General features: G+C 43.4%; 1 protein-coding gene across 1 annotated transcript; it reads left to right on the plus strand.

The window, feature by feature from the left end:
- The first annotated feature begins 26,956 nt into the window (after window positions 1-26,956).
- Window positions 26,957-60,231, plus strand: LOC107374328 (mucin-2). Its single transcript, XM_054748563.2, has 13 exons — window positions 26,957-27,057; window positions 28,766-29,192; window positions 31,924-32,054; window positions 32,129-32,310; window positions 32,553-32,690; window positions 33,289-33,427; window positions 33,502-33,679; window positions 42,819-42,960; window positions 43,434-43,571; window positions 48,311-48,360; window positions 48,458-55,081; window positions 55,204-55,280; window positions 59,695-60,231. The coding sequence occupies exons 2-13, from the start codon at window positions 29,183-29,185 to the stop codon at window positions 59,812-59,814; spliced, it is 7,929 nt and encodes a 2,642-aa protein (XP_054604538.2). The 5' UTR covers window positions 26,957-27,057; window positions 28,766-29,182; the 3' UTR covers window positions 59,815-60,231.
- The last annotated feature ends 8,386 nt before the right edge of the window (window positions 60,232-68,617 follow it).

The following is a 68,617-nucleotide window of genomic DNA, read 5'->3' on the forward strand; positions in this document are numbered from 1 at the left end:
TATTAAGTCAAGTAAAGTAATGGCGAAAGGTCAACGTTTGAGGCTTAGCCACGCCCACACCTTTCAACTTTTGAAAAATCCGACGGTTGAATTTTTTCCCCTATGTCTTAAGAGTGTATTGCAGAAGTTTGAAGGTGATTGGTGAAAAGGGCGACGGAGCATCACTCTCCAAACAATGTGTGCGAAAACCACTAAATCACGTACTTGCACCAAAATGGCCGACTTCCTGTGCGACTTTACGCTTGGCTCCAAGAGACTTTTTTGTAGGTCCTGAGACCCCACATTAGTGTACCAAATTTCGTAATCCTCAGTCAAAGCATGGCTTGGGGCTGAAAGTTTTAATGGCTCTAGGGGGCGCTATTTAAGAATATAGGCCACGCCCACAAACTTCAGCTGTCTATTTCTCTTGGAGCTCAGACTAGGATCACTCACCAGAAGTTTCGTAGCAATATCACGATAACTGAAGAAATGAGACAAACGTATTTCCATGGCGTGATGGCGATTTTCGCCATGGTCCCAAAGCCCCGCCTTTTTTCAAAACCTGCCAGTACTGGAGACCAAGTAACCTCAACTTGTCTACTGCTGTTTGCCACAGAATCCTGGTGATTGGGTAAAAGGAGTCCAGTAGGGAGCTGTGAAAAAAAGAGTAGCGTGGCGACAGGTCAAAGTTTGAGGCTTAGCCACGCCCACACCTTTCAACTTTTGAAAAATCCGACGGTCAAATTTTTTCCCCTATGTCTTAAGGGTATATAGCAGAAGTTTGAAGGAGATTGGTGAAAAGGGCGACGGAGCATCACTCTCCAAACAACGTGTGCGAAAACCACTAAATCGCGTACTTGATCCAAAATGGCCGACTTCCTGTGCGACTTTGAACTTGACTCCAAGAGACTTTTTTGTAGGTCCTGAGACACCACATTAGTGTACCAAATTTCGTAATCCTCAGTCAAAGCATGGCTTGGGGCTAATAGTTTAAATGGTCCTAGGGGGCGCTATTTCAAAACATAGGCCACGCCCACAAAATTCAGCTGTCTATTTCTCTTGGAGCTCAGACTAGGATCACTCACCAGAAGTTTCGTAGCAATATCACGATAACTGAAGAAATGAGAGACAAACGTATTTCCATGGCGTGATGGCGATTTTCGCCATGGTCCCAAAGCCCCGCCTTTTTTCAAAACCTGCCAGTACTGGAGACCAAGTAACCTCAACTTGTCTACTGCTGTTTGCCACAGAATCCTGGTGATTGGGTAAAAGGAGTCCAGTAGGGAGCTGTGAAAAAAAGAGTAGCGTGGCGACAGGTCAAAGTTTGAGGCTTAGCCACGCCCACACCTTTCAACTTTTGAAAAATCCGACGGTTGAATTTTTTCCCCTATGTCTTAAGGGTATATAGCAGAAGTTTGAAGGAGATTGGTGAAAAGGGCGACGGAGCATCACTCTCCAAACAACGTGTGCGAAAACCACTAAATCGCGTACTTGATCCAAAATGGCCGACTTCCTGTGCGACTTTGAACTTGACTCCAAGAGACTTTTTTGTAGGTCCTGAGACACCACATTAGTGTACCAAATTTCGTAATCCTCAGTCAAAGCATGGCTTGGGGCTAATAGTTTTAATGGTCCTAGGGGGCGCTATTTCAGAAAATAGGCCACGCCCACCAGATGTTCACATCAGATCTTTTGGGGGGCCGGACTAGGATCACTCACAAGAAGTTTCGTGACGATATCTTTGGAAATGACGAAATGGGAGGCAAACGTAAGGCCAAGGCGGTACGCCTGAATTCGCCGCGCCACCACAGCCCCGCCCTCTGCCGAAAACTCCCATAAAGTGACGCCAAGCAACCCCCACTTGTCTTGAGTTACCAGCTACAAATTTGTGGTGATTAAGTGAAATGGGGCAATTTGGGACCTTTCACAGTAAAACTTGATCTTTTTGGTCCTGAGGGGGCGGGGCTTGTGTGATGTCATCATCCGACCTTTCAATTTACTTTGTGGGTGGATGACGAATGACCACAGAAAGTTTGGTAACTCTATTCCATTCAGTTATGAAGTTATAGCAATTTAAATATTTTTGGCGAGTAGTCAAACTTCGAGGCCTGGCTCCGCCCCTTCAACATATACGAAAACTCAGAATCCTTATCTCATTTTGTTCGCCCATCCCTTCTGAGCAATTTTACACAATTTTTGAGACGATCGTGCGAAAAATGATCGAGCAATCCAATCAGAAACGGACCCTAAAAACGGCAAAAACGGCAAAAAATCGCCATTTCAACCCAAAATGGCCGACTTCCTGTTTGATATTGACCATGGTTGCAAGAGACTTTTCTGTGCGGACTGTTGAGTACTACAAGTGTACCAAATTTCATAACTGTACGATAAACTAAGCTTTATGGAGAGGGGTTTTTTTCACTTTGTAGGGGGCGCTGTTCAGCCATTTTCTTTGCGATTTTTTTGGGACCTTTAAAATATCAAATTTTTCACCAGGCCTGACAAGTGTGCAAAATATTGTGAGTTTTGGGGTATGTTAAGGTCCCCAAAAAGCTGTTCAAAGGGGGCACGGAATAACAAAAAATAATTAAAGCTGCAAGCAGCGTCGTTCGGCCCTCGCAGCTCCGCGCCGCTCCGGCCTGGCCGGCAGCCCGGGGCACCAGGGCATGTCTGGCAGAACAGAAACGTCAATCATCCCGTCACCGGAAACAGCAAATGGCCTCCTAGTCCGCACCTCACCCTGACTAAGCATCCCCTCTGAGCTCACCATTAAATTGAATTGTAAGGTTACGGCGTTACGCCAGAATTCGCCATGGCATCAAAGCCCCTCCCTTTCTCGAAAGCTATCAGATTTGAATGGCCATTACAGCATCATGAAGACAGTGCATGACCTAGGTGTCATGTTGACTAAATTAGAGGGGACAAATATGGGCATTTCAGCATAAAATAATAACTTCCTTTAGTCAGGGGGCGGGGCTTAGATGATGTCAGCTGTCCACATTGTCATTGTTTACAGATATGGTCAATGATCACACAGACAAAGTTCGAAAAAGATCTGATCATGCACATGGGAGTTATTAAGTCAAGTAATGGCGAAAGGTCAAAGTTTGAGGCTTAGCCACGCCTACACCTTTCAACTTTTGAAAAATCAGACGGTTGACTTTTTTCCCCTATGCCTTAAGAGTATATAGCAGAAGTTTGAAGGCGATTGGTGAAAAGGGCGAAGGAGCATCACTCTCCAAACAACGTGTGCGAAAACCACTAAATCGCGTACTTGGACCAAAATGGCCGACTTCCTGTGCAATTTTGTGCTTGGCTCCAAGAGACTTTTTTGTAGGTCCTGGGACACCACATTAGTGTACCAAATTTCGTAATCCTCAGTGAAAGCATGGCTTGGGGCTAATAGTTTAAATGGTCCTAGGGGGCGCTATTTCAGAAATTAGGCCACGCCCACATATTTCAGGTGTCTATGTCTCTTTGGGGTCAGACTAGGATCACTCACCAGAAGTTTCGTAACAATATCACGATAAATGAAGAAATGAGAGGCAAACGTATTTCCATGGCGTGATGGCGATTTTCGACATGCTCCCAAAGCCCCGCCTTTTTTTGAAACCTTCCAGTACTGGATACCAAGTGACCTCAAGTTGTCTACTGCTATTTGCCAGAGACTCCTGCCGATTGGGTAAAAGGAGTCCAGTAGGGAGCTGTGAAAAAAAGAGTGGCGCGGCGACAGGTCAAAGTTTGAGGCTTAGCCACGCCCACACCTTTCAACTTTTGAAAAATCCGACGGTTGAATTTTTTCCCCTATGCCTTAAGAATATATAGCAGAAGTTTGAAGGCGATTGGTGAAAAGGGCGACGGAGCATCACTCTCCAAACAACGTGTGCGAAAACCACTAAATCGCGTACTTGGACCAAAATGGCCGACTTCCTGTGCAATTTTGTGATTGGCTCCAAGAGACTTTTTTGTAGGTCCTGGGACACCACATTAGTGTACCAAATTTCGTAATCCTCAGTCAAAGCATGGCTTGGGGCTATTAGTTTAAATGGTCCTAGGGGGCGCTATTTCAGAAAATAGGCCACGCCCACCGGATGTTCACATCAGATCTTTTGAGGGGCCGGACTAGGATCACTCACAACAAGTTTCGTGACGATATCTTTAGAAATGACGAAATGGAAGGCAAACGTAAGGCCATGGCGGTACGCCTGACTTCGCCGCGCCGCCACAGCCCCGCCTTCTGCCGAAAACTCCCATAAAGTGACGCCAAGCAACCTCCACTTGTCTTGAGTTACCAGCTACAAGTTTGTGGTGATTAAGTGAAATGGGGCAATTTGGGACCTTTCACAGTAAAACTTGACCTTTTTGGTCCTGAGGGGGCGGGGCTTGTGTGATGTCATCATCCGACCATTCAATTTACTTTGTGGCTGGATGACGAATGACCACAGAAAGTTTGGTAATTCTATTCCTTTCAGTTATTAAGTTATAGCAATTTTAAATTTTTTGGCGAGTAGTCAAACTTCGAGGCCTGGCCCCGCCCCTTCAACATATACGAAAACTCAGAATCCTTGTCTCATTTTGTTCGCCCATTCCTTCTGAGCAATTTTACACAAGTTTTGAGACGATCGTGCGAAAAATGATCGAGCAATCCAATCAGAAACGGACCCTAAAAACGGCAAAAACGGCTAAAAATCGCCATTTCAACCCAAAATGGCCGACTTCCTGTTTGATATTGACCATGCTTGCAAGAGACTTTTCTGTGCGGACTGTTGAGTTCTACAAGTGTACCAAATTTCATAACTGTACGATAAACTAAGCTTTATGGAGAGGGTTTTTTTTCACTTTGTAGGGGGCGCTGTTCAGCCATTTTCTTTGCGATTTTTTTGGGACCTTTAAAATATCAAATTTTTCACCAGGCCTGAGAAGTTTGCAAAATATTGTGAGTTTTGGGGTATGTTAAGGTCCCCAAAAAGCCGTTCAAAGGGGGCACGGAATAACAAAAAATAATAATAATCAGAGCAAAAACAAGAGGCCTTCGCAGCGCTTTCGCTGCTCGGGCCTAATTAAAGCTGCAAGCAGCGTCGTTCGGCCCTCGCAGCTCCGCGCCGCTCCGGTCTGGACGGCAGCCCGGGGCACCAGTGCACGTCTGACAGAACAGAAACGTCAACCACCCCGACACCAGAAACCGCGAATGGCCTCCTAGTCTGCACCTCACCCTGACTCAGCATCCCCTCTGAGCTCACCATTAAATTGAATATTAAGATTACGGCGTTACGCCAGAATTCGCCATGGCATCAAAGCCCCTCCCTTTCTGGAAAGCTATCAGATCTGAATGGTCATTACAGCATCATGAAGACAGTGCATGACCTTAGGGTCATGTTGACTAAATTAGAGGGGACAAATATGGGCATTTCAGCATAAAAAATAAATTCCTGTAGTCAGGGGGCGGGGCTTAGGTGATGTCAGCTGTCCACATTGTCATTGTTTACAGATATGGTCAATGATCACACAGACAAAGTTCGAAAAAGATCTGATCATGCACATGGGAGTTATTAAGTCAAGTAAAGTAATGGCGAAAGGTCAACGTTTGAGGCTTAGCCACGCCCACACCTTTCAACTTTTGAAAAATCCGACGGTTGAATTTTTTCCCCTATGTCTTAAGAGTGTATTGCAGAAGTTTGAAGGTGATTGGTGAAAAGGGCGACGGAGCATCACTCTCCAAACAATGTGTGCGAAAACCACTAAATCACGTACTTGCACCAAAATGGCCGACTTCCTGTGCGACTTTACGCTTGGCTCCAAGAGACTTTTTTGTAGGTCCTGAGACCCCACATTAGTGTACCAAATTTCGTAATCCTCAGTCAAAGCATGGCTTGGGGCTGAAAGTTTTAATGGCTCTAGGGGGCGCTATTTAAGAATATAGGCCACGCCCACAAACTTCAGCTGTCTATTTCTCTTGGAGCTCAGACTAGGATCACTCACCAGAAGTTTCGTAGCAATATCACGATAACTGAAGAAATGAGACAAACGTATTTCCATGGCGTGATGGCGATTTTCGCCATGGTCCCAAAGCCCCGCCTTTTTTCAAAACCTGCCAGTACTGGAGACCAAGTAACCTCAACTTGTCTACTGCTGTTTGCCACAGAATCCTGGTGATTGGGTAAAAGGAGTCCAGTAGGGAGCTGTGAAAAAAAGAGTAGCGTGGCGACAGGTCAAAGTTTGAGGCTTAGCCACGCCCACACCTTTCAACTTTTGAAAAATCCGACGGTTAAATTTTTTCCCCTATGTCTTAAGGGTATATAGCAGAAGTTTGAAGGAGATTGGTGAAAAGGGCGACGGAGCATCACTCTCCAAACAACGTGTGCGAAAACCACTAAATCGCGTACTTGATCCAAAATGGCCGACTTCCTGTGCGACTTTGAACTTGACTCCAAGAGACTTTTTTGTAGGTCCTGAGACACCACATTAGTGTACCAAATTTCGTAATCCTCAGTCAAAGCATGGCTTGGGGCTAATAGTTTAAATGGTCCTAGGGGGCGCTATTTCAAAACATAGGCCACGCCCACAAAATTCAGCTGTCTATTTCTCTTGGAGCTCAGACTAGGATCACTCACCAGAAGTTTCGTAGCAATATCACGATAACTGAAGAAATGAGAGACAAACGTATTTCCATGGCGTGATGGCGATTTTCGCCATGGTCCCAAAGCCCCGCCTTTTTTCAAAACCTGCCAGTACTGGAGACCAAGTAACCTCAACTTGTCTACTGCTGTTTGCCACAGAATCCTGGTGATTGGGTAAAAGGAGTCCAGTAGGGAGCTGTGAAAAAAAGAGTAGCGTGGCGACAGGTCAAAGTTTGAGGCTTAGCCACGCCCACACCTTTCAACTTTTGAAAAATCCGACGGTTGAATTTTTTCCCCTATGTCTTAAGGGTATATAGCAGAAGTTTGAAGGAGATTGGTGAAAAGGGCGACGGAGCATCACTCTCCAAACAACGTGTGCGAAAACCACTAAATCGCGTACTTGATCCAAAATGGCCGACTTCCTGTGCGACTTTGAACTTGACTCCAAGAGACTTTTTTGTAGGTCCTGAGACACCACATTAGTGTACCAAATTTCGTAATCCTCAGTCAAAGCATGGCTTGGGGCTAATAGTTTTAATGGTCCTAGGGGGCGCTATTTCAGAAAATAGGCCACGCCCACCAGATGTTCACATCAGATCTTTTGGGGGGCCGGACTAGGATCACTCACAAGAAGTTTCGTGACGATATCTTTGGAAATGACGAAATGGGAGGCAAACGTAAGGCCAAGGCGGTACGCCTGAATTCGCCGCGCCACCACAGCCCCGCCCTCTGCCGAAAACTCCCATAAAGTGACGCCAAGCAACCCCCACTTGTCTTGAGTTACCAGCTACAAATTTGTGGTGATTAAGTGAAATGGGGCAATTTGGGACCTTTCACAGTAAAACTTGATCTTTTTGGTCCTGAGGGGGCGGGGCTTGTGTGATGTCATCATCCGACCTTTCAATTTACTTTGTGGGTGGATGACGAATGACCACAGAAAGTTTGGTAACTCTATTCCATTCAGTTATGAAGTTATAGCAATTTAAATATTTTTGGCGAGTAGTCAAACTTCGAGGCCTGGCTCCGCCCCTTCAACATATACGAAAACTCAGAATCCTTATCTCATTTTGTTCGCCCATCCCTTCTGAGCAATTTTACACAATTTTTGAGACGATCGTGCGAAAAATGATCGAGCAATCCAATCAGAAACAGACCCTAAAAACGGCAAAAACGGCAAAAAATCGCCATTTCAACCCAAAATGGCCGACTTCCTGTTTGATATTGACCATGGTTGCAAGAGACTTTTCTGTGCGGACTGTTGAGTACTACAAGTGTACCAAATTTCATAACTGTACGATAAACTAAGCTTTATGGAGAGGGGTTTTTTTCACTTTGTAGGGGGCGCTGTTCAGCCATTTTCTTTGCGATTTTTTTGGGACCTTTAAAATATCAAATTTTTCACCAGGCCTGACAAGTGTGCAAAATATTGTGAGTTTTGGGGTATGTTAAGGTCCCCAAAAAGCTGTTCAAAGGGGGCACGGAATAACAAAAAATAATAATAATCAGAGCAAAAACAAGAGGCCTTCGCAGCGCTTTCGCTGCTCGGGCCTAATAATAATCAGAGCAAAAACAAGAGGCCTTCGCAGCGCTTTCGCTGCTCGGGCCTAATCAGAGCAAAAACAAGAGGCCTTCGCAGCGCTTTCGCTGCTCGGGCCTAATTAAAGCTGCAAGCAGCGTCGTTCGGCCCTCGCAGCTCCGCGCCGCTCCGGCCTGGCCGGCAGCCCGGGGCACCAGGGCACGTCCGCAGAACACAAACGTCGACCACCCCAACACCAGAAACTGCTAACGGCCACCTTGTCCGCAACTCACCCTGACTCAGCATCCCCTTTGAGCCCACCATTATATTTTATGTCTCACCACTAGGGAATCCTCTATCTTTACCACACTGGTGGTGTGATGACAGTGACCAACTTTAATGCTATTCTGACCATGTTTTTTAAAGTTATCGAAGGATAACGTGATCTAGGTGGCGCTGTGACCAACTACAGAAAAGTCCCATTGAGGTCAGCTTTGGTGACATTATATAACATTCACCAACCGTTTGTGCCTCATTGGCTAAAGGGCATGATTGTTCATTGCCATATTCAGTTTCGGGCAAATCGGAGGCCGTTTGTGGAAGTTACAGTCAAATGTAAGGTCATGGCGTCACGCCAGCATTCACCATGGCATCAAAGCCCCTCCCTTTCTGGAAAGCTATCAGATCTGAATGGTCTTTAAAACATCATGAAGACACTGTATGACCTGAGTGTCTCTCGTCTCGTCTCGTCTTCCTCCGCTTATCCGGGTCCGGGTCGCGGGGGCAGCATCCCAACTAGGGAGCTCCAGGCCGTCCTCTCCCCGGCCTTGTCCACCAGCTCCTCCGGCAGGACCCCAAGGCGTTCCCGGACCAGATTGGAGATGTAACTTCTCCAACGTGTCCTGGGTCGACCCGGGGGCCTTCTGCCGGCAGGACATGCCCGAAACACCTCCCCAGGGAGGCGTCCAGGAGGCATCCTGACCAGATGCCCAAACCACCTCAACTGGCTCCTTTCGATCCGGAGGAGCAGCGGTTCTACTCCGAGTCCCTCCCGAATGTCCGAGCTCCTCACCCTATCTCTAAGGCTGAGCCCGGCCACCCTACGGAGGAAACTCATTTCGGCCGCTTGTATCCGCGATCTCGTTCTTTCGGTCATTACCCAAAGTTCATGACCATAGGTGAGGATTGGGACGTAGATCGACCGGTAAATCGAGAGCCTGGCTTTCTGGCTCAGCTCCTTCTTCCCCACGACAGATCGGCTCAGCGTCCGCATCACTGCAGACGCCGAACCAATCCGCCTGTCGATCTCCCGATCCCTCCTACCCTCACTCGTGAACAAGACCCCGAGATACTTAAACTCCTCCACTTGAGGTAGGACCTCTCCCCCGACCCGGAGGTGGCAAGCCACCCTTTTCCGGTCGAGAACCATGGTCTCAGATTTGGAGGTGCTGATCCTCATCCCAGCCGCTTCACATTCGGCCGCGAACCTACCCAGCAAGAGCTGAAGGTCAGAGCTGGATGAAGCTAGGAGGACCACATCATCCGCAAAAAGCAGAGACGAGATTCTCCTGCCACCGAACTCGACACACTCCACACCACGGCTGCGTCTAGAAATTCTGTCCATAAATGTGATGAACAGAACCGGTGACAAAGGGCAGCCCTGGCGGAGTCCAACCCTCACTGGGAACAGGTCCGACTTACTACCGGCTATGCGGACCAAACTCACGCTCCTCTGGTAAAGGGACTGAATGGCCCTTAACAGAAAGCCACCCACCCCATACTCCTGGAGCGTCCCCCACAGGGTGCCCCTGGGGACACGGTCATAAGCCTTCTCCAAATCCACAAAGCACATGTGGATTGGTTGGGCAAACTCCCATGCCCCCTCCATCACCCTTGCAAGGGTATAGAGCTGGTCCACAGTTCCACGGCCAGGACGAAAACCACATTGCTCCTCCTCTATCTGAGATTCAACTATCGATCGGACCCTCCTCTCCAGTACCTTGGAGTAGACCTGAGTGTCATTTTCATTAAATTAGAGGGGACAAATATGGGCATTTCACCATAAAACAATAGACTTCCTGTTGTCAGGGGGCGGGGCTTAGGTGATGTCAGCTGTCCACATTGTCGTTGTCTTGAGATGTGGTCAGTGATCACACAGACAAAGTTTGAATTAGATCTGATCATGCACATGGGAGTTATTAAGTCAAGTAATGTCATGGCGAAAGGTCAAAGTTTGAGGCTTAGCCACGCCCACACCTTTATACTTATTTAAAATCCGACGGTTTAATTTTTTCCCCTTTGACTTAAAAGTACATAGCATAAGTTTGAAGGTGATCGGTGTAAAGGGCAACAGTCCATCAATGTCCAAACAACGTGTGCGAAAACCACTAAATCGAGTACTTGGACCAAAATGGCCGACCTCCTGTGCGAAATTGCGCTTGGCTCCAAGAGACTTTTTTGTAGGGCCAGAGACCCTACATGAGTGTACCAATTTTCGTAATCCTCAGTCAAACCTTGTCTTGGGGCTGACAGTTTTAATGGTCCTAGGGGGCGCTATTTCAGAATATAGGCCACGCCCACAAATCTCAGATGCCCATTTCTATTGGGGGTCAGACTAGGATCACTCACCAGACATTTTGTGGCGATGTCACGATAATTGAAGAAATGAGAGGCAAACGTATTGCCATGGCGTGATGGCGAATTTCGCCATGCTCCCAAAGCCCCGCCTTTTTTCAAAACCTGCCAATACTGTAGACCAAGTGACCTCAACTTGTCAGCTGCTATTTACCAGAGATTCCAGGTGATTGGGTAAAAGGAGTCCAATAGGGAGCTGTGAAAAAAAGAGTGGCGTGGCGAAAGGTCAAAGTTTGAGGCTTAGCCACGCCCACACCTTTATACTTATTTAAAATCCGACGGTTGAATTTTTTCCTCTATGTCTTAAGAGTATATAGCAGAAGCTCGAAGGCGATTGGTGAAAAGGGCGACGGAGCATCACTCTCCAAACAACGTGTGTGAAAACCACTAAATCGCGCACTTGGACCAAAATGGCCGACTTCCTGTGCGACTTTGCACTTGGCTCCAAGAGACTTTTTTGTAGGTCCTGAGACACCACATTAGTGTACCAAATTTCGTAATCCTCAGTCAAAGCATGGCTTGGGGCTGACAGTTTTAATGGTCCTAGGGGGCGCTAATACAGAAAATAGGCCACGCCCACAAACTTAAGCTGACCTTTTCTATTGGGGGTCAGACTAGGATCACTCACAACAATGGTCGAGGTGATATCACGATAAATGAAGAAATGAGAGGCAAACGTATTTCCATGGCGTGATGGCGAATTTCGCCATGCTCCCAAAGCCCCACCTTTTTTCAAAACCTTCCAGTACTGGAGACCAAGTGACCTCAACTTGCCTGCTGCTATTTACCAGAGATTCCTGGTGATTGGGTAAAAGGAGTCCAATAAGGAGCTGTGAAAAAAAGAGTGGCGTGGCGAAAGGTCAAAGTTTGAGGCTTAGCCACGCCCACACCTTTTTACTTATTTAAAATCCGACGGTTGAATTTTTTCCTCTATGTCTTAAGACTATATAGCAGAAGTTTGAAAGTGATTGGTGAAAAGGGCGACGGAGTATCACTCTCCAAACAACGTGTGTGAAAACCACTAAATCGCGCACTTGGACCAAAATGGCCGACTTCCTGTGCGACTTTGCACTTGGCTCCAAGAGACTTTTTTGTAGGTCCTGAGACACCACATTAGTGTACCAAATTTCGTAATCCTCAGTCAAAGCATGGCTTGGGGCTGACAGTTTTAATGGTCCTAGGGGGCGCTATTTCAGAAAATAGGCCACGCCCACCAGATGTTCACATTAGATCTTTTGGGGGGCCGGACTAGGATCACTCACAAGAAGTTTCGTGACGATATCTTTGGAAATGACGAAATGGGAGGCAAACGTAAGGCCACGGCGGTACGCCTGAATTCGCCGCGCCGCCACAGCCCCGCCCTCTGCCGAAAACTCCCATAAAGTGACGCCAAGCAACCCCCACTTGTCTTGAGTTACCAGCTACAAATTTGTGGTGATTAAGTGAAATGGGGCAATTTGGGACCTTTCACAGTAAAACTTGATCTTTTTGGTCCTGAGGGGGCGGGGCTTGTGTGATGTCATCATCCGACCATTCAATTAACTTTGTGGGTGGATGACGAATGACCACAGAAAGTTTGGTAACTCTATTCTATTCAGTTATGAAGTTATAGCAATTTAAATATTTTTGGCGAGTAGTCAAACTTCGAGGCCTGGCCCCGCCCCTTCAACATATACGAAAACTCAGAATTCTCATCTCATTTTGTTCGCCCATCCCTTCTTAGCAATTTTACACAATTTTTGAGACGATCGTGCGAAAAATGATCGAGCAATCCAATCAGAAACGGACCCTAAAAACGGCAAAAACGGCAAAAAATCGCCATTTCAACCCAAAATGGCCGACTTCCTGTTTGATATTGACCATGCTTGCAAGAGACTTTTCTGTGCGGACTATTGAGTACTACAAGTGTACCAAATTTCATAACTGTACGATAAACTAAGCTTTATGGAGAGGGTTTTTTTTCACTTTCTAGGGGGCGCTGTTCAGTCATTTTCTGTGCGATTTTTTGGGACCTTTAAAATATCAAATTTTTCACCAGGCCTGACAAGTTTGCAAAATATTGTGAGTTTTGGGGTATGCTAAGGTCCCCAAAAAGCCGTTCAAAGGGGCACGAGAATAACAAAAAATAATAATAAAGAAAAATAATAAACAGAGCAAAAACAAGAGGCCTTCGCAGCGCTTTCGCTGCTCGGGCCTAATAAACAGAGCAAAAACAAGAGGCCTTCGCAGCGCTTTCGCTGCTCGGGCCTAATAATAAACAGAGCAAAAACAAGAGGCCTTCGCAGCGCTTTCGCTGCTCGGGCCTAATTAAGCAGCGAGAAGTGAACTAAGGCAGTGAACCATCCATCCAGGAATTACTAATTACACGGAACAAAAATATAAACGCACTTTTGTTTTTGCTCCTAATTTTCATGAGCTGAACTCAAACATCTGGAATTATCTCAACATACACAAAACACCCACGACTCTCAAATATTGAAATCTGTCTGCGTGCGTGTTAGTGAGCACTTTTCCTTTACCAAGACAATCCATCCCACCTCACAGGTGTGGCATATCAAGGGGCTGATTATACAGCATGTTTAATGTACAGGTGTGCTTCAGACTGCCCACAATAAAAGCTTTTAAATGTATTCAAAGACAGCTCAGTTCATTTCCAGTTTCATGCAGAAGGAGCGGAGTGAACGAAAGCCCCTTTGCCCACTTCGATGTGAGCAAACGGAGCACAAAGTGATCATTTTCACACAGGCCGTGAGAAGTTACACCTCTCTGTGAGATTCAAGCATGGCCTTGTACCGATGTCCCATCCTCCAAAGAAGGCCATCCCACTTGAGAATCAGAACAAAAGATTTTCTACTGCAATCAAATTCAATCAGCGTGAGTGATTTAGTTTATCTGGATAGGTTTTTCTGTGTTTTAACAGTGAAAAGGGAAAAAGAAATCAGAGGAACAAGGCTGTTTTTAAACTAAGGCCACACTTACTCCACTTTGGTGCTTCACTCCAAGCTTTATCGTGTTATAATGGCAGCTGAGAAATGTGAGTGGATTTATTTTCTTTATTTCCTGCATTCTTACTTTTTGGTTATTCTATCTGACAACGACTATATGAACCAGGAAGTATAAGATCACCTTCAACCACAACCATACTTAACCCAACAATACAAAAGGAAATGAGATAAGAATTACACTACTTGTTCCTGTAGCATCCATAATTTCTTTGAAAACTTGAGCAGCCATGATGGCACCAAATCCTTGGCTACAGACAAAACTTTTACTACATAGAATCTGCACTAAAATCAGGCGGTAACAAAAACACTTTAGACTGAATCTTGTCATTTAAACGTGTCTGACCTGCATCATAATGTTGGTTTTCTGTGTCTTTGTATTAGAGCCCTGCACGGGCCTAAACTCTGAGCCCGTGCCCGGCCCGGCCCGAGGGGGTGGAGCCCCAGACCGACCCGGTCCAAAAAGGTTTTCAGGATTCTCTGGCCCGGCCCGAGCCCGAATTTTTTTTGTAACCAACTAAATGAAAACAAAGTGCGTCAATCCTGACCAATGTGTTAAAAGACGCGCAGGATCCGATCAATTTGTCTTTCCCTCGTTTACCGTCACGGAGCTGACGGCGCTCTGGCTCTGGTGTTAATCAAGTTAAATTTTATCTCTTTCCAACAATTTTCACAAGAAAACAAAACAGTCAAAAGCAGGGCTTGTGTTGACCGGATAGTTCGCGTATTTGACAGTTTATTTTGACGGAGAAAGAATAGAAATAATTACTCCGACGCACATTGCAGATGTAGCTAAGAAAGATTCCCATCTGAACATCTGAGCTGCTCAGCGCAGCTGGCTGTCAGCGCGTACATAAGGTGCACAGCGAGCTGAAGATGTGGAGAGGGGCTTGGAGCGCATCGCAGAACCAGAGCGCATGCGGGAAGATTCCTCCCACTGAAGCGAGTGTTTTGCAAACCCTGTCTCTCAGAGAGACTTGTCACTTAGAAAATGTTCCCTGATTATGAAACTTTGGCTGAATAGTGCTTGTTCCTGTCTCCAATGTGGCGACACATCCAGGAGCCGTCTGAGGAGAAGCCCAGAATCTCACATCCTCTTCAGCTCAGAAAGCGCCTATATGATTACGCACAAGCGTGACCCGTCAACCCGGTCTCACAGTAAGACCGGGTTGGAACTGTTCAGGTTTACGCAGACAATCTTTACATAGAATTGACTTACAGATATAAAATTAATTCAGTAAAATATAAAGCATTTTATTTAAATATCCATTCATTATTTTACAAGCACAGAGAGCCGCATCAGATGGATGGAAGAGCCGCGGTTGTGACATGTTTTCTCCAGGACCAGAGAGGACGCAAACTCAATACATCTCTTTTATTGTGAGGTAATAATTTCTCCGAGTTTTGTGGTTGCGGGCGGGAGTAGACATGCACGCTGCGGGTGCGAGCAGGAGTGTAACACACACGTTGCAGTTGCAGGCGGTAATGGTCAGAAATTCAGCGGAGCGGGCAGGAGCGGGATGAAGAAAACAGTCCCACGCAGGGCTCTACTGCTGCGTTTGTGTTTCAATTTTTTTAAATGAATTTGATTAAAAATAAAAACGCCTGGCCCGGCCCGTGTCCAAGGTAATTACACAGTCGTTGGCCCGAAGCCCGGCCCGAGGGCCTAGGGCTTCAGTGCAGGGCTCTTCTTTGTATTGTGTAATTTTTCTGAGTACAATGTTCTCTGCTACACTGCCTCTGCAACATGTTTACAATACCAACATCAGAAACCTTCTTCTCACTCACTTTAACTATGCAGTTGGTTCAACCATTTCAGCTGATTTTCCAGTAAAGGACTCAGAGGCAGATGTTCCAGAAATGCACAAAACCAGTTTCAGTGACATTTAAATTGCTTTTGCTATCTGTACCTGCATCAGCATTAGAACACAAAGGAACTATATTCATTTACTACATCATTAGCATATAGATAAAGGTTTGAGCGATTACAACTTCTATTTGTTCTTGATCCACTGAAGGACAATCAAATGATAGAAGGAGCAGACACAAGTGGCACCAAAAAGAAAAAAATCTGAGTGAAATGCACCTGAAGTGGGATGTAAACCTTCCCTCTCAGACAAGACTTACATTTAAGATTATATTTTTAAACCAGGAGCATTTCATTCTTAAGGAAGAGGATTAGGGCCACTGAAAAGGGGGGAAAAAGTATCGAAAGAGAATTTTGATTTTAATCTCAGAATTCTGCCTTTTTATTCAGAATTCTTGTGATCCTGAGAAAAAAAGTCTGAATTTTGAGATTAAAGTCAGAATTCCCTGTCTTTTTTTTTCTTTTTTTTTCCTTTTCTGTGGCCCTAATCTGCTTCCAGCACCTGCATGTTATTTTCTCTAATAAAAAATAAATTAATTTATTTATTCATATATATATATATATATATATATATATATATATATATATATATATATATATATATATATATAAGTGGAATTCATTTGATTTTTTTGTCATCTTGACTTTTGTTAATAGTATTGTTTGGTTTTAGGGTCAAGAAGATTTGAGGAAGGTTCTCCGCCTATCGGCTGTAGAGCATGTTGATGGTGGTTAGGGTCATCGGGGTGCCAGGGTTTACTTCGTTGACCATGCATTCCAAAATAAAGAGTAAGATGTGGATCACTGACACCCCACCTAATGTCATTTGTTTATCCCCCACTTTTGAAACAAAAATTATTTCCCTGAATGAAGCAGCAGCTTCATGTTATGTGAACGTGACAGGATGAGTGTCATTGTATCCCAATTGATCATGCGCCCTGGCTACTTGTCCCTTTGGCTGACTGGTTAGCACGCGTGACTCTCACCCGGGAGTCTGGGGCCCTCGCTTCTCCACCTTGTCACATGAACATACGCATAAACCACAATACAGGCTTGACATGACGTTGATTATGATGCTTAACTGTCATGTTTCAACTCTACCAGCAGATGTTGCTACATGGCTTAATAAATGAAGCACTAAAGGAAGCTTAACAGCAAATCTTCTGGTGAAGAAATTGGCTGGAACGCTTCATTGCTTCAAGAGGGTTCTTTTGTCCATCATGAAGACTGGCAGGTGGCAGGTAGAGTGTCACAACAGGTAGACAAGACACAGATTTGACAGACAGGCTCAGAGGGTTTAAATACTAAAGGATAATCAGGAGAAAAACGTTTGGCTGAACTAAACTTCTACTAACAACTGCTACCTGGCTTCATATCTATTCACCTTATGAGTTACCTTTGAAGTGCATTTCTAAAAGTTCTACTGACCACAAAAACAGGGGAGTGCGCGCCGCGTGCCAGCCGCACCAGTGAGGTAAAATCACCGGAGGACAAAGAGGTGATACGCCCCGCTCCACAGCAGCGAAACGCATCAGGCACAAATAAAAGACAGAAAACATGAAAGGAAATGAGCCGACATGAACGATTGCGTGTTAAATTTGTTTTTGAGGTGGTGACACCTGATTTGGCCGTGCTCAGGATGCAGATGTCTGGAGCGCGTCCTCAATCAGAGCTTTACATGCGCAAGCTGGTTAAGGTTAGGATGGGGGTGAGGGGAAGGTAAAATTGCAAGAGGGTAAAGGTCACAATTCGGTCAAATGTCTGTTTTACGGCGGGCGTCAGACACTGACGCTCTGGCACAGTGCATCGCCTCCCGACGCGCAGGGGCTCGTCACCTGCTGTCTTTTCCGAGGACTGCATCTTGTCGGTCATTATCACGTGACAGCGACTAGTCTATGAAAGGCATAAAAAGTCACCACAGAGCCGTGAAGTTGACTAGTCGACTAGTTGATACAACCCCTAGGCTGAGCTGCTGCTAATGTCCTTGTGGAAGCAAGGAAAACAAATGTAACTGTTGAAGCACGCACGTCTATGATGTACTGGGACACGTATATTGGTGTTTATCAGCAAATGACCGTTCTACAACCCACACAACAGTCACTCATCCAAATATTAACTCTTGTGGCATAACTTTCCTTCACAGCCTAAGAACTTCCTAGGGACATCCCCACTTCACAAAGGAGGAGCTACCTTTACCAGTAGAGACTTCCTCGTTCAGTGGGATGGCCCCGCTTCACAACCAAGAGAGCCAACTTCTTCCTTCACATCATTGTCCTGTCACTCCCTCCCTCACCTCCTCCCTCTGCTGTTACTTTCCATTAACATTGTGCTGCGATATTATGAAGAATATACCATACCATATTTATTTGTAGAGCACATTTAAAAACCGCATGTCGGCTGATTAAAGGGCTTAAACACAAAAGAGGGCGATGTAGGAGCAGACACAAAACAGTAATGCTAAAAAGAGTCCTGACAATCAAAGAATATGAAAGACTGTTAAAAAAATAACATGAAATCAGCAATGCAGCAGAATTTAAAGGCAGGACAAAAACATTTTGTTGCAAAAAATATGTATTTAAAAACGACTGAAAATGGGCAAAAGAGAATAAAACCGTAGAGTAAAAAAATATCCGTAAAAGAAAATCAGAAGGAAAGCTCCAGAAGAAGCTTCTCTTTGTGTTTATTCTAATACAGCCTGGCATGGGTGATGAGATCCAGATCCATGTGGTTTGAACAGGACTTCTGTAATACTATTTTACTTGTCTGGATAATATTGGTGGCTTAAAACTGTGAAGTGTAATGGCCCAGGTGCCCAAACACCCAGCCCACTGGTTTTCATTTTATGACAGCACCCATGGCGTGTTTGACACCTTGACAATGATTGCCACAGGCTAGAGGGTTCATTCTATAAGGTTTAGCCCACACAGTCTTTCTACAGGACATCCCTTTACCTGTTCACAATCTATGCTACTTCTGCAGTCATCTTCAGGACAAGCAAGTTGCTGCATGATAACTTTTGACACGGAGTTTAAATGCAAAGCTGAAGCACAGCAGAGACGGATGGGTAACGGAGGAATTTAATCTGTATAAAAGTTTTCAAATTGTCTTTCCTGTTACTTGGTGCTATATAGACGTTTTTACGTCGAAATAATGTGTTTCCTTTTTGACTGAAAGTTGTTTATAACCTAGTAATTGCGCGGAAGCATGCTGTCCTGGTGGAGAATTGCTTCACAACACAGACGCACCAACAGAGAGGTGAAAAAGGAAAATTCCTCAGATGTGTCTGTGAGTGCAACGTTTCTGATGAGGAAGTATGAACTTGCATTTACTCACAGCTGTAGAGGAGCTGCTGCTGCGTGGCTGATGCCACCCAGCGATAGCTGCTACTGTGCCAGGACTTGTGTAGACAACTCACTGTAGGGTACAATTCAAGTTTATTTATACAGCGCCAAATCAAGACGAGTCGCCTCAGGGCACTTCACACAGTCAACATACCGATACAGGTCAGTTCATTAAGCCAGTCAGTTAAAAGTGTCCTATATAGACAGGTTTAAGAATTTTGGCATCTGCCTGATCAATCCCAGTGGCTGCCTTTGTGGGATGTGGGTCCCTGGGCTCTGCTGGGTCCCCGGCGGGGGTGATTGCCCCTGGGTCCCGGGTCGCTGGGTTCCGGGCTCGGCCAGCTAGGGGGTGGGAGGCTGTGGGCAGGCCTGTGGGATTGCCGCTGATATCTCCCGGGACTCTGCCGGCTGCCAGTTGTGGCCCCCCGGGGCAATCCTCTGCACCTCTCGAGGGGGGCAGGGGCTTTTCTGGTCACAGTATTCCTGGGGTCCCTGTGCTCTGGGGCAGCTCCTGGATCTCTGGGACTTGGAGCTCCCTTCGTCTCCTACACATCTTTGGGGGGCAGATCTGTGGTCCCTCACACTCTCTATTGGACACTCCTATAGATAAACCTTACATAAACAAGCGCGTGTACACACACAGGTGATCACATGGTGCTCTCATAAGTATGGGCTTGGGCACGTTCAACACATGTCTTATGTTAAGACAGGTTCGGAGCGATTGGAGAAAAAGATGTTCGCTTCTGAGTTGATGTTGGAGACAAAAAAACAGTCAAAATAAGATTCACCGCTGCAGAGGGAGAACACACACATCAGCTCTCATGCAGGGATCATCATCACCCTCCAGCAGCTTGTATGCATGTGTTCTCTCGCTCGTTCTGTTTCGGCTGTTTTTATTCACTCAAGCAGGGTTTTACAAAGTTCAGTTTGAGTAATCGTCTGAACAGCAGACTTGCATCCTTGAGTTGATGTTAAAAATAATGCGTCTACAATCTCCACAGATAACAGGGACCTGTTCTCACAAAACCTGAAAGGAGGGGTGAGCAGCAGATAACAGGAGCATTTTGGAATGTCTAATGAGCTGCAGGGTCAGGTTTGCACACACACATCAGGTTGCACATTACCAATGATCAGAAGTAAAAGATGTTGCTTGGGTTTACTTGTGTGCATTATCAGTTAGTCTTAACACTTAAGGCTGTTGTTGCCACTAAATGCACTGTGATTTATTATCGTGTGATTGTTTAGTTAAACAATGCTGATTGTATATTTCTTCAAGTTGACGCAGTGATAGCTTGCTCCTGTTGAATTGTTCTGTGTCCCATTTTTTTCTATTCTTTCTCTGTCTGCAGGTCTAGAAGCAGACTCTTGTTCATTATTGTTCATTTTTGTGGAACACCCCACCCCCCCACCACCACCACCACCACCACCACCCCTTTCCCCCCTCTCTCCCCACCTTTTGTCTTTTCCTTTCTCTTTCACCTCTGACTCCGTGTCTGGTCGGAATTACAAAGCATTCAAAAACAATAACAATAAAGTTTTAAGTATCAGGGGTGACATTAAAAGCAGACGCTTTGATGCTCCACCTGAGAGTAAATCTGTAAGGCTTGTCACCAGCATTCAGACATTAATTCTGTTTGCTTCACAGCCAGACAGGACACATGGAGAAAAAAATAAAATAAAATAAAAAAGGTACCAATCACTAAAATAAGCTGCTCTGACATTCTCTCTCTTATCCATTTAATCATGATGGGGTTTTTTGTGATGTTCTGGTGGATTCGGCAGTGCCATCTTGTACAGAAGGTCAGTATCTGCCCAGATTCCTGCCTCCAACTCCAGACAACAGAGCTCAGCTTTACACCTTTGTAAACCAGATGCTGGAAATCCCCATCAGAGCAGAGACAAACCAGTCATGGTGAGTAAGAGTTTGGGTTTGTTTGTTTGCATCTGGTTAGATAGGTTCATCAACAGTGGAAGACATGGAGATGACTCAGATGTTATCTGCTGTGTTACGTAATCACACACACACACACACAATGAAACAGGAATCCTTTGTCGTGAAGCAGGGCCCCCCAGAACATTTTGATTAGGGTGGCCAGAAAATTTGTGTAATTTTTTTGTGTGTTTTACATTTATGTCTAGACTAAATAAGATATATTCATGGTGTGAGTGAACATTACAATGATTTATTTAAACTGGTCTTTACTGGGGGGGACTGCCATTTTTCTCGGGATGGGCATAGCCACTCCTGGCCACCCCTTGGGTGCGTCACTGTTGGGAAGGAAACAAAGCTTTCAAGTTTGAAAACGGGTAGCATTTCAGCTGCCTCAGGATCAGAATGTCGATGAAAACCGACGTATGTGAAGACGGATCAATGCTGAAAAAGTCCCCTAAAAACTGTTTCCTGTCTGCTAAAGGATCACTGAGCTCCTGCTGAGCGGGCCATATAACGTGGCCAAGAATACATCAGGATCAGGAAACTTCACCCTGAGATGGACACCATCTGACAGCCAAGATTCAGAAAGTCATCCAATCTGTTTTGTTGTCCAGGCAACGTCAGTACCTCATCTGATGATTTTCACATGATTTCAGAATGTACAAAAGACCAAAGGATCTATTTTCAGTTTTAACCTCCTGAGATCCAGATTTATAGTTGGTGTGATTTAAAAGGAAAAAAACAAGTCTAGCTATTACAGATTAGTCGACTAACATAAACATGAACAAAATATTACTTGGAATAAAAAATAAATGAACAAAAATAATTAAGCTTAAAGTCAATATCAAGTGTTTCTAAATAATAAAAGGTCTAATTTAAAAAGAATAAAATCTTATAGTGCAAGAAGCCGGTGTCCACATATATGGACTTATGAGATTAAACCATATTTTAAAATTGCACCCTCATACTTCACATAATCAATAGGCTAATTTACTATTTCATGACTGTCAGTCATGGAAACTGTTCTGCCAAGTATTAAAATTAAGAATGCACCGAAAATTTGGCTAATGAAAATTTTAGTTCAAAAATGAACCAAATGTGCATTTTTGGTTTTCGCTGGAACAGGCCCGTCAAGTCAACCCGTTTTCGTTTCATCCCTCATGTGGCAACTTGCTCTTTGCTTCATGAAAACGGTACATTTGTACTGATTTCTAAAGTTTATCCCTTTTACTGCTGTTATTTTTTTACAAACACTGGAATTTTCATATAAAATATGTGACTGTTGTCTTCCGGTTTCACATCCACCGGGTCTGCCTGGCCTTATTTTAATTTTTTTTTTCTTCTCTTATATTCCTGGATGAGGGGCAGTTTTCAAACTCTATAAACTCTGAAAATTTCAACAGAAACACCCAAAATCTTTGCTCAGATTGAAATTGCACATCTCCACTATCGTTTGGTGTACAGTAATAACTTCATGAGGGGTTATATTTAGCTCGTTAAACGCAATATTGCAAGTTTGGTGCTTCTAGGGTTAATTTTACAGTCCTTCTAATGCTATGTTTCTGCTTTCAGCCTTGGTTTTCTCATTTTCAGTTTTTGGATTCGGCCAAGAATTTTCACTAAAAGTTAAAGTTAAAGTCCCATTAGTTGTCACACACTGATGTGTGTGCGAAATTTGTTCTCCGCATTTGACCCATCCCCTGGGGGAGCGGTGAGCTGCAGACACAGCCGCGCTCGGGAACCATTTGGTGGTTTAACCCCCCAATCCAACCCCTTAATGCTGAGTGTCAAGCAGGGAGGCATTGGGTCCCATTTTTTCAAAGTCTTTGGTATGACCCGACCAGGAATTGAACCATGATCTCCCAGTCTCAGGGCGGACACTCTACCACTAGGCCACTGAGCTTCGTTGCATCCCTAGAACCAATTAGAACAAAGAATGAATTAGAGAACCAACTCGGCATTTGGCAGACCTAAATCACCAAAGAATGGTTTAAAGAGCAAGTCACATCCTTTAAGAGAATTACTCCACTCCCACTTCCTGTTTGAAAAATGCAACAAATGCTGTTGCCTAGCAGACCGAGAGGGCGGAGCCGCTAACAAATACACACACACGCAGGCTCACGACAGCATTGTGACATCATATGGTACCAGTTTACATCATAACATACCTCTTAGCCAATAGCGATGGCAGATTTAAATTAAAATGCAGTGCAGAGTTTTTACCTGACAACAGCACAACACTGCCAGTTTTAGGCAGAAAATTTAAATTTTAACTAAGATGCACTGAAGTGCCAAATTATTGACTACATGTGTCTGCAGCATGATTAGACACTCATTTATTTAGTTTATCAGCAAAAAAAGTTTATTTGGGGGTGACTTGCTCTTTAAGGAACTCATATAATGTAGACTGACTCTACAGAGTATAGAAAAGATATACATAAAACTACAAGCAAATAAAACAAAACTACTTTTACAGAAACTATTTCAGCTGTGAAGAGATGGCTGAATGAGATTTCTACACACAGGAAAATAAGTGACGTTCTTGTTTTTTCCCACAGTTACCTCAGTTCGGTGTATCAGTCTGAGCTGCGGTGTGTTGTTGTGACCGCTGGCATCAGTGAGTGGCATTCTTAAATCTTAGATTATTTTAAAAACTCCATCAGTCATTTTCTACATTGATAATGTCTCTGAAGTTTTGTTGTTCTCTTCGTAGACCCAACAACGACCACAAATACGACAACACCTGCACCCCTACCGATGGCACAAGCAACTACAGCCTCACCAACAACGGCTACTTCTGCAACCACACCTGTCACAATACCAAGTATGTAGAAAATGATTTTAGATGTTTCAGGTCAGTTATTCTGCAGGTTGACACTTTGATTAAAGGTGCTGTGTGGGGAGTGGAAGTCTTTAGGTTTTTGTGTGAAAACTTGTAGCGGATTACAACTGTTCACCAAATTTACATAATGAAACCAGACAGCAGATGAAAATCGCTGTGAGGTTAGCAAGCTTCAAATCCTTCTTCCAGAACAACAGTAGGAGCATTAAACGTGACGGACACCACTAGAAATCTGGTCATGTGAGTAGCAGCTTCGCTGGAGGAGGAGAGAGTCTGTGGTGATTTGTAACGTCTGATTTGTACTCATTTAAATTACAAAGTTTTACAATCATTTAAGTGTAAGTACAACTAATGTGTGATTCAGGGTTCAAGGCAAAGTGGACCAGAAAACGTCTATTGCCTCGTTCACTTATTTTCTTTTATTATTATTATTATTATTTTCGTTCGGGGGACTCTTGAGCCCACAAGACAGGCTCCCTATTCATTCACTGAAAAAGCTGCATTTTGAAAACAAAGTGAAAGGTTCTACTCCTTTATCGGGCTCCCCCCTAGACTCACAGAATCTGATGGTTGCAGAATATGGTACAACACCTGCTAGCGACACAAACACACAGCTGTAACCCCTACCCCCATGTGGTGTTTTTATTGTGAAAAACAAGGCAGTTTTTAGCTTTTTTGGATTATCATTTACTTAAAAATCACAAGAGCTCAGCGCCACGTTCTGGTGAAACCTCACCACCACCACGTTTCTGATGTGACTAAAAAGTCTCATTTTTAACAAATAAATTCAATTTATTTGTTCCCATTGGTAAGTGAAGAGCATTTCAAGCAATATGGCAAAAAATGTCCCAGAAAAAAAATCTCAGACAATACCTTTAAATCAAAGAGGTCAGGTTTGACTTTCATCTGCAACATGATTGTCTGAGAACAAGTTGATTACTAAACTCTGCAAACGTCTTGGCCTGCATCATAATCTTGATTCTCTTACTTCTAGATTATGTTATTGCTCTGAATTTAAAGATCTCTACAACATCGTCACTGGAAACGGATTATGACGTCATCGTACAGCAGGTCAGTACGGTCACACTCAGGTTGGTTTAAGTCCGACCAGGTTGACAGAATTTCCTGAGATTCTTTACTCTTCTGCTTCCTTTTTATACTGAAATAGGATCTTGACCACATGTAATGAAAAGTTAACCCTTGTTCTAATAATGCAGGCAGTTAAATTTAGATCCTGATCCTGCCTGAGCACAAACACCGATCAGTAATATTTAAGATGTAGCTTCATTCTTTTGTTATTTCAGTAACAACTGTGTTTTTGTTTCCAGGTTAAAAATGAATTCACCAGACGAGGACTTCCATCAAGCTTAACTCTACGCCTCCTAAGTGTTTCTGCTCGAGCAACGGCAGCTGTCCACTAGTGGCAAATTCTATAACAGCATCTGCTCCTGCTGGGGAAAAAGACCTGTTTAGTTTGTGTCTTTCTTTTTTATTCATTTTGGTATTTTCAGAATAAAAGGTGCTGCAAAGGTTGCGTTGATCTGCACACATATGATCCAACAACAGCCTTTCTTTTCTCAAAAACATTTACACCAGCAGATGCAAAACCAGAGCAAAAACATGACGATAAACTCCATCCTCCCAGCCCTGAACTATTCAGCCCCTAATGTTCATGGGTGAACTCAGACCTAAGGCTGTGCTCAGCACTTTGTCTATTACAGTATGACATTATTTACTGTGTGAGGTCGGTGGCAGATGGTGCAAAAACCCTTGGTGGAGCTGATTCCCTTAATTGTTCTTAGATGTAGCTCCTGTGTTAGTCCAACACTGTCGGAACTTCAGGGTAATTTTACCAGAACTTCCTGATGTGAACGTGTCTCCACTTTCGTGTTCAGGAATTTATTGGCGTACCTGAACAGAGGTAGGTACTTGCAAAGGCCCGGAAGAGTTGCTGACTGGAACTTTTGGTAAACTCATGCTGATCGGTTATAACTCAATAAATGACATCATCAGAAGTCGTCAAAAACAACGACACTGGTAAAATTAGAAGAGCTGCTTGTAAAGCAGAATAGAAGCACAAGTACACAAGTACAGTCCTCGCTGCTTTAAAACCACTGTTAAATTCCCAACACCCAAACATGCAGCAGAACTCCCCCCACAACCATGTAATTCACAGGGCTTAGTACCATTTGAACACAATGGGACAGATTCAGGAGGTAAAAAGATTAAATTTTACTTAATTGTCATCCAAAAGGAAAAAGAATGTTGGTCATTTTGTAGTTTCTCTATTGATAGAACTACGAAGGGAACAAAATGAGGGCAGGAGCTTTCTTTATCTTTATTGGGCAAACACTGGCCCAATCCCAATACTTGCACCCTCGCGCCCTTCAATTGCGCGCTCGTGGCCAGGGGTGCGAGTGCGTAGGGTGTCCTGATTCCCAAGTGAGGAAGTTGACCACGCCCACATTGCACCCTTAATCTGCACTTCAACCAAGTCCGCAGCAATGCGGACCTCGGGCAAGGGTATTACCCACAAGTCATTGCTGCAGGAGAAAAGGCTCAAGTTCCTTTTCTGAAAATATGTAATGAAATTAGTTAAGTTTAGGATGATTAGTTGATGCTGTAATACTTTTAGACAAAGCAGCAATAAATGTAAATTTATTTCAAATAACTGTTTGGCTGTTTGTTTAAAAGTTGTTAATAAAGGTTATTGAAAAAAGTATCACAGTGACCAGCATCCCAGCATGTGTTGTGATCAATGATGCTCCTTGTCTCAATTCGGCAATTATTTGCACACTTGTGTACTGCACACTTGTGTACTGCACACTTGTGTACTGCGCACTCGAAGCCTTACAGCACACTCTCTCCAAGTGCACTTTGCTGAAGTCCGCAGTGCAAGTATTGAGATTGGGCCACAAGAAACTACCTTCTCTCTCTCTATCAGTCATCTGATACATGTAGAACTTGCACCTCCTCTAGTGACACAATACAGTTAGTGCACATTTACAACATGAGCACACACATTGTTCCTTCAATAAAAAAACAAGGTTTTTTCTTTGTATGGCACCTTTGAAGATAAAAATCATGAGGTTTTATGGTGTAGAGGGAAATAATTCTATGTTAATCCTATGTTCATCGTCAATGCTTGTTTTTGTTTAGTAGTTACAGGTTTTGCCCACAAGAGGGCAGTGTTATGCCAGAAGCAATGGGAAAGGTCACCTTGTCTCCAGGTGGAGAGATCTGATTAGTGTCAACCCGACAGCTGGTTCCTTTGTTTTTGCCTCAGTTTGTTTGCTCAGTGTTTGGCAACCACAGAGATGTTTCTGGTATGTATCTTTAATTATTAAATAAGAATATTTATTATAAAAGAAATGTAAGTTTATTTGGACTGCATCTTTAAGGGGAATTTAAGTTCAAGAAAATGTAGAACTAAAGCCTATTTTACATCTAATCCGTCTGCTAATGTTCTAAATGGTCTAACTGTTTAAATGTGTTTGCCAAAGGTTATCAACCTATAAGTCACCAATTAAGAAAAGAAATAAGAGACTAAATGAGTGGAGTTGTCCAGCGCCCTCTATTGGATGCCACACCTATTCGACTTTGGGCAATGACAAAATAACTCGACGCAAGGCGACTAACAAGGACCAAAATAGTGAAACGCACTTCCCTTAATTGTTAGGTATCCTGGTGCCAAAAGCACATATGGACACCTTTATGTCTGAACATGGTGGTTATTATGGACAATCTATGACGGGGTGGGCAATCTCAGTCCACGAGGGCCGGTGTCCCTGCAGGTTTTAGATGTGTCCTTGAACCAACACAGCTGATTTAAATTGATAAATTAGCTCCTCAACATGTCCTGAAGTTCTCCAAAGACCTGGTAACAAATAGGGATGAGCGAGTACACCACTATCTGTATCTGTATCTGTTCAACCAACTAAATTATCTGTATCTGTACTCGGAATGGGCGTGGCATAACCCGGAAGTGGGCGTGGTTTGCATCAATATATTATTTTAAGTCTGAAATTGATATGGATTGATCAGAAGTTGATGTGTGTGTGGTTTATTTGAAAAGTATTTACAGAGCAGCCTCAGAATTGAGATTAAATATTTTTGATCACAATAGTAAAGAAACTATTACAGAACAAGTGTTTCAATAAAATCAGAACATTAATATTTAAGTGCATGGATTAATACATCTGAACTCATGCAGTAGGAACGAGGAAATATGAAATACTAGAACCAGACACAACTTTATATATATTTTTTAATTTCAATTTGATTAAACTGACTTCTTTCTCAACGTTCTTGGAATTTTGCCCCACACAAAGTTAAACAAAACAATGTTGATTAAGGTGTGTGTGTGTGTGTGTGTGTGTGTGTGTGTGTGTGTGTGTGTGTGTGTGTGTGTGTGTGTGTGTGTGTCTGCTCTGTCTTCTCGATCCCCAGTGAGTCATGGCGGATGGCTGCTTGAATAACTTTTACTTCAGTGAAGTTTTGTTTTGAGTATGTCGTTTGCATGCGTGTGCGTGTGTGTGTGTGTGTGTGTGTGTGTGTGTGAGAGAGAGAGATAGAGAGGGAGAGAGAGGGAGCTAAAAAAAATAAAAAACCCGACCGGAGCGGAGGTAGAGACACAGCACATCAGCTCTGTCTTGTCAAATGCACCATGTAAGTTACGAAAAAAGTAACTTTAAATATTCAACCGAAAAAGAGGCGAGCTGAAGAAAACCTAGGGAAAACTGAAGAAACGTGAGCAACAGTGAAGCAATCACATCGAGATCCGTTACTATCTGTGTGTGTGCGTTGATGAGCCGGACGGACTGCGCTCCCGGCCGGCTAGAGAGTTTTGTGTGTAGGGAGGGGTGGGCGCTCTATGTGACTGGCCAATCACAGAGCGTGAAGACAGTCAGTTACCCAATGAGGATTTTCCTTCAGCACGATTACAGATATTTACGAGGTTTACTCGTTTCATGCTCGTATTCGTCAAAAATGCTTTATCCGTATCCCTAGTAACAAACTAATCATGTGATTCAGGTGTGTTGACCCAAGGTGAGATCTAAAACCTGCAGGGACACTGGCCCTCGTGGACTGGGTGTTTCTTCCCACCACATCTCTCCAGGTCTCACTGTCATTGCCCACGTGAGCGTCCCCCAGCAGAACGAGGGAGTGACTGGAAGGAGCACTCTCCACCACATCCTCCAAGGACTCCATATGGGTGGGTAGTCTGGACTGTAGTTTGGTGCATAAGCACAGACAACAGTAAGGACCCGTCCCCCCACATGTAGGCAGAGGAAGGCTACCCTCTCGTTTACTGGGATAAACCCCAACGCACAGGCACCAAGATGAGGAGCAACTAGTATGCCCACCTCTGCTCGGCGCCTCTCAGTGGGGGCAACTCCATAGTTTTAGTGTCCAGCCCCTCTCCGAGTAACTGCTTCTGGAGCCAGAGCCATGCATCAAGGTGAGTCCGATTGTATGTAGTCTCTACCTCTCAACCTCACACAGCACCTCAGGCTCCTTACCAACCAGAGAGGCGACATTCCATGTACAACAGGGGTGTCAAACTCAAACTTACACGGGGCCGAAATGAAACTCTGGGACGGAGTCGAGGGCCAAACTTAATATTTTTTGAAAAAGTGACGGCAAATTTGCACATTTTCTTTATCAACATATATGCAATTTTGAACCTTTTAATTTGGAAACAAACTTATTTCTGCATTAACACTGAATGTGGAATAACCAAATTACACACGAGCAAGTCCATTTTAAATAAAACACATCAGTGGTATTCATTACTTGTGGTATATTCAGCATTTTTAAAATCTATTCAGGATTTATGTTTTCTTGTTGTTTATTTATTTTTCTTATTTTTTATTCTCCTTTTTTTCTCCTGTAATAAGTGTCATCGCTGCTGTGACGTCTAGCTTTCCCCACTGAGGAACAATAAAGGGATTTTCTATTCTATTCATCTATCTGCAGCCTTTCCACTTCCTGTTTACTGTAGGTTAAATCTTTTCTCACGGGCCAACAACAAAATAAAAATATCATTTTATCTTAAATGAAAATGCAACATCTCACCTGTTAACTTTCATGTTTTGCAGCAGAAAAAGAGCATAAAACCTAAATATTTAAAGCTCAGTTTGTTCCACTGGTTTACTGTGATGCTCACCTGTTCCAGCCAGATACCTGCATCATGGGGTTGATCTGAGCTGAGGAGGAGACTCCTGTTGTTTTGTTCATCTTCATCATAATAATGACAACATTAGATGACAACAGGTGCTCACATAGGTTTGTGCTGCTGAACATGTCTGAGCAGCTTGACCACGTTGTTGTGTGTCGGGGAGGAAACACAACGACAGCAACCACAGAGCCGTGCTGGTTTGAGCGTGTCGCTGCTCGCTGGAGTTATATCGGCTCTGCCTGGACGTTAGTTGGAAAGCTTTCTCTTTCAGTCGTGAACACATTACTGAGCGGCTAGAATCTCCGTTTCTGGGCTTCAACGTCAGAAAACAGCTGAGTGAACTCGGCGCTGTGAGAGGAGTGTTTAGTTTGTCCGAGACAGTGGAGCTGCAGACAACGCCAGCAGGCGCTGGAAAAAACACAAAGGAGGGGGCGCGTCGGCTCCGCGCTGACGCCGCAAAGCATCATGGGAGTTGAAGTCTTTGCGGTAAAATCGGCCAGCGGGCCAGTTTTAATATATTTTTGATATTTATCTTGCGGGCCAGATCTGACATATGTGATGTACAAGGAGCCAGCTTTTGTAGCCAAGGATCAGACTGTCAAGGTCCTCGCCTTCAACCACCACCGATCACACATTGCACTTGACCTCTTTGGCCCCTCCCACAAGAATAAAAAATTTAATTGAAAATGAAAATGGAAAATAAAATAATAAGCAATGGAGGCCCAAAAGAATAAACAAACAGCAGCATGAAGGAAGCATGTGAGAAAGAACATAACCAGGTGATCACACAAAATCCAGCCTGAACAGGTGACTTTTCAGCTGCTTTTTAAAGGACATCACTGAGTCCATTGATCTCAGCCTCAGGGGAAGAGTCTGGGGCCACAGCAGCTAATGATCTGTCACCTTTGGTCTTTAGCCTGGTGCGCTGCACAACCAGTAGGCTTTGGTCACTGGACTTCGGGGACCTGATGGGGGTAACATCTCAGATGTACTGTTGGATGTCATCTCCATAAATATTGTAAGAGATTTTTTTTCTAAGAGCTCAACATGTGCTGGAGAGGGAGCAGATAAAGGAGGACCAATAGAGGCCCGAGCACAGAACCTTGTGGGACACCATGGGTGAGAGAGGTGGTGGCCCGAACTTGGAGACAGCCACAAAGAAGAAACACTCAGACAGATAAGAGGAGAACCATTCCAGAGCAGATCCTGGTAGGCCTACCCAGTCTCTCAGCCTCTCCAGTAGCAGATGATGGTCAACAGTCAAAGGCAGGACCAGAACCGAACAGTCCCCTGCATCACTGTGAGTCAGAAGGTCATTAGAGACCCTAAAAAGAGCCATTTCAGTGGAATCAGCTCTATAAATCACACCACAGAACAACATTTTTATTTTCATTACAATTGAGGTACAACTTATGTGCGATTCAGGGCGTAAGGCATAGCGGGTTATAGCCTTTATAGCCCGTTCACTTACATTGATTTGTTTTCCACTCAGGGGACCCAATGAGCTGACAAGAAGGGGAGGAAACTTAGGCTGGGAATATATTATCCCAGTTTTAGTATGATAGCACTTTGCTAAAGGATTAATTTTAAAAACTTCTTAATGATAAGGCATTAGAAAAACCTCTAATCTCAGAATTTGTAAGCTACAAATAAAATCACATTATTATGGTTTAGCTTTGGATGTAGATCTGAACGTACCATTTTTAAAAAGCTTTTAGTAATCTAAAATGTTAATTTTATTGTTTACCTATTGTGGTGGTTTTACTGTTACACCATGCCTTGTAATGTCTATGACTTTAGTCTCCCAGTTGGGTGTAGGAAAGTGCTTTAAAAAGTAAATTGAACTCAATTGAATTGAGTCATAGAGGTGACTATTCCAAACATTTCCTCATACTAAAATAATTACAGGCTTTTAGAGTTGGTAGAATGATCAGCAAACAGAGAGGGAGTGTTCTAGAGGCATGTCAGCCTTATAACTCTATTGGACGTATGCATTCTCATCTTTGTGTAGAGTCACTCACCATGTTGCTCTCAGTGCTGCTGCTGCTGCTGCTGGTGGTTCTGGTCAGCAGGACTCAAGCTGGTTTTATTGGTTTTGTCTTCACCTACACTGCTCAGGGCCCTCTGGGAAATGGATTCTATGTAAGTAGGTTTTCTAGTTTGTGTTTGCCTTTTAAATGTCAGTTCTCAACATTCCTTTGCTTTTTAAACTACAGACAATCGAAAAGCAGAAGTGGAGCTTTAGTTCATGTGAGGAAGTTGATTCCATGGTTTGCGGCAACAGCTGTGATTCCCTGGGATCCCTTTACGGGAAGGTGGAGGAAAGCAGCGGAGAATGGTGCCAGAAAGAGAGAGTCACCTATGGACAGGATGGCTATGCCCTCGCCAAACAGTACAGGTGAGTTCACATCAACGTTACGCAGCTTTTTAGTTGTAGCTGCAGAGTGATCAACACATGGACTGTACAGCTGCATTAAATCAACTAAAATTCGGCATTTTCTGAATTTTTAGTTTTGTTGTTGTTGTTGTTGTTGTTACTTTAAAATTATCATCTTGTTGGGCTACAGAGATCCACACACACATGCCGCCATGCACGAGACTCTGAGAAGCATCTGAAACCTTTATTGACTTTCACTACAGTTGGTCTAATAGAAGCTGGACTGACAACAGAAACGGCGTCGTAGCGTTCAGAGCCCAGGCTCTGATAGACCCGAGGAAGCGATCTGACACTGGAAACGTCAACTCCTCACCCCAGACCACCATCATCCCAGTTGTCAGGTAAGATCTGCATTCTTTTACGTCAGCTTTTGAAAATATATTTTGCACAGCTTTTGTGTTTATTTAAAGTTAAATGGATCTGTTTCACTTTATTCATCATTAGAGATAAAGATAAATGACCTACATTTGTATAGCTTTGTTCTGAATCAGAGGACTCCAAAGTGCCTTACAGTACAATCATTCACACACACATTCCCACACTGGTGGTGATGAGCTATATCGTAGCCCCGGCTGCCCTGGGGCGCACTGACAGACACAAGGCTGCCGAGAATCATCACTAAGTTTTCATTGACATTAGGGAGTTTGGAAGATGTTTAAAAACGTCGGTTGTAGGTGAGGAGCACTAAGGTTTCACAGTAGAAACAGAAAAAGTTGGAAGAAAGAATTCGTGAGTCAGAGTATTCTCTTTGAATAATAGAGATAATAATTTAATAGAGCAATCACACGCCTACATTTACCATAAGTCATTCCCAGAATCAACAATGAGTGACAAAGAACCAAAGAATTCCAGTAATTTAGTAGAGCCAGTTGGTCAAGCTGGAAATTTCATCTGAGTTGAAAGCATATCAACAGCTGAGCTCCATCCTCTTTCATTCAGAGTTCCTTCAAACTGTCAGAGTGACATCAACTTATTGAATTTCGACCCTGATGGAGACGAGGTTAAATGCAGATATGCAAATGGTTCTCTGTCAGAGTGTGATGCTTGCACACCTCCGTCTGTCCTTAGCCTCTCGTCGGTGAGTAACAAACATCAGTGATGGCTGTGGAGCTAGACTGGGTGACTCACTGACTTTTCTCTTTCCTGGTTTAGTCTTGTATTCTGTCATTCAGCCCGACTTCCAGCAGTGATGAAGGTTCCTACGCCGTCCAGATGATGATGGAGGACTCTCCTAGAAAGACGATTACCCTGACCAACCCTGATGGCTCCCAGGCAGACAAAACTACCAGTGACATAATCAACAGCATACCTGTTCAGTTTGTTTTGAAAGGTGCCTTGGGTGCTGAAATTTGAAAAATAATTGTCTGCTTCTTGCTATCTGAAAAGCGTCTGTCTAATGAGAGAGTTTATGTGCTAATCTTAATCCTTTGTAGATTATCTTTACAAATTATCATCAAATCACTTCTGACCATACAATTCCAAATGGAGCATCAGGATTAGAGCCTTCATGAGAAGTTTGCCGTTACCATTTACATGTAGTAGAGGATCAACAGGTGGCAAGGGCTAGTACTGCTAGTACTGCTACTACTACTACTTTACGTCTACTACTACTAGTAGTACTACTGCTACTACTACTGGTGCTATTACCGCTCCTGCTACTCCTACTGCTGTTTTCTACTAATACTACAACTACTACTACTACTGTTGCTACTATTACTACTACTACCACTTCAACAACTACTACTACAACTACTGCTGCTGCTGCTGCTACTGCTGCTGCTGATGATGATACTACTACTACTGCTGCTGCTGCTGCTGCTGCTGCTGATGATGATGATGATGATGATGATGATGATGATGATGAAGATGGTGGATGATGATGATACTGCTGCTGCTGCTGCTGCTGATGATGATAATGATACTACTACTGCTGCTGCTGCTGCTGATTATGACGATGATGATGATGATGATGATACTGCTGCTGCTGCTGCTGCTGATGATGATGATACTACTACTGCTGCTGCTGCTGCTGATTATGATGATGATGATGATGATGATGATACTGCTGCTGCTGATGATTATGATGATGATACTGCTGCTGATGATGATTATGATGATGATACTGCTGCTGCTGCTGATGATGATGATGATGATGATGATGATACTACTGCTGCTGCTGATGATGATTATGATGATGATACTACTACTGCTGCTGCTGATGATGATTATGATGATGATACTGCTGCTGCTGCTGCTGATGATGATGATACTACTAATACTGCTGCTGCTGATGATTATGATGATGACACTGCTGCTGCTGCTGCTGCTGCTGCTGATGATGATGATGATGATGATGATGATGATAATGATGATACTACTACTGCTGCTGCTGCTGCTGATTATGATGATGATGATGATACTGCTGCTGATGATGATTATGATGATGATACTGCTGCTTCTGCTGCTGATTATGATGATGATACTGCTGCTGCTGATGATTATGATGATGATACTGCTGCTGCTGCTGATGATGATTATGATACTACTACTGCTGCTGCTGCTGCTGATTATGATGATGATGATGATGATGATGATACTGCTGCTGCTGATGATTATGATGATGATACTGCTGCTGCTGATGATTATGATGATGATACTACTACTGCTGCTGCTGCTGCTGATTATGATGATGATGATGATGATGATGATGATGATACTGCTGCTGCTGCCGCTGATCATGATGATGATACTACTACTGCTGCTGCTGATTATGATGATGATGATGATGATGATGATGATGATGATGAAACTACTACTGCTGATAATGACGATGATACTGCTGCTGCTGCTGCTACTACTACTACTACCGATGATGATGATACTGCTGCTGCCGCCGCCGATGATGATGATGATGATGATGATGATGATGAAACTACTACTGCTGATAATGACGATGATACTGCTGCTGCTGCTGCTACTACTACCGATGATGATGATACTACTACTACTACTACTACTACTACTACTACTGCTGCTGCTGACTATGAGGATGATGATACTACTACTAATACTACAACTACTACTACTGCTGCGGCTGCTGCTTATGATGATACTAAAACTACTACTACTACTACTGCTGCTGCTCCGGCTGCTGCTGCTGCTGATAATGATGATGATACCATACCATACCATGTCTATCCATATAGCACATTTAAAAACAGCATGTCAGCTGATTAAAGTGCTGTACAGTAAAAAGGACAAACCCCAAGATAAAAACAGATAAAAGTCATAGAGGAGGTAAGAGGTAAAATCTAAAAAATTGTTTTAGAAACATACATCAATAAAATACAGAGTCACAATAAAACGTAAAAACACTAAAAGCTAGATCATTGAATAAAAGCTAAATGATAGAAGGCCTCAGTACCGACTTAAATCGACCCAGTTCTGAGGCCTGTCGAACAGTAAGGGGGAGAGCATTCCAGAGTTTAGGAGCAGTGAACGCCAAGGCCCGCTCTCCACGAGATTTATACCTCATTTTCGGGACTTACAAAAGCAAATGATTTGCAGATCTCAGGTTTCTGGTTGGAGAATAAGGCTTTGTCAGTTCTGAAAGATAAGCCGGGGCTTGACCATTCAGAATATTGTAGACAAAGGTCAAAATATTAAATTGGATGGGGTATTTAACAGGCAGCCAGTGCAATCGTGCAAGGACGGGTGAAATGTGACAGCGTCTAAAGGTGTTTGTCAGGAGACTAGCCGCCGCATTTTGCACTCTCTGTAGACGCTCGATTGCTGAGGCGCTGACACCAACAAGTAGTGAGTTGGCATAGTCTAAACATGTAGTTGCAAAGCCGTGAACAACAGACTCCAGTTGAGGTCGTTTGACTATTGACTTTAAGTGTGAGATGCAACGTAGTTGAAAAAAAGCATGACCGGACTGTAGAGTGAATTTGTGAACTCATTAACAGATCAGAGTCAAGTTTCACTCCCAGACTGGATACACAGGATTTAAGATTAAAAAACGGTAGAGGGTAGTCACCAGGTGCATGCTTTGGATTTATTGGATTAAAAAGAATGTCGTCGGTCTTGTTTTCGTTAAGTCAAAGGAAGTTCTCTGACAGCCAGCCTTTAACTGCAGTAATACAGTCGACAAGGAGGCGTGTTGTCAGGTTTACTTAAAGCCAGTTAAATCTGGCGATCGTCCGCGTAAAGGTGATAAATTATTCCAAGGTTTGTCAGAATCATCCCCAATGGGAATAAGTAAATCGAGAATAGGAGTGGCCCTAGAATCGAACCCTGAGGCACACCCCAGTGAAGTGGAGTAGATGGAGAGGAAAAGCTGTCAATGTGAACACTAAATTGTCTATCTGACAAATATGATCTGAACCAATGAAGTGGGATCCCTGTTACCCCCAACCTCATCTCCAACCTCCTAAGTAGGGTGTCATGGTCCACTGTGTCGAAGGCAGCAGAGAGGTCCAGGAGTAACAGAAGGACATGGGAACCAGAATCAGTTGCCACCAGGATATCCTTTAATACACAAAGATGTGCCGTTTCTGTGCTGTGGTGAGGTCTAAAGCCAGACTGAAAGTGATCGAGGAGGCTATGATGTCCTACATAACTGGAAAGTTGAGTGTGAACTACTTTCTCAATAATCTTGGATAAAAACGAGAGTATGGAAATCAGACGATAATTAGAAAAATCGGTATGATCCAGGCCAGGTTTTTTCAGTAAAGGATGTACAACTGCATTCTTAAAGGTGGTTGGAAACACTCCAGTCGAAATGCTGTTGTTGACGATTTCCAGAATAAATGGCGCCAGCACAGGAAGAGCCCCAACTAGTAGTTTTGGTGGAAGGGGGTCCTCTGGAGAACCAGAGGGTTTCATGGACCTGACCAGCTCCTCCAGATCATGAAGAGACAACAGTGTAAAATTAGAAAATTGACTTAGACAGACTGGTTCCTCAATGGTGGGCTGACCCGATGGCAAGATGCTTGACCTAATATTCTGAATTTTAAGCTGAAAAGTTCATAAACTCGGTGCAAAGGGACGTCGTTGGCACTGAGGGTGTAGTTGCATCTTTTAAAGAGAGAACCAAATTAATGGTACTAAATAGTTTACGTTGATCACCAAGTTGTGTTGTGATTATATTATTAAAGTACTTATTTCTGGCTGTTCTCACTGCTTTCTGATACAAAAATAGAGAATCTTTCAACATTTGTAAGGAAATTTCTAAATTGTCCTTTTTCCATTTGGTTCATGAGATCTACACTGGCGTCGAAGAGCTCGAGTGTTGTCATTAAGCCAGGGATCAGAAACAAATTTTTTTCTCCGGCTTTTAAGAGGTGCAGCAGAGCTAAGAGCAGCCGAGCACACAGTATTGAAGGTGGTCACCATATCATCCACTTCCATGAATTTAGACCTGGGTGAAATGGTTGAAAAGCCATCTGCCAGACCAGATGATAGAGTGAGAGTAGATGGGGAAATACACCTGACGTAATGACGTGCTTGATGTCTTACAGTGGAAGGTGTCAAATCATAGGTACTGAAAATAATTGGAAAATGATCTGAAAAACAAACCGGGTTCACTGAAAAATCAGAAACTGAAATTCCAATAGATAAAACTTAAGTCCAGGATGTGAGAGCGATCATGGGTAGACTCCTTAACCAGTTGCTGGAGGCCAAAAGAGTCCAAAATTTCCATGAATTTCCTCGCCAAAGGCTTTGCAGGACAACATATGTGAATATTAAAATAGCCAAGGATAATCACTCGATCATATTTCGGAAGAAAGTCTGCTAAGATGTCAGAAAATTCATTAAAAAAGTTAGAATTGTACTTTGGTGGGTGGTAACAAAGTAAGAACAGCACTGGGGAGCTAAAATCCAGCTCAAAAAGTGATAATTCAAAGCTACTAGGAGTCAGAGGCCGAGAGTTGTTTCAGGTGGGGGGAAGAATCAAACAAAGTTAGCAGACCCCCACCACGACCGGAAAGTCTAGGCACGTTGAGCACTGAACTGTCCGAAGGACAAAGTTCTAAGAGAGCAGCCGACTCACCAGGCGCGACCCAGGACTCTGTCATGCAGAACAGGTTTAGCTTGTGATCGACAAAATAATCCTTTAAAATTTCTGTTTTATTTCCAATTGAACGTATGTTCTGGAGAGCAACCCTAAGGAGTGGTGCGGGCACCAAGCAGTTTGATTGGAAGGACGGGTCAGCATCGTCCAGCATTGGGTAGCTCAGGTTAGCAGAGTTAACACCGCCACCACGCCACCGCCTCCAGACACGCCTGACGCGCCGGCCCGCACAGACTGGAATCCACTCGCCGATGTCCCTGGAAGAGAAGGATGAGGGACTCCATGGATGATCCAAAAGCTGCAGCGGGTCCGCTCTCCAAGGCCGGAATGCAAGAGTGGCCCTAAGCCTTGCTCGGTGCCCCCCTCGCTTGCCCCGTCTGCGATGTCACCTTCGCAGCCACTCTGGAGACTGTGGGTGGAGGAGGAATGCCAGGACCGCAGCAAACAGAGGGATGAAAGTTTTCCCAAACCTACTACCTCGGAGATCTACGGAACTCAATGTCTGACGAAGATCCAGAAGAGTGAGTCAATCATAGGTAATACTCGAACTAGAGACCACCAGCAGACAGCTTGGGAACAGAAAAAACAACAAAATAAGCAGGAAGAGTAGACAGCAGGCCAAAATCACAGGCGCCATCATGAATGATGATGATGATGATGATACTACTGCTGCTGCTGATGATGATACTACTACTACTGCTGCTGATGATGATACTACTCCTACTGCTGCTGATGATGATACTACCACTAATACTGCTGCTGCTGATGATGATACTACTACTACTGCTGCTGATGATGATACTACTCCTACTACTGCTGATGATGATACTACCACTAATACTGCTGCAGATGATGATGATACTACTACTACTACTGCTACTGCTCCTGCTGCTGCTGCTGCTGATGATGATGATGATGCTGCTGCTGCCGATGATGATGATGATGATGATGTGATAATGATGATGATGATACTACTACTACTACTACTGCTGCTACTACTACTGCTGATGATGATGATGATGATGATACTACTACTACTACTGCTGATGATGATGATACTACCACTAATACTGCTGCAGATGATGATGATACTACTAATACTACTGCTACTGCTGCCGCTGACGATGAGGAGGATGATACTACAACTGCTGCTGCTGCTGCTGCTGATGATGATGATGATGATGATGATGATACTAATATTTCTAATACTGCTGCTGCTGCTGATGGTGATGATACTGCTACTACTACTACTACTGCTGCTACAACTGCTGCCACTGCTGCTACTACTGCTACTGATGATGATTCTACCAATAATACAGCTGTTGATGATGTTGATACTACTACTACTACTGCTGATGATATTACTACTACTACAACTACTACTTCTGCTGCTGCTGCTAATACTACTACTACTACTACTACTGTCGATGAGGATGATGATAATACTTCTACTACTACTACTACCACTACTACTACTGCTGCTGCTGCCGCTGATGATGATACTAATACTAATACTACTACTGATGATGATGATACTACTACTACTACTACTACTACTGATTATGATGATGATGATGATGATAATGATGATACTGCTGCTGCTGATACTACTACTACTACTGCCGACGATGAGGATGATACTTCTACTACTACTACTGCTGCTGATGATGATGATGATGATGATGGTGATGATGATGACACTACCACAGTACTGCTGCTGCTGCAGCTACTGCTGCTGCTGATGATGATACTACTACTGCTACTACTACTGCTGCTGATGATGATGATACTACTACTGCTACTACTACTGATGATGATATTACTACTGCTACTACTGCTGCTGCTGATGATGATGATGATATTACTACTACTACTGCTGCTGCTGCTGCTGCTGATGATACTACTACTACTACTACTGATTATGATGATGATGATGATGATGATAATGATGATACTGCTGCTGCTGATACTACTACTACTACTGCCGACGATGAGGATGATACTTCTACTACTACTACTACCACTACTACTGCTGCTGCTGCCGCTGATGATGATACTAATACTAATACTTCTACTGATGATGATGATACTACTACTACTACTACTACTGATTATGATGATGATGATGATGATAATGATGATACTGCTGCTGCTGATACTACTACTACTACTGCCGACGATGAGGATGATACTTCTACTACTACTGCTGCTGCTGATGATGATGATGGTGATGATGATGACACTACCACAGTACTGCTGCTGCTGCAGCTACTGCTGCTGATGATGATGATACTACTACTGCTACTGCTGCTGATGATGATGATACTACTACTGCTACTACTACTGATGATGATATTACTACTGCTACTACTGCTGCTGCTGCTGCTGATGATGATATTACTACTACTACTGCTGCTGCTGCTGCTGCTGATGATGATGATGATGGTGATGATGATGACACTACCACAGTACTGCTGCTGCTGCAGCTACTGCTGCTGCTGATGATGATACTACTACTGCTACTACTACTGCTGCTGCTGATGATGATACTACTACTGCTACTACTACTGATGATGATATTACTACTGCTACTACTGCTGCTGCTGATGATGATGATGATATTACTACTACTACTGCTGCTGCTGCTGCTGATGATGATACTACTACTACTACTTCTACTACTGATTATGATGATGATGATGATGATGATAATGATGATACTGCTGCTGCTGATACTACTACTACTACTGCCGACGATGAGGATGATACTTCTACTACTACTACTACCACTACTACTGCTGCTGCTGCCGCTGATGATGATACTAATACTAATACTACTACTGATGATGATGATACTACTACTACTACTACTACTGATTATGATGATGATGATGATGATGATGATAATGATGATGATACTGCTGCTGCTGATACTACTACTACTACTGCCGACGATGAGGATGATACTTCTACTACTACTACTGCTGCTGATGATGATGATGATGATGATGATGATGATGGTGATGATGATGACACTACCACAGTACTGCTGCTGCTGCTGATGATGATACTACTACTGCTACTACTACTGCTGCTGCTGATGATGATACTACTACTACTGCTGCTGCTGCTGCTGCTGCTGATGATGATGATGATACTACTACTGCTACTACTGCTGCTGCTGCTGCTGCTGCTGATGATGATGATATTACTACTACTACTACTGCTGATGATGATGATGATGATGATGATGATACTACTACTGCTGCTGATGATGATGATACTACTGCTACTACTACTGATGATGATGATGATATTACTACTGCTACTACTGCTGCTGCTGCTGATGATGATGATGATATTACTACTACTACTACTGATGATGATGATGATGATGATGATACTACTACTGCTGCTGATGATGATGATACTACTGCTACTACTGCTGATGATGATGATGATGATACTACTATTACTACTGCTGGTGATGATGATGATGATGATGATACTGCTGCTGCTGATGATGATACTACTACTACTACTGCTGCTACCACTGCTGCTGCTACTGCTGCTGCTGATGATGATACTACTACTGCTGCTGCTGATGCTGATACTACTATTATTGCTGCTGATGATTATGATGATGACACTACTACCGCTGCTGCTACTACTGCTGCTGATGATGATGATACTACTACTACTACTGCTGCTGCTGCTACTACTGCTGCTGCCGATGATGATACTACTACTACTACTGCTGTTGCTGACTGTGATACTACTACTACTGCTGCTGCTGCTGCTGTTACTACTACTTCAACTACTACTACTAACACTGCTACTACTGATGTTATTGCTGTAATTATCACTACTACTACTGTGACTATGTCTATGACTACGACGTCTACTACTACTGCTAGTAGTACTACTGATTTTGCTTCTACTTGTATTACTACTGCTACTGTGACTACTACTGCTGCTACTATTTCTATATATATAGAAAAAGTGTGTGTGTGTGTGTGTATATATACATATATATAATTTATATAGAAATATTTATGTTGAAACATGTTAATAATTTCCACCTAATGTAAAAGTAGTACAGTAGTACTACTAGTAGTACTACTGCTTTTGCTTCTACTTGTATTACTACTGCGACTACTACTGCTGCTACTATTTCTATATGTAGAAATAGTGTATATATATATCTTTATTATTTATATAGAAATATTTCTTTATTTATATAGAAATATTTATGTTGAAATATGTTAATTTCCACCTAATGTAAAAGTAGTCATCCATATAAACATTGAAATTCAGACTGATTTGAGTTGATTGATTTGTTCACATGTTCACATCATCATGTTTGAGTTTTTACTTTCCTGTGTTTTTCCAGTTGATGCTGCAGTACCGTCCTGCTCTGAAGGTCTCTATCTACCCAGATTTCTGCCTCCAACTCCAGAAAACGGAGCTCAGATCATCGCTGCCGTTAATCAGACTTTGGAAATCGCCATCAGAGCAGAAGCAACTCAGTCCGTGTAAGAGGAAGTAAAACTCATTTCAGGGAAAGCTGACAGTGATTTATTCCAAACCAGTTTATCGTAAATAAATGTCAGCTGAAGGAATGTCTGCAGCTGTCAGTGAATCGTTAGATAAAGATTTGATGAAAGACAACAGCTGAAGTCAGATTAAACTGGAATGTGATCAATTTGGCATTTCTCGTTTTTGAAGGATCACTGGGTTGCTGTTCACTGACAGTGACAGTGATTTATTCCAAACCAGTTGATCGTAAATTTGCATAAACAAATGTGTTGACATTATCTTTTGAGTTACTTGACTCCAGCACAGTCAGGACTAACAAAATTAGGAGAAAAGACGGCACAATATTGACGTCAGCTGAAAGAATGTCTGCAGCTGTCAGTGAATCGTTAGATAAAGATTTGATGAAAGACAACAGCTGAAGTCAGATTAAACTGGAATGTGATCAATTTGGCATTTCTCATTTTTAAAGGATCACTGAGCTGTTGTTCAGTGGGCCTTGTGATGTGGTAAAAAGTACATCGGGATCTGGAAGTTTCACCCTGAGTTGGACACCTAATGACTTTGATGGAGGACAAAGCCACCCCATCTGTTTTATCATACAGGCAAAGTGAGTTTCTTTTATTTTTTCCTCATCCTTTATCAAAATGTAGAGATATTAACTGGAAGTGCTGAGTGAAAAAAATAAAGATGTTATATGTAAATTTACATTGACTGGTTATGCTAATGCTGTCTTGTACATTTGGTACATTTCTTTGGATTGTGATAGAACAGTATGTTGTTCTTTTCTGAAGGCACTTAAGCTCCCTATCAGTTTGTGAACAGGTTTTGTGTTTTGGCTTAAGTTTTGTTAGGTCAGTGAATGCAACACAGCAGCTAGAATGTGTTCATTTTTTTTAGTTCTTGTTGTCTCAGCTCCAGAGGTGGAAAGTAACGAATTACATTTACTCACGTTACTGTAATTGAGTAGCTTTTTTGTAAATGTATACTTTTTAAGTCGTTTTTAAAATCTGTACTTTTACTTTTACTTGAGTAAGTTTTTAAAAAAGAATTGTAATTCGCTACATTTTAAATCATATCCGTTACTGAGTAAAAATAAATTGTAGGCATAACAAATTAAAAATACTACGTGTAGCAGCGTCGGAACAGAAAGAGACACCTGCATGAGCGCCACGTCTAAACCGGGGAGGGGGGGGGCTACACGCTTTATGATGAGGACGAACAGCCGTTTTTACCGCAGTTTTACTCAAAAACATCAGTACAGTCCCTGTGATCCACTCGCTGTTTACCTCCTCTCTCCCTCCTCTCCTGTGGGCTGGAACCCGCACCTTCGCGCACCGGTGTGACATCATCAGAATTCTGCTCGGTTCGGCAACCAGACTCGGTTCCGTGTTTGAAATGTGTTTCCTTACCGCGCACGGAAGCGGCAAAATAACGTTTAGCGCTCCTAAGAAGCCGATTATCAGCGCTCTGCTCATAAAACAGAAGACCTGCAGGCCTCTGTGAGTTAATCCTGATACTGTTCAGGTGTAAACATTGTGCTCCATCCCTGTGTTTGAACTCAGAAGATGCTTCTTGATGCCACAGATATGTGATGATTTAGCTTGTTTCTTTATTTTACTCCAGAATAAGAGATTAAATTATTACAAAAGCAGTTCAGTGTAGTTAAATTAGTCATTCAAAAGATTCTAACATGCTGCTGGTGTGTGTGTGTGTGTGTGTGTGTGTGTGTGTGTGTGTGTGTGTGTGTGTGTGTGTGTGTGTGTGTGTGTGTGTGTGTGTGTGTGTGTGTGTGTGTGTGTGTGTGTGTGTGTGTGTGTGCAACCAGTTTGCCCTGCTTGTTATCAGAAACTGCACTGATCCTGCTGCTGTTTTGTAGACCAGTTCCTAAATGATTATTTAAATAACCCAGTGTTTGTGGTAGTGTACATTACTATTGTATATTTACCTTTGAATTAAATGTATTTGTTCACATTTATGAAATCTATATTTTGCTGTAAAAACTGCATTTAAAGTCATGAAAATGCTGTTTCTCTGCGCGCGCGCGCTCGTGTGTGTGTGTGTGTGTGTGTGTGTGTGTGTGTGTGTGTGTGTGTGTGTGTGTGTGTGTGTGTGTGTATCTTTGTTCATTTTCATCTCTCTAGTCTGTTTAGGTAAACAAAAATGATCACAATTATCAATTAGTGTTTTATTTCTTTATTTTGTTAAAATTACGGCACACCTCTTCTGTTTTGATTTGTCGTCCTGCCAGAACGAAAACTCGCGGAAAAATTAGAGCTCACGCTAAAATGATCGCTGCATAGAGCGAGCCTACACTGCACTTTGCAGCTGATGTGACCGAGAGCGTATAAGGCTCCAAATAGAACTGCTTGTCGTTCCATGGTGCTTCGCGGCGTATCGTCGCTCTTCCGCATCTGGTGTGTTCCGTGCGTTAGCAAGTGAGGTTAGTTTGAACTTTTATACTTCTCAAATTTTCACGAGGATCTTCCCATTATAAAATAGAGCCACGATTTCTTGGCAGTTTATAAATTAGTGAGACATAGATCACGAAATTTTATTGTCAATATTTAAAAATGACTTGCACTTTTAAAGCACCTTTTTGAGTTAATGGACTCCAAGGTGATTTACACTACAGTGTATCATTCATCCTGGCATAGCATTCATTAGCTGGTGAAGTCCAGACATTAGGCCCACTGATAATCTTCAGAATATGCTAAAGAACACTGGATGGAGCAGTTTAAGACCGCAAGAGTTAACATAAGAGCTCAGTGAAAATTGAAAATATTAATGTTGTTTTAATTTAGTAATTATAATGTAGAAATTCAAGAAATGCATACTTTTCCAAAATCTTCTCAGACAATAAAAATAACCCTAAAATTCTTTTCTCCACAATCAATACTATTCTCAACTCCAACCAAAACTCAACTCAGAAAACCCCCTCAAACACTCTTTGTGAGGAGTTTGCAGCCCGCTTCAGAGGGAAGGTAGACACCATCAGATGCAACATTTTATCCTCTCAACGTAACATGGTTTTAGACACATCTGAAAGTGTGTGTCTACCTGAGGAAACACTGGACAGTTTTGTCCTGGTTGAAGCTGAGAGTCTTGATAAATTTTTCTCCTCAGTGAGACCCACCACATGTGTCCTGGACCCTATTCCCACTAGGTTTTTTAAACAATCTTATGATTCTTTTAAAGATGAGGTTTTAACTATGATGAATTGCTCCCTTCAGACAGGGGTTTTTCCTGTCGCTTTTAAATGGGCGGTGGTGAGGCCCCTGCTGAAGAAGAGAAATTTAGATTTTAATGACTTAAACAAATATCGACCGGTATCCAACTTGCCATTTTTAAGCAAAATTTTAGAAAAGCTTGTTTTAATCCAACTCAATGATTTTATCAACACCCATAATGTTTTTGAAAAATTTCAGTCTGGTTTTAGGGTGACCCACAGCACCGAGACAGCCCTTCTGAAGATTTTAAACGATTTTAGAGTAAATTATGACAAACGGAAGGTGACTGTGTTGGTTCTACTGGATCTAAGTGCTGCCTTTGATACAGTAGACCACACTATTCTTTTAACTCATTTGAAACGGATCAGCCTCTCTCTGGTGCTGTTCACCAATGGTTCACATCCTACCTCAAAGACAAGACTTTCATTGTGAGTTTGGATACCTGTTTCTGTAGGGTTCATGGGATTACATGTGGTGTGCCCCAGGGTTCAATTTTAGGCCCAGTGCTTTTTAACCTTTATATGCTCCCTCTTGGCAGTGTCATCAGGAGACACAGGGTGAATTTCCACAGTTACACTGATGATACGCAGCTGTACATCTGTGCATTTTTACATTTTTGACATCAAATCCTGGATGGCAGAAAACTTTCTCCAGCTCAACCAGGACAAAATTTAAGTTTTAGTTATCGGTCCTGAGGCCCAGAGAGAGAAGCTTTAACCAAAATTACAATCACTGTCTCTTAATCCATCTTCACAAGTGAAGAACCTTTTACTCTGAGCTGACTTTTATCCATCATATTAAAAATATCACCAAAATAGGTTTTTATCATCTGAAGAACATCGCCAAAGTCTGCCCCATTCTCTCTCGGGCCAATACGGAGACGCTGAAGCATGATTTTATCACCAGTAGAATAGACTACTGCAATGACCTGCTTTCTGGTCTTCCTAAAAAGAGGATTTCATGTTTACAACTATTACAAAACTCAGCAGCACATGTTCTGACAAAGACTAGGAGGCGGGAGCACATTACTCCAGTTTTAGAATCACTACATTGGCTCCCCATATGTTTCAGGATCGATTTCAAAATACTTTTAACGGTTTTTAAGTGTCTTAATGGTCTTGGGCCTTCTTATCTTTCAGAACTGCTTTTACCATAAGAACCTACGCAGTCTCTGTGCTCCTCTGGCAGCAGTCTCCTTGTCATCCCTAAAGTTAGGACGCATATTCATGGCAAGGTGTCATTCCAGTACTACGGTCCTCGCCTCTGGAACGAACTGCCAGGGGACGTCAGGGCTGCTGAGAACGTTCAGGTTTTTAGAAACAGGCTCAAGACTCATCTTTTTAGATTAGCTTTTAACTGAATACTCTCACTTTTTAAATTAATTAATGACTTAGTTTACTTATTTATTTTATCTATTTATTTTATTTATTTAATGTATTCTTTCTTTATACACGCTTTTTAAACAGTTTTAACCTTGATTTATGATCAACATTATTTTAATATCTATATAACTTTTTATATTACAATTCTCATTTTAGCTCTTTGGACTTTATATTTTAACCTTAATCTAAACTTTTTTCAGTACTTCCTCTGTGGGAGCCCTCTGCCCCGGCGGCGGTAGTCAACTGAGGTGGCCTGGGTGCTTTCTAGGTGTGCCTGGGTGGTGGTGGGGGTCTCTGCCCTCCCTGCCTTGGGCGCCCAATGTTGCTGTGGATCTGCTGCTGTCGGGTTGGATGGCTCCCGGGATGGCGTTTCCTTATCCTTAGCTGGTCTTGCTCATCTGATCTCAGCCAATCGTGTTTTTTTTACCATGGGGAATGGGGTGTGTGTGTGTGTGTGTGTGTGTGTGTGTGTGTGTGTGTGTGTGTGTGTGTGCGTGTGCGTGTGCGTGTGCGTGTGCGTGTGCGTGCGCGTGCGTGCGTGCTCGTCGGTGGAGGAGTGTTGTGAAGGGGTTCTTATTGTCAGACTGTTTTTAAAAATCTGGGGATGGGAGGGAATGTGGGTATGTGGCGCATTTTTGATTTGATAAGCACTTTGAGTTTCATGTATTGTAGGAATAAGTGCTCTATAAATAAAGTTGATTGATTGATTGCTTAATTTATTCCCACAACTACTCCAGTTCTGTGTACCAGTCGGCGCTTCGATGTGTTGTGGTGACTGCTGAAACCAGTGAGTGTAAATCTTCGTGGATTTTTATTTCAGTTATAAAATAAAATCATTCCTGAACTGTTAACGTCACAGATGTCCAGATCTGTTCTGTTCACAGGCGCTCCTGTCACCACAACTTTCCCCACAACAACCACAGTCGATCCTATCACCACAGCTCCCCCACAACAGACTATCCTGTCAGCACAGCTACCCCCCACAACAGACTATCCTATCACCACAGCTCCCCCCACATCAAAATATCCTATCACCACATCTACCGCCATAACAGTCTATCCGACCACCACAACTCCCCCCACAACGGACTATCCTACAACCACAACTCCCCCCACAACAGACTATCCTACCCCCACAACTCCCCCCACAACAGACTATCCTATCACCACAACTCCCCCCACAACAGATTATCCAATCACCACAACTCCCCCCACAACAGACTATCCTGTCACCACAGCTCCCCCCAACACAGACAATACTACCACCACAACTCCCCCAAAAATAGACTATCCTACCACCACAACTCCCCACACAACAGACTATCCTATCACCACTACTCCCCCCACATCAGAATATCCTATCACCACAGCTACCCCCACAACAGACTATCCTACCACCACAACTTCCCCCACAACAGACTATCCTATCACCACAGCTAACCCCACAACAGTCTATACTACCACCACAACTCTCACCACAAGAACCATAATCAGTCCTACCACCACATCTCCCCCCACAACATACTATCATACCCCCACAACAGACTATCAAACCACAAAAACTCCCCCAACAACAGACAATCCTACCACCACAACTCCCCCCAAAATAGACTATCCTACCACCACAACTCCCCACACAACAGACTATCCTATCACCACTACTCCCCCCACATCAGAATATCCTATCACCACAACTTCCCCCACAACAGACTATCCTATCACCACAGCTAACCCCACAACAGTCTATACTACCACCACAACTCCCACAACTCTGACCACAAGAACCATAATCAGTCCTACCACCACATCTCCCCCCACAACATACTATCCTACCCCCACAACAGACTATCCTACCACAAAAACTCCCCCAACAACAGACAATCCTACCACCACAACTTCCCCCAAAATAGACTATCCTACCACCAGAACTCCCCACACAACAGACTATCCTCCCACCACAACTCCCCCAACAACAGACTATCCTATCACCACTACTCCCCCCACATCAGAATATCCTATCACCACAGCTACCCCCACAACAGACTATCCTACCACCACAACTTCCCCCACAACAGACTATCCTACCACCACAACTTCCCCCACAACAGACTATCCTATCACCACAGCTAACCCCACAACAGTCTATACTACCACCACAACTCCCCCCACAACAGACTATCCTACCACAAAAACTCCCCCAACAACAGACTATCCTACCACCACAACTCCCCCCACAACAAACGATCCTCCCACCACAACTGCCCCCACAACAGTCTATACTTCCACCAAAACTCCCACAACAACAGTCTATACTACCACCAAAACTCCCACAACAACAGTCTATACTACCACCAAAACTCCCACCACAACAGTCTATACTACCACCAAAACTCCCACCACAACAGACTATCCTACCACCACAACTCCCCCAACAACAGATTATCCTCCCACCACAACTCCCCCCACAACAGACTATACTCCCACCACAACAGCCCCCACAACAGACTATCCTATCACCACAACTCCCCCCACAACAGAATATCCTATCACCACAGCTACCCCCACAACAGTCTATACTACCACCAAAACTCCAACCACAACAGTGCATACAACCACCACAACTCCCCCCACAACAGACTATCCTACCACCACAACTCCCCCAACAACAGACTATCCTACCACCACAACTCCCGCCACAACAGTCTATCCTCCCACCACAACTGCCTCCACAACAGACTATCCTCCCACCACAACTGCCTCCACAACAGACTATCCTATCACCACAACTCCCACCACCCTAGTCTATACCACCCCCACAACTCCCCCCACAACAGACTATCCTACCACCACAACTCCCCTCACAACAGACTATCCTACTACCACAAGTCCCCCAACAACAGACTATCCTACCACCAAAACTCTCCCCACAACAGACTATCCTCCCACCACAACTGCCCCCACAAAAGACTATCCTACCACCACAACTCCCCCCACAACAGAATATCCTATCACCACAGCTACCCCCACAACAGTCTATACTACCACCAAAACTCCCACCACAACAGTCTCTACTACCACCAAAACTCCCACCACAACAGTTTATCCTACCACCACAACTCTCACCACAAGAACCATAGTCAGTCCTATCACCACACCTCCCCCCACAACAGACTATCCTACCACTACAACTCCCATAACTCTCACCACAAGAACCATAGTAAGTCCGATCATCACAACTCCCCCTACAACAGTCTATACTACCACCATAACTGCCCCCACAACAGATTATCCTACCACCACAACTCCCCCCACAACAGAATATCCTATCACCACAGCTACCCCCACAACAGTCTATACTACCACCAAAACTCCCACCACAACAGTCTATACTACCACCAAAACTCCTACCACAACAGTCTATACAACCACCACAACTCCCCCCACAACAGACTATCCTACCACCACAACTCCCACCACGACAGACTATCCTCCCACCACAACTGCCCCCACAACAGACTATCCTATCACCAAAACTCCCACCACATTAGTCTATACCACCCCCACAACTCCGCCCACAACAGACTATCCTACCACCACAACTCCCCGGACAACAGACTATCCTACCACCACAACTCCCCCAACAACAGACTATCTTACCTCCACAACTCCCCCCACAACAGACTATCCTCCCACCACAATTGCCCCCACAACAGACTATCCTCCCACCACAACTGCCCCCACAACAGATTATCCTACAACCACAACTCCCCCCACAACAGAATATCCTATCACCACAGCTACCCCCACAACAGTCTATACTACCACCAAAGCTCCCACCATAACAGTCTATACTACCACCAAAACTCCCACCACAACAGTCTATACTACCACCACAAGACCCACAACTCTCAACAGAAGAACGATAATCAGTCCTACCACCACAACTCCCCCCAGAACAGACTATCCTACCACCACAAGTCCCCCCACAACAGAATATCATATCACCACAGCTACCCCCACAACTGTCTATACTACCACCACAACTCCCACAACTATCACCACAAGAACCATAGTAAGTCCTACCACCACAACTCCTCCCACAACAAACTATCCTATCAACACCACTCTGCCCACAATAGACTATCCTATCACCACAGCTCACCCCACAACAGACTATCCTACCACCACAACTCCCCCCACAACAGATTATCCTATCACCACAACTCCCCCTACAACAGACTATACGATCACCACAGCTCCCGTCACAACAGACTATCCTATCACCACAGCTCCCCCCACATCAAAATATCATCTCACCACAGCTACCCCGACAACAGTCTATCCTACCACCACAACTTTCACCACAAGAACCATAATCACTCCTATCACCACACCTCCCCCCACAACAGACTATCCTACCACTACAACTCCCATAACTCTCACCACAAGAACCATAGTAAGTCCGATCATCACAGCTCCCCCCAAAACAGGCTATACTACCACCACAACTCCCCCCTCAACAGACTATCCTACGACCACAGCTCCCCCCACAACAGACTATCCTATAACCACAACTCCCCCCACAGCAGATTATCCTATCACCACAGCTACCCCGACAACAGTCTATCCTACCACCACAACTTTCACCACAAGAACCATAATCAATCCTATCACCACACCTCCCCCCACAACAGACTATCCTACCACTACAACTCCCATAACTCTCACCACAAGAACCATAGTAAGTCCGATCATCACAGCTCCCCCCAAAACAGACTATACTACCACCACAACTCCCCCCTCAACAGACTATCCTACGACCACAGCTCCCCCCACAACAGACTATCCTATCACCACAACTCCCCCCACAGCAGATTATCCTATCACCACAGCTACCCCCACAACAGTCTATCCTACCATCACAACTCCCACAACTCTCACCACAAGAACCATAGTCAGTCCTATCATCACAGCTCCCCCTACAACAGTCTATCCAACCACCACAACTTTCACCACAAAAACCATAGTCAGTCCTATCACAGCTCCCCCTTCAACAGACTATCCTATCATGCTAGATAGCCCCACAACAGTCTACCCTACCACCAAAACTCCCACAACTCTCACCACAAGAACCATAGTCAGTCCTATCATCACAGCTCCCCCCACAACAGATTATTCTACCACCACAACTTCCCCCACAGCAGAGTATCCTATCACCACAACTCCCCACAAAACAGACTATCCTATCACCACCACCACAGCTCTCCCCACAACAGAATATCCTATCACCACAGCTACACCCACAACAGTCTATCCTACCACCACAACTCTCCCCACAACAGTCTATCCTACCACCACAACTCCCACAACTCTCACCACAAGAACCATGGTCAGTCCTATCATCACAGCTCCCCCCACAACAGACTATCCTACCACCACAACTCTCCCCACAACAGTCTATCCTACCACCACAACTCCCACAACTCTCACCACAAGAACCATGGTCAGTCCTATCATCACAGCTCCCCCCACAACAGACTATCCTACCACCACAACTCCCCCAACAACAGACTATCCTATCACCACAACTCTCCCCAGAACAGACTATCCTATCACCACAGCTACCCCCACAACGGTCTATCCTACCACCACAACTCTCACAACTCTCACCACAAGAACCACAGTTAATCCTATCATCACAGCTCCCCCCACAACAGTCTATCCTACCACCACAACTCTCTCCACAAGAACCATAGTCAGTCCTATCATCACAGCTCCCCTCACAACAGACTATCCTACCACCACAACTCTCCCCACAAAAACCATAGTCAGTCCTATCATCACAGCTCCCCCCACAACAGACTATCCTTCCACCAAAACTCTCCCCACAAAAACCATAGTCAGTCCCATGATCACAGCTCCCCCCACAAAAGACTATCCTATCACCACAACACCCCCCACAACAGAACATCCTATCACCACAGCTACCCCCACAACAGTCTATCCTACCATCACAACTCCCACAACTCTCACCACAAGAAACATAGTCAGTCCTATCATCACAGCTCCCCCCACAACAGTCTATCCAACCACCACAACTCTCACCACAAAAACCATAGTCAGTCCTATCATCACAGCTCCCCCCACAACGGATTATCCTATCACCACAACTCCCCCCACAACAGAATATCCTATCACCACCACCACAGCTCACCCCACAACAGAATATCCTATCACCATAGCTACACCAAAAACAGTCTATCCTACCACCACAACTCCCACAACTCTCACCACAAGAACCATGGTCAGTCCTATCATCACAGCTCCCCCCACAACAGACTATCCTACCACCAAAACTCCCCCAACAACAGACTATCCCATCACCACAACTCCCTCCACAACAGACTATCCTATCAGCACAGCTACCCCCACAACTGTCTATCCTACCAGCACAACTCTCACCACAAGAACCATAGTCAATCCTATCATCACAGCTCCCCCCACAACAGTCTATCCAACCACCACAACTCTCACCACAAGAACCATAGTCAGTCCTATCATCACAGCTCCCCCCACAACAGACTATCCTACCACCACAACTCTCCCCACAAAAAACATAGCCAGTCCTATCATCACACCTACCCCCACAACAGACTATCCTACCACCACAACTCCCACAACTCTCACCACAAGAACCATAGTCAGTCCTATGATCACAGCTCCCCCCACAACAGACTATCCAACCACCACAACTCCCCCCACAACAGACTATCCTACCACCAAAACTCCCCCAACAACAGACTATCCTACCACCACAACTCCCCTCACAGCAGACTATCCTCCCACCACAACTCCCACCACATCAGATTATCCTGTCTCCACAGCGACCCCCACAACAGTCTATCCTACCACCACAACACCCACAACTCTCACCATAAGAACCATAGTCAATCCTATGATCACAGCTCCCCCCACAACAGACTATCCAACCACCACAACTCCCCCCACAACAGACTATGCTACCACCACAACCCCCCACGCAACCGACTATCCTATCATCACAGCTCCCCCCACAACAGAATATCCTACCACCACAACTCCCACAACTCTCACCACAAAAACCATAGTCAGTCCGATCATCACAGCTCCCCCAAAAATAGTCTATCCTACCAACACAACTCTCACCACAAGAACCACAGTCAGTCCTATCATCACAGCTCCCCCCACAACCGACTATCCTTCCACCACAACTCCCCCCACAGCACACAATCCTATCACCATAACTCCCCCCACAACAGACTATCCTATCACCACAGCTCCCCCCACAACAGAAAATCATATCACCACAGCTAGCCCCACAACAGTCTATCCTTTTACCACAACCCCTCCCACAACAAACATTTTTGGTCCTCCCACCACAAGAACCACAGCCACTACTACACCTACAGTTGCACCAACTACCATTACAACAACTACAACAATGTCTCCAACACCTGCCCCAGGACAAAGTACGTTTAGAACCTAGCTTGAGATTATTTTTCCAGTATGCTGATGTTTCGGTTTGCACCATAACTTTTAAAACCAAAACTATTCTGTTCTGCATTTTGAAGTTGATTTTCTGTGCTTGTAGATTATGTGATTGCTCTGAAAATGAAGATCTCTACTACACTTTCTCTGGACAACCAAAAGGAGACCATCGTTAAACTGGTCAGTAACCTTTTCACTGTAATAAAAACAAAATGTAAGCAGGTTGAACAAATGAAGCTGTTTTTTGTTTATTTAACATTGTCTTTTGCAACTTGGCTTGGATTGGATCATGGATGCCCAGGGTTGCCCAATACTTGTCCTTGGAGGGGTGCTATCCTGTATGTTTGAGTTGTTTTTTATGCTCCATCACAATTCAGTGATTTGATGGCATATTCAGCAGGTCATCAAACTCCATAGAAGTCTTTTAAAAACTTGATTGTTAAAATTAGGTGTGTTGGAGCAAGATATTAACTAAAACATTTTAAATGATAAATAACTCACACTTGTATAGTGCCTTTCAGAGTCAGAGTACTCAAAGCGCTTAACACTACAATGGATCACTCATCCATTCACACGTTGATGGTGATCAGCTACATTGTAGCCACAGCTGCCCTGGGGCGCACTGACAGAGGTGAGGCTGCCAAACACAGGCACCATCAGTCCGTCTGACCACCACCAACAAGCAAGAAGGGTCAAGTGTCTTGCTCAAGGACAAAACAGCAGAATTCTCCGTCAAGAGCCAGGATCGAACCTGCACCCTTCCGATTACTGGACGACCCGCTCTACCTCCAGAGCAACTGCCGCCCCCAGCTATTGCTGGATAGTGGGCCTCCAGGGCTAGGATTCAGCCACACATATAGTAACATAACACATTTCAAGCTGAAAGACACTAATAAACACCTAGGAGCTGGCTGTAGATGTATTTAATTTGAACATGGCGACAATGGCAGAGGAGATCAGCTCCCCTCCCATAAATGAAGGGTTGCAGGTTTGCACGCTGCTCAGGGTGTCACAGTACCAGTAGTTGTTTCCCTGGGGAAGACACATCAGCAGTCTTGCCTTCGACTGTTGGTAGGAGGTCCAGTAGCCAGCAGAAGTTAGCCCAGGAGTTGCTGTGGCTACAGTTTTATTCATCACCACCAGTGTGTGAATGCATGTGTCAGTGGGTGAATGACTGATGTGTTGTAAAGCACCTTGGGGGGCTGTGGGGCTCTAGAAGGTACTATATATAAATACAGGACATTTACCATTTAAATACCACACATCTTCTGGTAAATGCATGAGACATTGCAATGATTAAAAATCAAGATTAAACTCAAACCACTTTGGTGTTCACTCTTGTTCCATGGGTCTAGTTGTATTTTAAGGTGTTTCGTATTCAAAAGTACTAAGAATGAGTCCCTATAAACACAAAATTTAACTTTTGTTTGAACAGCGTCTTTTAGTTAGGTACATGGATTAGAGATGCAGGAATCACAACTCAGTAATACCATGGTTGGTACTTGTATTGATGTAAGTGACCAGCAGAGGAAAATGTGTTTTTATAGAAGCACATCATGGAAGCTGGAAATAAGATTGTGCTTCTTCCTGACACTCGCGGAGTACAGACGCTTCTCTCTTTGCTCCCTTATCTTTTTTTCCCAAGGCTCTTTGTCTTGTCTGCCCACAGAGCGCTTCTCTGCATTTCTTCTGAAAACCCCTATTTTTAACCATGGATTTGATAAATTAGTCATTCAACGTGATTGATAAGATTTTTTTCAACAATGAGAACAGAGCAGGGGGCTCCCACATGCCCACAGAGGACACACCAGTGGGGTATATGCAGGATTCCTGGAGGAATGGAAGATCATATGCCTCTCCCAGCTGTCCATTGAGGATGTCGAAGACGTGTGGATATTTGGCCTGATGAGCACAGGATTTCTCCTGATTGGAGTGGGAGGATATCTGGTTTTCTGGAAATTTGGGAAGACGGGAGCAATTGGAGGGCGACCCACACTAACGGAAAGCACCGTCCGCGTGGAGACTTCACAGACTGGGACGTTACTCGGGGTAGAGCCCTGCACAGGCCTAAAATCTGAGCCAGTGTCCGGCCCGGCCCGAGGGGGTGGAGCCCCCGCCCGACCCGGTCCGAAAAGGTTTTCAGGATTCTCTGGCCCGACCCGAGCTCAACTTTTTTTTAACCAACTAAATGAAAACAAAGTGTGTCAATCCTGACCAATGTGTTAAAAGACGTACAAGATCCGATCAATTTGTTTTTCCCTCATTTACCGTCACGGAGATTACGGCGCACTGGCTCTGGTGGTAATCAAGTTAAATTTTATCTCTTTCCAACAATTTTCACAATAAAACAAAACAGTCAAAAGCAGGGCTTGTGTTGTGTTGACCGGATAGTTCCCGTATTTGACCGTTTTCATTTGACGGAGAAAGAATAGAAAGAATAACCCCGACGCATGCGGACGAACTGACATTTTACTCTACGCACATCGCAGATGTTGCTAAATCACCCAAGAAAAGATTCCCATCTGAACATCTGAACTGGACATTGCTCAGTGCAGCTCGCTGTCAGTGCATATATGCACAGCGAGCTAAAGTTGTGGGGATTGGCTTGGAGCACGTCGCAGAACCAGAGCGCATGCAGGAAGGTTCCTCCCACTGAAGCAAGTGTTTTCCAAACCCTGTCTCTCAGAGAGACTTGTCACTTAGAAAATGTTCCCTGATTATGTGGCTGAATAGTGCTTGTTCCTGTCTCCAATGTGGCAACGCATCCAGGAGCCATCTGAGGAGAAGCCCAGAATCTCCCATCCTCTTCAGCTCAGAAAGTACATATGATTACGCACAAGCGTGACCCGTCAACCCGGTCTCACAGTAAGACCGGGTTGGGCCTGTTCAGGTTTACGCAGACAATCTTTACATAGAATTGACTTACAGATATAAAATTAATTCAGTAAAATATAAAGCATTTTATTTAAATATCCATTCATTATTTTACAAGCACAGAGAGCCGCATCAGATTCAAATCAGCGGGAAGATTCCTCCAACTGAATTCAGTTGGAGGAATCTTCCCGCATGTGCTCTGGTTCTGCGACGCGCTCCAAGCCCCTCTCCATATCTTCGCTGAGCAGTGTCCAGCTCAGTTGTTCAGATGGGAATCTTTTCTTGAGTGATTTAGCTATATCTACGATGTGAGTAGAATAAAATGTCAGTTCGTCTGCATGCGTTGGGGTAATTCTTTCTATTCTTTCTCCATCAAAATAAACGGTCAAATACGGGAACTATCCAGTCAACACAAGCCCTGCTTTTAACTGTTTTGTTTTCTTGTGAAAATAGATAAAATTAAACTTGATTAACACCAGAGCCAGGCGCACTGTGCCGTTATCTCCGTCACTGTAAATGAGGGAAAAACAAAATGATCGGATCCTTTTCTGACCTTCCCCACCTACAAAGTTTAATTACAACAATCAAACGACAATCTCCAATGAGCCTGGATTTGTATTCTGAACAGTCTAAACATGTTTTAAAAAGAAATGTATGACAAAAGTGGCACCTGCTCAGTAAAACCACCAACAGGGTGAAAAATATCAAAATATTGTATGCAGAGACGGGCTACAACTTCTGGATCCACTTTATATAAATCGTTTTATTGATTATCTTTTTATGAAAGATAACTTTGACGTACATGAGCGACCGATACTGGCTGCTGTCACCTGTTGTGAGCAGCTCTCTGCTGTCTGAGGGTAGGCCCTGCCCACAACGCCGTGGCTGCTGTGGCTCCCAGTGTTTTCTTTACTGTGGGAAATGGGTAATAATGGCTCTTTGATGGGAACAGGTTGCCGACCCCTGGTTTAAGTGTTTCAATTTTTTTAATGAATTTGCTTAAAAATAAAGGCGCCCGGCCCGGCCCGTGTCCTAGGTAATTACACAGTCGTTGGCCCGAAGCCCGGCCCGAGGGCTGTCCGGCCAGGCAGACCCGAGGGCCTAGGGCTTCAGTGCAGGGCTCTAACTAGGGGTGAATCGTAAGCTGGACAAAGTTCTAGCTGCGAAACCGGTATTAGTACGCAAAATGGATGTCATCTCGGAGAGGGTCACCGGATGGTTTGGACAAGTTTAAAAACCCAAATTGGCTTCACTGAAGGACTGGAATCATCAGTTTAAAGACTGAAGGCAGAGAGGGAAATGATCTCAGCCTGACCCAAACAAAGTCTTGTTATCCAAATCTGACGCCCTAGCAGCCTTGAGAGGCTAGCAACAAACCCCTACAAAGGAATGCAGACAGATGCTGTGAAAACCAACCTACCACCCCCTCCTGGTGGGAGGGTAGCTGTGAAGTGCCTTTTTTCCCTCCTCCCGAATCAATTCCTCATGTTACCCTCTTATCTCTGTTATTAAGGTAGCGCGACTCAGGGTTGGGAATGACCACAGTCACCAATTCTTGTCATGTGTCTTGCCCATGTATGTCTGATCTCTGAATTGTGTGTACTGAAACTCTAATTTCCCTCTGGGATTAATAAAGTATCTTTGAAATGTTTTGAAATTGAAATAGGTGTGATTCTTCAAATGCATTAATCAAAACATGTATAATGTGTTTCTTCAACAGATAAGAGATGCATTGATTGGACGGGGACTGCCATCAAACATAAGTCTTCGCCTTGTGAGCAGCAGCAGAAGAAGCAGTCCAGTTCAAGTGACAATAGCTGCTTCCCATGGGTTGTCATGAAAATGCATAGGACTCCTGAAGGGAAAGGGGTTTCCTGCTGTTTAGATACAGTGTTTGGTCACAACTGCCAACAAGCTACTTTGAACCCTAAACTAAACCCTCACACATGATAAATCACGGTTAGTTCACAAGCCATAAAAACATTGTAGAAGTTTTAAAAAGTTAGTTGTCCAGATAGCCTGTTATCTTTATGTTGCTGTTATTTTGTACTGGTGTAGTTGGGAGGACCGCTTTATCTGCCGTTTTTTGGTGTCTGATGGAATACATCTGCTGATTGTATATTTGATTATTGTTGGTTACAGTAAAAATTACAAAAAAAATCCAGTGTGAATGCGCAGCAAAGCCAACAACTACTGTAACTGGTATCCACAAATGTGTTCATTCAGAATAAGAATAAAGATGTTTGTGTCTGGTTGATGATTTGTTTTAACAAAGGTTCCCAGGCAATAAATCTTACATCATTGGATAACCTCATAAGTGTAAGGTTATGAAGTTCATGGTTTTCAACTCCATACAGCTGGCCCCTGGGCACAATAACACCGTGTAGAAAAACCAAGGTCGGGTTGTTCCTCAGACTGTTTACATTCCAGGAGAAGAGTCCGAAGGAGAAGAAGAAGCTTTACCTAATCAAAGTACTTTATTTGTGATTAAAATTATTAAGCAAAACAGATGTTGATCAACAATAATCAAGTGAATGATCTGTGAAATAAATATGTCATGAATTATGTTTAATGAAAACAGGACTACGGTGCAGACATACTGATCCTCATCTCCATAGAAATGCATGACACATTGTTCCAACCAATCAGAGCTTTCGGCTGCCGCAGGAGAATCTGGTGTTGACTTCAAGTGTCCAATCTACTTTACTGAAACTTATCAACAAGTCAGAGATATAAAACAAGGCAACGCCATTTTAAGTCGGTTCCAGTTTGACTTCAGTTCTATTCACCATCATCCTAAAGACAAGCGCAGCCTGGCCGGATGCGTTTTCTTTAAACTAAGAACTGTGAAACGGGAGATTTTCGTCGTTTAACAACCAGACGACGTCCTTTCAAAATAAGAGCAACTGCTGACGCTGCTGAATCGTACCGGGCCGACCCTCCAGACGGGTTTTGAAACGTTGTGATCGCTGCACCGACAGCTCCACCGTACATCCGAGGTTTCCAGACCTGGCAATTCCTGATCTACTTGGGAGACCCCACTGGGTACGTACACGGCAAAATAGCGGCTCATGTCATCACTTTATAAGCCTCGTGATATCTAGTCATAACAAAGACGACCAGATTCGATTACGTCATCCTAGAGAATCTGAACCAGACCCACACACACACACACACACGCACCAACACAACATCCGAATCCATTCTCATCCATCACAGAGTAGTCCTGGTAGATTGTTTAGAATTTATAATTCAGAAATTAAAGATTCTCAAACGATCCCATCTCTCTCTCTTTTATTGTCTCAAAGTCAATACAGAGTGTTTAATTAAACTCCCTGATGATAAAAACAGCCTATTCTTCTGTTTATACAAAGTGAACTACTAACACTGTATTAAAATACAACTTTGGTTAGTTACATCACTTTGATTCCGTTACATATGGCGAGCCTAGCTTGATATCTGCACAGTTTCTTACACTTTGTGCTGACTCTGAGACATTTTTGGGGTATTTTTGCTCGGTGTCTGTGTGTTAGAGAAAAGAGAAAAAAGTGAGCGCTTCCTCATTCAGCTCTCAGAAAGGGGGGGGTGCACATTCATCACCCTCCGACGGGAGGCGCTGTTTCATCAAAACACCTTAAGTGCTGACGTGTGCTGGGGGCCATTTTGAGGCCTACATCTAAGGGTAAACATTTCTCCTGTTTTATTGCATTGGAACCGTCTGTTTATTGTTTGTCGTGGGGTTTGTGACACTGTGTGCGTCCATTTGTGTAATCGGAGACAGAAGACTCCGTCGGAAATTTATTTCCGTTCGATGAGCGCAGGATTCGCGCTGTTCTTAGTCGGAATTCTCGTTAGCACCTGCCGTTGCTTGACTGCTCGGTGAACGCTGTCAGCCGAGAACAAACTAACACATAGTACAAAAGGCACTCATAGAGTTAGGTTTTTATTATTTTTATTTCTTTGATGACATGAAATGCACTTTTGTCGTGTCTACATTGAAGTGCCTACACTGTGCTCTCTCTCCTCTGCTGAGCTTGTGAGGATCCTGCTTCCTGGAGGTGGATCCGTGACTCGTCATCTGCATCGACTACTCCTGAGGGTGCTCCGGCTCGTTGGTCTTGGACGACTGTGGTTCCGGCGTGACTGCTGGGACACCTCATTCGTTGGGATTACTGTCACCCGCTCTTCCCTTTTTGTGGATTACGATAAGTACTCTTACATAATTCAATTTTTATTTGGAATATTGCCCTGCCTGCGGATACAACAATCGATTTTTAATTGGAATACTACCCTGTTCGTGGATACGTTCAAGATTTGCTCCTGCTTTGCTTTATTGCCCGTGAGGATATGACGTTGCTGTTGCTTCGTTTATGACTTCCATGGGGAATAATTAATAACCTGCTGACTTGTGTTCTTCCTGAGGAGTGTGCGAGACTGTTCTCCGGCGTGGGGTTCGTGCCTCACCACAGATGGCTGTTCCCTTGGGATCGCATCCGGTTCTGTTGTGAAGATTCTTCATAACTTGGGTTTGTTCAACGACCAAGTGGTCTCTTGAAGGACCACATTGACCTTGAAAAGGGGGGATATGTAAGGTTATGAAGTTCATGGTTTTCAACTCCATACAGCTGGCCCCTGGGCACAATAACACCGTGTAGAAAAACCAAGGTCGGGTTGTTCCTCAGACTGTTTACATTCCAGGAGAAGAGTCCGAAGGAGAAGAAGAAGCTTTACCTAATCAAAGTACTTTATTTGTGATTAAAATTATTAAGCAAAACAGATGTTGATCAACAATAATCAAGTGAATGATCTGTGAAATAAATATGTCATGAATTATGTTTAATGAAACCAGGACTACGGTGCAGACATACTGATCCTCATCTCCATAGAAATGCATGACACATTGTTCCAACCAATCAGAGCTTTCGGCTGCCGCAGGAGAATCTGGTGTTGACTTCAAGTGTCCAATCTACTTTACTGAAACTTATCAACAAGTCAGAGATATAAAACAAGGCAACGCCATTTTAAGTCGGTTCCAGTTTGACTTCAGTTCTATTCACCATCATCCTAAAGACAAGCGCAGCCTGGCCGGATGCGTTTTCTTTAAACTAAGAACTGTGAAACGGGAGATTTTCGTCGTTTAACAACCAGACGACGTCCTTTCAAAATAAGAGCAACTGCTGACGCTGCTGAATCGTACCGGGCCGACCCTCCAGACGGGTTTTGAAACGTTGTGATCGCTGCACCGACAGCTCCACCGTACATCCGAGGTTTCCAGACCTGGCAATTCCTGATCTACTTGGGAGACCCCACTGGGTACGTACACGGCAAAATAGCGGCTCATGTCATCACTTTATAAGCCTCGTGATATCTAGTCATAACAAAGACGACCAGATTCGATTACGTCATCCTAGAGAATCTGAACCAGACCCACACACACACACACACACGCACCAACACAACATCCGAATCCATTCTCATCCATCACAGAGTAGTCCTGGTAGATTGTTTAGAATTTATAATTCAGAAATTAAAGATTCTCAAACGATCCCATCTCTCTCTCTTTTATTGTCTCAAAGTCAATACAGAGTGTTTAATTAAACTCCCTGATGATAAAAACAGCCTATTCTTCTGTTTATACAAAGTGAACTACTAACACTGTATTAAAATACAACTTTGGTTAGTTACATCACTTTGATTCCGTTACATAAGTCACCTATGTGGTATAACTTGTTCAGATCCAAAACTGTGCCAAAAATTATTCTGATTATTTTTGTGATTCTATTCACTCTGAGTTCTGAGTTTCTTGTTTGTGGCTGATTGTTCCCACAATAGAGAAATATATATACACTTTATCTGTTTTACAACACTAGGAACCTCAGTTGAATCCGGAAGATCCATATACACATTTAGACAAGAGAGCTTTATTTGTAAAGCACATTCCCTACACAACTCAATGTGCTTTACAGCAGCAAAAACAGACAAGACAAACACAACGAACAGTTACATGTACTAAAACTACAAGACTAACATAATACCAGTGAAACACTGAGAAGGGAACAAAATGTGGTCAGCCAGGAATTATTAAGTGAAAACAACAAAGCTGAAGGGGTCAGGAGACTAAGGCCTAGTCAACACGTAGCCAGGGTTTTTTGAAAACGAATATCCGCCCCTCCAAAAACTTGCATCCACACCCCCGCGTTTTAAAAACAAACTCTGTCCACACGTACCCGGATAAATACGTTGTTAAGGGCATGCCAGACCTGTAGGCGGCAGTACTTCCCCCGTTCTTAACCTCGTCCTTCTTCTGTGGTCTTCCGCAAGGAGCAGTAATTCCGCTTGCAAAAACAAACAAACAGAAAGCGCTTGGACAATTGATGGATCGGGTAGTGACAGAGCGCAGTTCTGAGGGCTTCCATGATGTCGGCTAGTGTACACACAGGTCGCACACGTGATGTCAGCATTTTTTGTCGCGGAAAGTGACGTTGCGGACCTTAAAACTCCGGTTTTGTCTGTCCACACGCAGACACCCAAAACGGAGAAAACGCAGATCTTCACTTTGGCCGGAGTTTTTAAAAAGATCCGTTTTCGTGTGAAAAATATCTACGTTTTGGCAGATCCCCGGCTACGTGTGGACAGGGCCTAAAACTAAGGTTCAATGAACTACAGAAAAGCATTGTTAAAAATTGAGAATTTCAATGCTTTGAATGGGCAGGAGGACTAACCTAGAATTTACAATGAACTGCATAAAAAAAAGTTACTAATTAGTAGTATTACGAAAACTTGGTGTACCGAGGCAGACCAAAACTACAGCAGTGAAACAGGTCAAATGAACTACAAAAAAAAAAACACATTGTACTAAAATTAGAAGACTAACAGAATATAAATTAAGCAGCGAGAAGTGAACTAAGGCAGTGAACCATCCAGCCAGGAATTACTAATTACACGGAACAAAAATATAAACGCACTTTTGTTTTTGCTCCTAATTTTCATGAGCTGAACTCAAACATCTGGAACTATTTCAACATACACAAAACACCCACGACTCGCAAATATTGAAATCTGTCTGCGTGCGTGTTAGTGAGCACTTTTCCTTTACCAAGACAATCCATCCCACCTCACAGGTGTGGCAAATCAAGGGGCTGATTAGACAGCATGTTTAATGTACAGGTGTGCCTCAGACTGCCCACAATAAAAGGTTATAAATGTATTCAAAGACAGCTCAGTTCATTTCCAGTTTCATGCAGAAGGAGCGGAGTGAACGAAAGCCCCTTTGCCCACTTCGATGTGAGCAAACGGAGCACAAAGTGATCATTTTCACACAGGCGGTGAGAAGTTACACCTCTCTGTGAGATTCAAGCATGGCCTTGTACCGATGTCCCAACCTCCAAAGAAGGCCATCCCACTTGAGAATCAGAACAAAAGATTTTCTACTGCAATCAAATTCAATCAGCGTGAGTGATTTAGTTTATCTGGATAGGTTTTTCTGTGTTTTAACAGTGAAAAGGGAAAATGAAATCAGAGGAACAAGGCTGTTTTTAAACTAAGGCCACACTTACTCCACTTTGGTGCTTCACGCCGAGCTTTATCGTGTTATAATGGCAGCTGAGAAATGTGAGTGGGTTTATTTCCTTTATTTCCTACATTCTTACTTTTTGGTTATTCTATCTGACAACGACTATGTGAACCAAGAACTATAAGATCACCTTCAACCACAACCATACTTAAACCAAAAATACAAAATGAGATAAGAATTACACTACTTGTTCCTGTAGCATCCATAATTTCTTTGAAAACTTGAGCAGCCATGATGGCACCAAATCCTTGGCTACAGACAAAACTATTACTACATAGAATCTGCACTAAAATCAGGCGGTAACAAAAACACTTTAGACTGAGTCTTGTCATTTAAACGTGTCTGACCTGCATCAAAATGTTGGTTTTCTATGTCTTTGTATTATGTACATTTTCTGTGTACAATGTTCTCTGCTACACTGCCTCTGCAACATGTTTACAACACCAACATCAGAAACCGTCTTCTCACTCACTTTAACTATGCAGTTGGATCAACCAGTTCAGCTGATTTTCCAGTAAAGGACTCAGAGGCAGATGTTCCAGAAATGCACAAAACCAGTTTCAGTGACAATTAAATTGCTTTTGCTATCTGTACCTGCATCAGCATTAGAACACAAAGGAACTATGTTCATTTACTACATCATTAGCATATAGATAAAGGTTTGAGCGATTACAACTTATATTTGTTCTTGATCCACTGAAGGACAATCAAATGATAGAAGGAGCAGACACAAGTGGCCCCAAAAACAAAAAATTCTGAGTGAAATGCAACTGAAGTGGGATGTAAACCTTCCCTCTCAGACAAGACATATATTTAAGATTATATTTTTAAATCTTTTTATACTTTTTATAACTTTTTATTCTGTATAGCACTTTGGTCGGCTGCCATGCCGTTTTTAAATGTGCTTTATAAATAAAGATGGTATGGTATGGTATGGTAAATCAGGAGCATTTCATTCTTAAGGAAGAGGATTAGGGCCACTGAAAAGGGGAAAAAAGTATCGAAAGAGAATTTTGATTTTAATCTCAGAATTCTGCCTTTTTAATTCAGAATTCTTGTGATCCTGAGGAAAAAAAGTCTGAATTTTGAGATTGACGTCAGAATTCCCTGTTTTTTATTTTCTTTTTTTCCTTTTCTGTGGCCCTAATCTGCTTCCCGCACCTGCATGTTATTTTCTCTTATAAAAATAAATAAATTAATTATGTATAGTATATATATATATGGTAAATGGCCTGTATTTGATATAGCGCCTTCTAGAGTTCTTGAAACCCCCCAAGGCGCTTTACAACACAATCAGTCATTCACCCATTCACACACTGGTGGTGATGAGCTACAATGTAGCCACAGCTGCCTTGGGGCGCACTGACATAGGCAAGGCTGCCGAGCACTGGCGCCACCAGTCCCTCCGACCACCACCAGCAGGCAACGTGGGTTAAGTGTCTTGCCCAAGAACACAACGACAGCGACAGACTGAGCGGGGCTCGAACCTGCAACCTTCCGATTACGGGGCGAGCACTTAACTCCTGTGCCACCGTCGCCCCAATATATATATATACATGTATGTATATATATATATATATATATATATATATATATATACATATATATTATATATATATATATATAATATATATGTATATATATATATATATATATATATATATATATATATATATATATATATATATATATATATACAGTTGTGGTCAGAAGTTTACATACACTTGTAAAAAATATAATATAATGGCTCTACTGAGTGTCCCGTTATTTCTAAAACTCTGATTTTTCTCTGATAGAGTGATTGGAACAGATACTTCTTTGTCACAAAAAACATTCATGAAGTTTGGTTCTTTAATGTCTTTATTATGGGTTAACAGAGAAAAGTGATCAATATTTAATCAATTTCCCTCTGGGATTAATAAAGTATTTTTGAATTTGAATTTGAATTGAATTTGTATTCTATTTTAGATCTTTACTCGCACATCAAATTCCTTCCTGTTTCTTTCATTTAGAAATATCTGAAGTGCTGTGATCTTGTTTTTAAATGGGTTTAACTGTACTTGGTGACTTTATGTCTGTGAAAAGCTCATTAGAAATAGGTTGAACTTGCTAATGCTTACTATATTTGGTGCCAGGAGTAATTCTCCTGACTTCAGTTTGGAAATACTTTTATCGCCCCCTGTTGGTCATTTGTTTGAAAGCTGATGAAAACGGCCCTGTTCGTTTACCTTTGCTGAAGACCAAGTTCACTAGTTTTTAAACACATTTGCAGTGTTTGTCACAGAGTGATGATGTTGCACTAATGTTATATTTTATATTGCATGTTTTACTTGTTTTTATTCTGATGCGCACGTTTTTTATTGATGGTGTGTTTTTAGTTGTTTGGTGCAACATTGTGTGTTCATTCTATAATCACCCCGATCATCTACACCTGTGGCAGAGTGTTGCCTGGACTGCCAATTGATGAACCGACGCAGGCAGGCAGGACAGGCTTTATTTAAAGGGAGGAACGTATGGACCAGGGGGACGAAATTAAATCTATCATTAAAGCACATATAATGGAAGAGTGGCAAAGAATGTGGGAAAGGGGAGAAAAAGGAAGACATTTATTTCAGATACAAGGGAAAGTAGGAAAATGGAAAAATATAAGAATGAATAGTAGAGATCAAAGAACAATATCAAGATTAAGAATGAGTCATACTGGGCTTAATAATACGATGCGTGGATGTGGGGTGGGGGGAGAAACAGTGGAACATGTTTTGTGTGACTGCATAAAATATGTGGAAAGTAGAGGACAACTCAGGGAGAAATTAAAAAACAGGAGATGGAGTGATAAATGTAAAGAATTTGTTAAGTAGTGAAGAAAGGAAATATAAGTTGGTTATTGAGTATCTAAAACACAGTGGTTTGTTGAATAGAATTTAGTTGTTTTTTTACGCTCTTACTCCGACTCACACTCCAGCACAGTAGGTGGCGGAAATGCACCTAGCAGTTAGATGCCACCCGCCAATAAACACGAAGGAGAAGAAGACGAAGACCAGGGGGACACAAAGAAATATCAGGCAGAAAG

Source organism: Nothobranchius furzeri, chromosome 2 (genome assembly GCF_043380555.1).
Source record: "Nothobranchius furzeri strain GRZ-AD chromosome 2, NfurGRZ-RIMD1, whole genome shotgun sequence".
NCBI classification, from domain to species: Eukaryota; Metazoa; Chordata; class Actinopteri; order Cyprinodontiformes; family Nothobranchiidae; genus Nothobranchius; species Nothobranchius furzeri.

Bases quoted from the DNA above. Each gene is read 5' to 3' on its own strand.
- LOC107374328 (XM_054748563.2), top strand. The intron at 32,691-33,288 runs GTAAGATCTGCA...TCTTTCATTCAG, and splicing joins ACCATCATCCCAGTTGTCAG to AGTTCCTTCAAACTGTCAGA. The intron at 33,428-33,501 runs GTGAGTAACAAA...TTCCTGGTTTAG, and splicing joins CTGTCCTTAGCCTCTCGTCG to TCTTGTATTCTGTCATTCAG.